Here is a 72,089-nt window from a genome sequence, read left to right as displayed (position 1 = left end):
GTCTGCCATTTGGTAAGGGATTATGGGAGTTTAGGGAGTTCAGTATGCAACCTAACAAATCAGGCCCAAAGTTGTGTTCTTGCCGAGACTTTGTGGGGAATTTAATTTGACTGCAAAATGTATACAAATGAATATTGAGTGTGTTTGAATGTTTTTGAGGGTACATAGTGCCTCAGATGCTCCGCCTACTGGATTGTCTACTTGCTACTAGGATTGTGTTAGTTCCATTTTGATTCAGTGGGCAAGCAGCTTTGCAAGTAGTTGGCAAGCTACTTTATACTCTGTAGCAACAATGAGTCTTTTAGAGAAAAATATTTAGTAGTTGGATTGTAAAACTTATCAAAAGTTATTGAAGTCCATGGTAGTGTCCATTTCATTCCAATGACTGCTTCAATCGCTGCTCCATTACAGGAGCTCCCAACAGGCTGAGAGACACCGAGCAGTGTACAAGCAGTTGGCAAGCTACTCTACGCCCCGTGGCAACAATAAATCTTTTGACGAAAAATATACAGGAGTTGCTGGATTGTAAAAGTTATTGAGGTTCATGGTATTACATCTTTAAAAGGTTTTCAGGAGTTTTCTCTGAAGCACTGAGCAGCTAGAAACCAAGATGATGCACACCATTTCAGAATCACCTGTCTCTACATATCATGCTAAACCAATGGCTTGTGGTTGGGTTTTTTGCATATCAATCAACCAGAGTGCAAGCGTTCTCAACTCAGGCTCTAATAACCAAGACATCAGGACTCCTAGCCCTAACACAACAGATTCAGCTCATAAAAGGGTTGATAACGACAAGATGAGTTGGATAAGGTGTTATGGAGGAGGGACAGTTTAAACCTGTGCAGGCTAATGTGCTCCTAGCAATGGAGTTAAGAGGTTTTGATCTGTTGTGCGGTCAAGTGTAAGTTCTCCTCTTAGAGGCACTGCTTATTCAATTACTTATCTTAAGGCTTAAGTAAATATGGTGAGACTAATACATAAGCTGGTAGTTATAAGAGTAAGAAACTCAAATATGGACCTTTATTTAGGCATTTAGAGCTTAACCCCTTAAAAATCTCAGGCTTACATCCTTTATTATTCAGTGACTACTAAATAATTAATTCAGTATAACACAGACTACCTACAGTTTTCCTAAGTTACAGACACATGTAATAAGAGTAGAAGACTGAGCAGTTACAATGCATGTGTAATTAGTGAAACAGGTTCAAAATCTGATTGGCTGAGATGCCTTTGAAGCCGCTGTAAAACCCACGATATAGGTACAGCTATGACTGCCTCACAACTGAATTGTGAATTACTGCAACATGTCATGAAAAAAACCCTTGTACTGTTAATGAAATAATGTTTGACTCTCATGCTGCTCACACGAACCACCGAGTATATTGATGAAGTAATAACCTGGTTTTTGTTTAAAATGAGGGGCTGACGACTTACTAGAACTAGGCAGGTCAGCTAGCTAACAGGCTAAAAGGTAGACAATAGCCTAAACAGCTCGTCCCAAATGACTATTTCTGAGCTATATTTTGCACGGTTGGTCTACAGGATCCAGTATTTAAATTCCTATGTAGTGCACTATGTAGGGAGCAGGGAGCCATCTGAGATTCAGCCCCAGCACAAGAAGAGGGGCGCTGCTGGATTGGTGCTAAAAAGACTCGCGGTGGTAATTTGGTGACCACAAAGTACCTATAAAGCGAAGGATTTGGTGTTAAACAGTGCTGCATTAACATATGTTCATCATTATACAACAAAAAGTTTTTAAAAATCATGAAATGACCGCAATATACAGCAATGGGTGACCGAACGTTTGGCGGTCCATGGTTGCTTGGCAACGATACCATACTCTAAAAGAACTACATTTATTGGCAGAATACTTGTTTATGTAGATTATTATTAATAATAACTTAAATTATTTTCTGAAAAATTGTGTATTTTATCATATTTTATGTTGGCTGCGGTTTCATTAAAGCAACAAGCCACTTGAGGCTGTGCATTACTGCGATTTTGTCACAGGGAAGGGGGTTTTACTCCGCTTTGCGTTATGCCTAAGAGTAACCTTCCCATGATAAAATTGCAGTAACACACGGCGTCTCATGGCTTTTGCTTTATCAAACTTCCCACCTGAAAACAAGGCATATATCTGAGGCCTGCATTTGGTTGGTTTGAGGGATTGTAAACATAGTCCATGGCAGTATCCATTTCATTCCATTGACTACTTCAATCGCTGCCCTACTACAGGAGCTCCCAGCAGGTTGAGAGACACCGAGCAGTGTGAATCTCCCTGTGCCACAGCACCATGGCCAAGAAGAAGGACACAGCACGGCAAGATGAGGATCTACAGGCTAAGCAGGCCTTGGCGGTGGAGCAGAATCAGAGGAACTGTTTGCTTTAATGATGACTGCAGTCTCAGCAGAAGGGATTTAGAAGGATGAAAAAGTTCTGCGGAGTCCTTTAGATGTAACCTGCCTGCACTCACACATACACGTACCCAGAAACAAACTCACCGCCAAGGCCGAGCGAGAGCTGTGTTGTGGAGAGGCATGTCTGGTTTGATTATGTGGTGGTTGTGAGGAGGTGGTGAAAGCGAGTTTGGAGATGTGTACAGAGATGATGGCCTTCACACTGGGATAAAAGCAAGGAGAGGCCAAATGTGTCCTGCTATTGAAGAGCACCACAGACAAGGATAGCTCCTTTATATTGTGTTCCATTTCCTCTTTCATCCGTCTACGTGCTTGGCTTGGATTTCTTCATTACTTCAGAACAGACTGAATGTGTGTGTGTGTGTGCATAGATGCAGTGTGTGTGTGTCTGCAGCTGAGATATGGCTCTAATTTAATGGGATTTGGAACTCACAGTTTTGGCCTCTCTCTCTTGCCTGAATGAAGCAGGCTAAAAGCCACTTGCTAAATGGCTGAATGATTAGTTATCTGTAAAGAAGCATCCGTACAGGCCGACTGTGACTAAACAAACAAGTCTTTTTAGGCTAATTCACAGCGTCGCTCTAAATGCAGTGTTTATTTGTGTTAAGTATTAATCGTGTTGAGAACTTTTTGGCTAATAGCTGATAATGCTGTGGCAACAGAGAACAGATACAGATAGCATCACTAAACAGAGCACAACTGTTTGCTCATATTAATTTTCTCTCTTTCCCTTTTTGGATAGTTTAGATAATGTAGATGGAGTCTGTTTGTTATTCATTAGAAACCACAGCTAGTTTCCCACATCCACCTCTCCCTGTACTGTTCACAGTTTTACACACACACACACACACACCTACACACACATACACACACACACACACACACACACACACACAATGAAGTTTATTTTACAATGTCAGAACATGGACCATGCATATGCTTCATATGAATTATATTCACTGTCCACTTACTGTTCTGTCCAAAAGTTTATTTATTTATTTTCCAGTTGAAGTAAAACCAAATATAGTAATAACTAGAAGGGGGAAGTTGGTGAATGAACTATTAGTTGGCTTGACAAAGCCATTGCTATGCTATCCCCAGTAGTTGCTAAGATGTTGCTAAGTCATTGCTATGGCATATCAGGTGGTTGCTAAGGCTGAGGTGCTGCAAGGCCATTGCTATGCTGTCTCAGGTTGCAAAGGTGTTGCTAGGCTGTTGCTATGGAATCTCAGGTGCTTGTTAAGGTGTTACTATGGTATCCCAAGTGGTTGCAGAGGTGTTGCTAGGCTGTTGCTAAGGAATCCCAGGAGCTTGTTAAGGTGTTGCTATGGTATCCCTGGTGATTGCTAAGGTGTTGCTAAATAGTTGCTATTGTGTACCAAGTGGTTGTGAAAGTGTTACTAGGCCATTGCTGTGGTTTGCTCTGGTATGCCTGGTGGTTGCTAAGATGTTGCTAAACAGTTGCTATGGTATCTCTGGTGGTTGCTAAGGTGTTGCTAGAGCCATTGCTATAGTATCCCAGGTGGTCGCTAAGATCTCTCGCTAGGCTCCTCTTATTTTATCTTATGAGATATACACAAGATGTATATTTCATTGTTATATTCTGAAAAAAAAAAAATCTGGTCTTCAACTCAGACATGACTACTCTAAAGTCTTGTCTTGACCTAAACTCAATGTGTCTAGTTCTTGGTCTTGACTCAGACTCACCCATAGTGGTCTTAACTACAGCACTACCATTGAATCAATTTCAACATTGGGGTCCACAGTGAAGTAATGGAAACTTACACCCCTCTAATTATCATGCAAACCGCATGCCTAAACCATCTCACACTTCCCCAAAATAGACAAATGAACAAAAGTACAGAAACATTTCAGGTTTCAAGATATTACTACTTCTACTGTTTTAGCAGTTTGACATTTTTTGCTTGTTTATAGTTAACAGAATGCCATACACTGCCAGACACCACATAAGCCAGTTTGTTTGAGGTTACCTACTGAGATTACCTTCAAACTGAGGAAAGTTATTATTATTTCAGCATACATTAATGATCACAATGCTAGTGATTATAAGCTTTCATTAAACGTTAGCTACATTAACCTCTTAGCCTCAATTTAAAACTAAAGAAGAGTCAGACATCAAACATGTCTGGTGTACATTTGTGGTCTAACTATTGCTTTAAGCATAGTCAGGCTCACCTCTTGAAACTGTTAGCATGTTTTGCACCACTGTTGCCATACAAGTGTGTGCATTTCTTTCTTTCTTTATTTATTGACTGATTGATTGTGTTTATGTAGGAGGCAGTAAGTGACCTTGAGCCCAGGAGAAATCAGGAGAGTTAAGAGAATTCCTGGTGGGCCAGTAGAATGTTGGGCTTGTTACTGTGAGCTAATGTAAAAACTCATGCATATAAGCACCAGAACGCTTAGACAAATTATAAATGTTACACCCAACTGTATATATGTATATATATGAGGTCTGGCCTCTTGGGGTTGTTAGAAGGATTGTCTGTGGGTACTTGAGTACCCGGTTAACCATTCAAGGAATACTAACATCACTACTTGGGTATTCATTACATTTTCAATTGCAGGAGAACAGAGAAAATATACACAGAAACATTCCAGTAAACCGTGGCAGTTTTGGGAGTAAGTATGTCATACTTTGTTACTCTGAAACACAAGGGGCTGAACACAAGCGTGTTGCCAAGGGCAGAGATAGTGTGGGTATATCATTAACTAGGCTAGCTACTCTAGTTTATGTTATCTAGATCCAGAAACGATGAAAAGATATTTCTCTGACAAATAACTTTGGTACATCGTCCACTAAAAAGACAACACCTTGTGTAGGAGACAAGTCCTTATCAGCATCCAACGTGACACTAGTTAGCTGTGTTGGCTCTTTAGCTCATCTAAAGAAGCAGCTTCTGTTACTCATCCAAAATTAAAACCTACCAGTGTTGCTTAACTGTGTTTAAATTATAATGTTTCACTTTGTGCTGCTATATTTTTGTGCAACACCACTGTTGTCACTCAAAAAGGTAAAGACTTTATATTTATTTATTCATTCATTCATTTTTATTTTTGATCATATTATTATTATTATTATTATTATAGTTATTCTTTCACTGCAGTTAACCGGATATCTGAGCTCTTATGGACACCTGAACATCAAAATTAGTCAGAGTGCGTGATGCATGGTCAATCCATTGTTGTAAGAACACCAGCATGTTCTTTGATTTGCAAATATTCTTTTTTTTTTGAAGGATGGACAGAAACACCTGTTGTTTTTTCAGATCTGAAGCAAGAGTGAAGCTTAATTGTGTCCCCTTTCACAAGGATAAAAGCTTTAAGTACTGTTGTTCTGGTGGAGTCAACTTTGGTGGTCTAACAGGTCTTGCACAATTATTAGGAGTCCAATTTTCTCTAGATTTTTACAGAATTTTTTGAACTGTTTTTTTCTTATTTTCCTTTGACTTTCCCATCTCTTATACAAGCGGATTATCTTTTATTTAATCTCCTCAGAAATGTCTCATTTAGACATTTTAGATGTGTATGAGAAAGAAATTTGAAGGCAGCTGAGGTGAGTGCGGGTAGTTGTTTGTGTAAATGCAGTGTCTCTTTGAAGGGGAACATAATGTCAGTGACTTTGGGAGCAGCTTTTGTTGGGAGGACACAGCTGTAACTGGTTGGTTATTAGATTGGAAGGATGGAAGAGTTAAAGTGGCAGTAGAGCGCACAAAGATAATGAGAGGACAAAATAAATACTGATAGATTTTATATTATTCTTGGTGTTGAAGCGCTTTGGGTCATCCACATGGACTACAATGCAAACTACACTCTTAAAAATGATGGCTCTTCAAGGGTTCTTCAGTAAAGCAAATGGTTCTATATAAAACCATGAACACTTAAAGAAACCTTTGCATGATTAAAGGGTTCTTTGCATTGTTCAATGGTTCTTCAGATTGATGGAGGCTGTGTTGGATGTGGTTCTATTTGGAACCTTTTTGATGAGGGTCTTATGTACCACCCAAAATGGTTCTTATATTGTTACGATGTCAAACTTGTAACGATAGAAGAACCCTTTTTGGTGCTATGTGGAACTCTTTTCAAAAAGGTTCTCCATCAATCTGAAGAACGCTTTTACAATGTAAAGAACCACCTAATTATGCAAAGGGTTCTTTGAGTGATCATGGTTCTATATGGAACCATTTTATTTAGTAAAGAATGCTTAAAGAAGCATCTTTTTGGTTCTTTGGTTCAAGTGTGCAGCTCCGCTGTTCTTAGGTTATAGAAGTGTGTGGGAAAACTTTGGGCCCACCGGTGGGCCCTGGCTATTTAAGGGGTTAAATGTTTTCTGCTTTTTCTGCTAAATGGTGGTCTCTGGTGCTCAATACTGTATGAATGGAGCTTTTGTAAAAAAGCACTTCATAAAGTTCAGATTAGTTTGTTTCTCCTGTAAGTGAACCATTTTTTCTCTGTTTATCCTACAAAATCAGGACTTCTTGACATGAAAATGCATGAACACCAAGACACAAACACACACGGTCTCCCCACAAACACACACTCACAGCACACATTCATGTCATCTGCAAGATCAATAGCTGATTCCTTTTGAAGCCCCCGCTTTCCGCTCCTCCCTCGCTCCTCCCTCTCATCCTCCCTGGTCTCCTCCTGCTCTTCCTCTGAGTTTGCTCCAGGCATTGTTGATGGATTAGTCCAACACACCATCCTCCTTAATCAGTCCAGCAGAGGAGATTGGGTGGCACAGGGCCAGAGCCCTCTTCCCTACTCCACCATTAACCCCTACTCTACCTCACTCTGACCTAACACAAGGCAGAGGTTCTGAGTTCTCTCACAGCAGAATCACTTTGTGGAGAGTTGAGTGAATTTATCTGTCTACTTCATGCTTTTATTATATTTGCGTGTTTTTTCTAATAATTGATGTCAGCGTATACTGAGCTGACCTCTTTAAATATGTACCCAGGGATTAATAGATCAACAGCGATGTTGAATTTAGATGAGAAACAAAAGGTTTTGATTGGATCACTGCCAGATTAGTGGATAAACAGCATAGAGCAACTCACTCTATATTTACTGAGCACATTAGTGTTGGCTGGACACCAGCTTGGGCTGCTTTTTACTGTTGTCTGCTTAAAAGAAACATCAGTATTTTATAGATTGTGCACATTCTGAACTTTAAAGCTCTTCTTTTGCAGATTAGTTTCCATATCACCATAGTTACCATATGTATAGTCACTGTATATCATCAAATCACTGCTGTTGGAACAAAACCTTGTAACTCAATAATGGTAACTTTACAGGAGAAGGAAAACGTAGCCCAGCTTTTACTGGTCCATTCATCATGAAATGTTTATAGAATGGAAAAAGCAACAGTGTAACTGTGTTTTTGCTTGTAAAAGCACTTTATATCTTTGGAAGAGATAAAAATAAACATAAATACGTTAATGAAATAAGAATTTCTTGTTATCATAAATGTAGTTAACTTTTTTGTGAGCAAGTTTGAAGAACTGAATTTTGGTTCTAGATTTCTCGTGGACATTCTAATATAAGTTTAACTTTTAATATAAGTTAATGTGAAGAGATTTTATTCAAAGCAATTTTAGAGCATTTCTGTCAATTTATTCATCATGAAATTGTCACACAATCTGAAGTACAGCTGGCATGTTCAAATGATGAAGAAAAGTGAAAATTAAAATACATGGGAATGCATTACATTTTATTATTATTATTTTTTTTTGGATAGCGACAATATAAATGTGGGATGTTTCATTACTACATAACTGTATGCATAATGTATATGATGCATAATGTATATGTATATCGCTGTTGTCAGAAGAAAACCTTGTATCTCCAAAATGGTAACTTTACAGGAGAAGGAAAAAAAAACATACTTTGCTTGTAAATTTAAGTCAGTGGAACCAGACTTTTTTTCCTAGTCATTTTGGGCCATTTTGTTTGGTCCATTCATCATGAAATTTACACACAATGTAAAGGACAACAGGTATTTTCAAATTATGTTAAAAACTACAAAAAGGTTTTCTTCTGACAACAGTGATACGTGTAATATTTCCAGTGAAATAACCTATTTTGTTGACTTTCTAAGCGAAAACAAGTTCAAGGGAAAAACGTATATATGGCATTTTTCTGCACATTTTAGCACACAATTACAGTTTATTTGCTGAATTTGACTGGAAAAAAATAAAACATATGAATATATATCTGATATATTTATTATTTTAATGTTAAGCATAGCAAATCTAAAATCAATCTAAACTAAAATCTGCATAAACATGCCCTTTTTAAGCTTATTCTCTGTAGGGGATATATTAACTTATTGTCACTTACAAAATCTAAAAGAAAAAAAAACTTTAACCAGGGGTGCCCAAACTTTTGCATAAGACTGTATATACTCACTGGCCACTTTATTAGAAACCCCTGCACCTAGCTTGTATGTAGTTACAGGGAGCTGCACAACTTCTTTTGATGCACAACTTGTGTTAGCCATCCTCTAGCCCTTCATCAGTGGTCAGTTTCTGACCGCAGAGCCACTCTTGGCTGGATATTTTTGGGTGGCGGTCCCCTCTCAAGCTAGTGCTGTGGTTAAAAACCCCAGAAACACCACTGTGACTGGTACAATTATACCAGCATCACACACACTACCATGTAAATGTCACTGCTGTGCTGAGAAGGACACACTGCCCAAATAATATCTGGACAATAGCGGTTTTGTGGTCTGAAACTGACCATTGATGAATGCAGTAGAGGGAGATGTCACCTATTTAGTGGACTCATAATGTAAGCAGACCTCATAAAGCCTGTACAGTGGAGTGTACGGTGGAGTCTAATTAAGGTGGAGGTACAGTGAGGAATGCTAGTCTCTGTGCTTATGAGACGATACATACATCATCCTTAAAAAAGTAAGAACAGTTCGAAAGTTTTCCCAAGGAGTCGGACAGAGCAGATCCAGCTTGCTGTGAAAGAAGGCATTTGTCTTCCCCGCTGGGTCCAATATGACCTCGCTGTACCCTCCGCTTTCCCTCAACATCTGAAAATATCATTTCCCTGCTGTAGAGATGCCCTCTTCCTCTCCGCTGCCTCACATCTAAGCGCTCTGTCATTATCTCTCAGGACCTCCTGCTCTTCACACACACCGGCTCTGACTGCGTCCTCATGTGCTTTGTTAGGCATGCACTGCATCACAGACCTATGTGTCAAAACCATACTGGAAAGAGAAAATTGTCTTTTTTCTTTCTGTGTGTGGGGACAGGAGAGAGTGGGAATAGTGCTGTATCAGTGCAGAAGAAAAAAAAGTCCTCTCTCCCTTTATCTCGGAGTGGAGGGAAAAAGGCTTTGCTCAGTGGAGCTCGTCCCTGCCTGGCGGTGTGGAAGAGAGGGCCAGACGCGGTGGCACATGTCTGGGGTGCAGACGGCCTCTTCCCTGCCAGTCTCGTCTGGTGGTGGGAGCCAAGCGATGAGTCATCCTCCGGGAGTGTGAGGACACGAGGTCTGGAGAGACAACGGGACGACCGCGAACCTGACAGACACACCGAGTCTCTGCTAACAATCTGCCGGCTGCAGATACACCACATCGCAGCAGGAGTTCAACTTTTAACTCCGTGCTCCTGCCTTCTCCAAGTCACTCTCCAAAAAACTTTACTTTTTCTTTCCTCTCAGAGTCTTGCCCAGGAATACATTTCAATCAAATTGACACAGTTTTCCACTTACACTGAATGTACTCATGCAGATATTTGGTATCCGAAGTTTTGTGAGGGCTACTGAGCTAACAAGTTTGTAACATCTAGGTTATCATTGGGCAAACGGTTTGCCTAAAGGCCATTAGACAAAAAATGTGATGCAAATAAACAGCATGAAAATGTTCGAACATGATTTTTCAGACACCATTTTTTGGAATTTCGCTGCATTATCATTTCCTTTCCACTTTAGAAAAGCAGTAGGAGACTGGAAAGTTTATCTGCCACATTCAGGACCTTTTAGCTAAAGCTTCCGCTCCAGATGGGATCACTATAACTCGGTCTGAGTTTGGATATGCAGCTCCACTTGTGATAAAACACAAAACAAATGGGCAAAATGTCTTCATTTGCAAACAAGTTATCCTTTGGTCCTCACATGTCCAGCAAATGATGGCACTGTGCAAGCTACTCTCCATTTCGGAAAAGTGAAAGAAGCATGAAGAGCTTTAATCACTTCATTCAGGAGTTCATAAACTCTCATGTTCATAGCCCAGTGTGAGCCCCATTTGAGCGGCTTCTGGAGTTTCTAATCTTTCTGACATTTTTCAAAAAAGTTCTGGTTGCTGGGACACAGCTGAGCCATCAGTCTGGATGTTGCTAAGGTACCCTGTGCCTGATGAAAGTTCATAAATATCAAACGAGGGTGAATAAAATAATCTTGCATTTTCTCCGTCCAAAATAGTGGCACAATTTAGTGGATAACAACTTTGCCACCCATGCTGTAGACAGGAGTTTGATTCTCTGTCTTGGCTAGCATCCTATGCCATACCAATAAGAGTCCTTGGGCAAGTCTTCTAACACTACCTTTGCCTACCCGTTGTGGACGATCAAATTGTAAGCTGTTCTGGACAAGAGAGTCTGCCAAATGCTGTAAACGTGTAACCGTGGCTTTAATCATTATACATGTACTTTAAACTGCCTCAAGTTGTTAAATAAAATCTAATAGACTTGCATATGTGGTTTCTGACACTGCATAACTGTTATCTTAGTACAGGCCAAAAATAGCTTCTACCACTCTTTAGCTTTGAAATGTAGAGCAGTCCATTTTTCAGATAACAGCTAACTACATTAGCCTCGCAGCTCCAGTGCAAATCTAAAGAAGCAGTGTAAACACCAGTCATGCCTTGGCTAATTGACTGCATTAGAAAGAAAAAAACATAATTGTGTTCAATCGTTTTTGGCATTTTTTTAAAAGAAACAAACTGTCCTAAACATGAGGTGTTTCTGAGGCTGCTTGATAAGACATTTGATGTTGACTGAGTCTAATCCTGATTTGGACTGCAGAACCAGGAGCAGCTGGACGGCGGAGCCTGCACAGCCGACCTGGAAGCTAAATCAGCACAGCGCATCGGCAGCCCGGGCCAAGTCTAATGCTACCGGGCCTAGAGTCTAGCAGCAATTGAGTCCACAAATGAGCCCATCTGCTGGTGAAGACCATTACTGAGATCACTTTTTTTTTCCTTCACTTGAATGTGGGTCTAAGGTCTACACGGCTTTCTGAATGAGCGCTTGTGCCATGTTTCACTTCAGTTACCTCATCCATCCACCTATTTCCATCAGATAAATGGATCGAATCAGGTAGTTTAGAGCCTGATTTTGTGGGTGCCAGTGTAAGCTCCTTATTTTTTGTCATTTCAGATGACCTAGCTGAATAAAAACACAATTACTGAGGAAAAAAGTGGAGGAAGCCATGGTGATGAAATCACGCAGTTGCTCTTTGGGGCATCGTGGAAAGGAATTGCCAACAGATTAGCGGGAGTGAAAGGAGAATATATGCACATCCCAAGGTAATCTGGCAGATTAGTCTCCTTTCTACGGTATGCAACATAGAGTGGCGTTTCGATTCTGCTTGAAAGGAAGAATGATAAGAGGAGTATAATGGCCAGCAGAATGGGCATGGGGCTCTCTCTGCCCCTGGAGAATTCTGGGATTGTTTCTGCTGTCTCTCACTGGGCAGTGAGGCGGCTAATCCTTTCATCAATACTTTTCCTCCACTCCCTGAGCTGTCCCTCCTGGATGTGTCCAGATACCGCTGCTTATTTTTTCCCCCGTCTTCCCCTAACCATCACCTTCATCTTCCTCTTCCTCTCTGGTCACCTCATGCTCATAAAGGCAGGGGTTTAGTGGACGCAGAAGGACCTCGGGGTATACTGACCCAACCCCCTTCCATACCTCATCCTCCCCTCCAGTGCTGGGGCTCGTCTTTCATGATGGAGTGCCCGCTGCCCTGTGCATGGCCTTATCTCGATTTTGTCAGCACTGTGTGTGCAAAGAGGAATAGCATGGCTCAGGGACATTAGGACTTCTCCCTCCCCCTTTGACCTCTCCTGCTGGAGGAGCGTCTGAGCCCCCCTGTCTGAGGCTGGATTAGAGAGGTGGGCTGATGGCTCATCCCCACACGTGCACAATGTCCTAGATTTGCTCTTTTGGGTCCCGTGTGCACAGATTTGTACATACAGGTCTAATTAGGAACGGTGTAACTGTTCTTTTATGATAGGGGAAAGAACTAGGACTGTAGCTGCTAGCATACATGCTAATAACAGTAGCATTGACTACCTAGCTGGCTAACCTTACCTTAGTAAATTATTTACATTTTTTTACGATGGCAGGACAGAAATATGACTAACATACATTCAGTACTAGTTACTTACAGTTGTGTGCAAAAGTTTGGGCACCCCTTCGTTTTCTAAGATAGATCTTTTTATTAATCCCAGAGGGAAAGTCATCTATTTCAGCAGCACAAAGTACAGCAAAGAGCAAAACAAGAGCAAGTATTTTCATATGCTATTATATAGATGCATATATAGAAGAAGTAAAGATATGTAATGAAATATACTAAAACAACCATAAAATATAATGTGCAGTACAAAATCAACATATCCTCTACAGAGAACTCCACATTTTAATGCACAATGACTGTTTGCTGAATGTAACATATGATAAAAATAAGAAAATATAAAATGTGATCTGTGCAAAAATTATGGCACATATTATATTTTATATTTTATTATTATTTTTTTTACAATATGTTAAACTTAGCAAATAAATAAATATTATACACTAAAATCTGTAGGAAAATGACATATTTAAGTTTATTTCCTGTACAGGATGTGTTACCTTGAGCACTTGTCCCTACATCCTATAGTTTTCTTGCATTTTATTTCTTCCCCTGAGGTCCACTTACAACATGGGTGTGTTATAACTTATCACACTTAGTGTGACTGGAGTGATGTCAAACTGCTTTAGGCTGTGTAGGTAAATGTATTGGTTTTATGACATCATAAAAAAAAAGTTAAAAATGGCTTTTTTACCTGTTTAGTTTCTACATATCATCACTGTCCAAAGAAAACCATGTATCTCCATTCTTGTCGATTTTTTTTTTTCTACATCATTTCAACACACCAGCTGTCCTTTACATTGTGTGAGCATTTCATGATGAATGGACCAATAGAAATGCTCTAAAATCACTTGGAATAAAATCTCTTTACATTGACTTACATTGAAAGGTAAGAGTTTTTTACCTTCTCCTGTAAAGGAACTATTTTGGAAATACTTGGTTTTTTTTTGGACAGCAATGATATGAATTGTGTGCACATTAAACACATTTATACATACTAAAATGTTTAAATGTTTACATACTACACAACTTTTTATTTCAAATGGAAAGAAAATACATTTCAAAAAGGAAGTAAATTCAGCTTATGGTATATATATTTTAACATCATCTAGAATATTAAGGGATTAGCTAAATTGTGTTTCAGTAAGTCTGACAATTAATCAACAACATAGGCTTTGGCACTTGTTATCAAAGTTTGAGAAGCTCACACTCAAGTTTAAGCTCAAATAAACAAACGTTACTCAGTGCTGGACCTTTAAGGCATTATAATACAGGTTAGCTGCGCTTTCACTGTGCCGTGAAGTGTGGGCTTGTTTTCTTTCATTATTTATGTTTTAGCCTCATATTGAGGATGAACAAAATCATTCTTTTCATCACACAGCCAATTACACTACACCTTTTGTTGTTTTCATTAGATCCATGATGTGTGAGTTAATGTTTTTTTTTTTCGAAATTTGTCTTTTATTGCAGCCACATTTTTTGGGGGAACAAAATCTCTTCTTTTCAACACGTCCCTCTTTCAGCTCTCAGATTACCCACCTGCTCACCACAACCACCACCACGCTTCAATGTCTCGTTCTTCATATATCCTCCACAGTTTGAAACATAATGAGACTAAGTTTAGAGAGACCTGACTCCCCCTGTGCAGACCTATAGCCAGCTCAGGGGTGTGACTCCCCTCCCCCGCTGATGCCCCCCACAGAGCATTATCCAGAGTGATGGCCTCAGATCTGCTATGTGGGCCAGCGCTGTCACAAGCTCTCAAAGCAAAACCCTGGATTTGTGCCCTGGGCTCGGTGGACTGCCAATGCTCCCCCAGTGCTCCAGCCTGCCCCATCACACAATTACTCTCTAACTGCAGTAGACACAGGCCCTGCTGCGCACCGGCCTGAAGGGGGCCCACTGAGTTTACACCGAGATTTATTCACACTGCAATATTGTTCTCTCTTTAACTTTGCACTTAAGTACATGTATGGATGGGATTTATAGAAGGTGCAGATTACCTGTAATGACAAAGCATAGTGTAATTTGACACTGATTATTTATTACTTCAGCCTTCCACCCAATGACTGCTGGGATAGGCTCCAGCACCCTCCGCGTCCCAGAAGGATAAGCTCTTCAGAAAATGTGTGTGTGTGTGTGTGTGTGTGTTTATTACTTCTACACTCTTAAAAGAGATGGTTCTTCAAAGGTTCTTTGGTAAAGAAATGGTCCTATATAGAACCAATAACACTCTATATAGAAATATTTTCTTTAGTAAAGAAAATGGTTCTATATAGAACCATGAACATTCAAAGAAGCCTTTGCATGATTAAAGGGTTCTTTACATTGTGAAAGGGTTCTTCAGATTGATGGAGAATGGGTGGTATATGAATATTGTATATGTATTGTATATGTATATTTTGAAAAGGCTTCTTCTGTTGTTGTTGTGATGTCAAGATTATTACAATGGTAGAACCCTCTGGGTGCTACATAGAACCTTTTTCTGTAAATAACCATATATATATTATATATATATTGTTGTTGTCGGTGGAAAACCTTGTATTTCCAAAATGGTAACTTTACAGGAAAAGGAAAAACCATACTTTACTTTTAATGTAAGTCAATGGAACCAGACTTTTTTCCCAAGTAATTTTGGGCCAATTCCTTTGGTCCATTCTTGATAAAATTCACACAGAATGTAAAAAGCAACAGGCATTTTCAAATTATGTCAAAAACTGAAAAACAACAAAAATGGACATATGAGGTTTTCTTCCTACAGCAGCAATATATATATGATTCTATATGTACATAGCTATCTACAACACATTCACCATCAATGTGAAGAAACTTTGACAATGCAAAGAACCTTTTAATCATGCAAAGAGATCATGGTTCTTTATCGTACCATTTTCTGTTTAGAGAACATTTGAAGAACCATCTTTTTAAGTGTGCACCTCAGTAAAAAGTACTGAAAAAATTCTGTAGAAAATGTGGATTCATAATTTTAATTGATACCAAATGTTATGTTTTTAGATAAGATGAACTAATTTGTGTGAATGCAGACTCAAGCCTGTTCAAACAGAATGTAATTCTAATGAAAAACTTATTTCAGTATGTTACTATGTAAGTATTATGTAATTATTATGTTATTAGCTTAAGTAGGTCTTAATTGGTTCATTTAGAACTTTACAGTAAGTGTTCCTCTATGTACAAAACACATTTAGCCTAGTAGTTGTTTTATAAGTGTTTATCAGTCATGTGGCTTTATATGGAGTATTTATATGTACCTGAATTTGACCTCTTTGGCCTTCAGTATGTTGACTTTATAGCATGCTGCTGTGAGCAAATGCAGGGCTTATATGTGTCGATTTATATCCTGCAGAGCTTTTCAGAGGTCAGGGCAGAATGTGTGAATAGATGCATTACGGTACATATTAGCTGTACTGTAGGTGCACTTATTTTTGTCATGCCTTTCTGGAGCGCAGCATGATTCGGATTGCTCTACACGTGTCCACTTTACTTAGCTGAGCTTAATGAATATATGCTGTACACCTATACAGACTTCAAACAATATAACCACTGGGTGCAGCAGCACCTTTTACAAGGCTCTACACAATTAACCCGAGAGAATTATTTCATTTCTGTAAGTAATCACAGCACACTAATACATACTGATTAAACCAGAAGCAGTTTGATTCTCACACAATGCTTTATATTGCCACTTAAAAATCACTTGGACTTGATTTGCTGTAAATAATGTGCTTTTGAAAGTACAATACTACCATTTATTCTCACCTCTGGAACACCTCTGTAATTAATGCAGAGAGAGACACTAAAAGCAATGGTGTCAGGCTCATTTATCCACAGATATCATACACTCTGCAAACAGAGCATCCTCTGCACAAAACAGGTTTTGCATTCACTGCCCCCTAAGGCTGGTGGCTGACCTGAACTTGACCTTTATTACATGCCAAGCCAATTGGAGGCAAAACCAGCTCTGGCATTAACACTGACTTTTGGGATGTCTATGATACCAAACATTGGAGAACTTAAAAATACATGAACTAAAACAAAACTAATGGTGTTGATTCTAAAATTGGATTTGATGAGCCAATGTTAAATATAACAAAAAGATAGTAAAGCAACATGAATCTGAACCAGTTTGAGAAACAGAAACAGAAACCATATTTTCCTGAGAACAAAAGCAAAAACAAATACTATAATCCTGTAATGGTATAATATTAATTTGAAATCTGTAATGTTATATATATCACAGTATCTTTTCATTCTTTGTAGCTCACTAGCTTAAGAAATATGTCTTCTGTTCAAACATCAAATATTTTAGGATCATCATTATGTTTTGTGTGATTTTACTAAATGTATTATTGTACAAGATTCATCTCACATGCATGTGGTATTTTTGTGCTTAAGCAGTTTTATTTAGAAAACAGTACCTGTAAGATAACAGACCTGAATGTATTCAAAATATTTCTAATATTTCTCATTTTGAGATTTTGTAAGAATATAATCAATGTATTATCAGGTTATTTAACCTAACGGTAGACATTTTCAATTGTGTTAAGTCAGTTTATCTGGAGAAATTGTTTTCTTCTGCTGTTGTTCTAAACATAAAACAAGTAAAAAAAGATTTAACATAAATAACAGTTTTTTTTTACCATGTTACTTGCATCACATGACGCTTACTGTATTTACATGTTGGTGGAGTATGTATGAAGGCAAACCAGATATTCTGTTGTTTTCAATGGAGCTGCAAAATTTTGCCACTGCCGGCGGAGACATTCTGCTATCTAAGATTTTATCACACTGTATTTTGTTCCCAGTTTATAAAAGCAATAAGCTATTTGGTGATTTTCCATGATGCATTTTTCCCTTTAACCATGTTAAATAAGTGCACACCCTCTCGTCTTTTTTTTCTTCCTAATTCCAAAAATGTTGGGACAGTAACAAATAAAATCAGAAAGCAGTGATTTCTAAATCTACTTTGACATACATTTGAATGAAAACAGTACAAAGATCAGATATGCATTGTCAAATGATCAACTTTATTGTTTTTCTAAAATTATATTTATTCTGAAATTAATGCCTGCAACATGTTCCAAAAAAGTTGGGGTAGAGGAAATTAGATTAGGAATGTTGTGAAATGTTCAAAAAACATCTTAAACAGGTGATGCAAACATGCTTGCATATAAAAGGAGCATCCAGGAAAGGCCTCATCCTTTATGAGCAAGGATGGGTCAAGACTTGCCACTTTGCCAAAAATTAATCAGCAAAAATTCTCGACAGTTTAAAAATAGCATTCCTCGGCCAGAGACTAAAAGGATTTTTTTCATCAGAAGATTCAGGGAATCTTTGTGCTGAAAGGACAAGACCGAAAACCACAATTGAATGCTCATGAATTTCGGCCCCTCAGACATCACTGCGTTAAAACTCAGCATGTTTCTGTGATGGATATTTCACATGAGCTTGAGAAAACTTTGTCAAACTGTTGTCAATAAACATTGTCCATCACTGCATCTACACATATAGTTAACACTGTACTATGCACAGTGAAAATCCTATGTCAATAGCATCCAGAAACACTGCCAATTTCTCTGGGCTCAAGCTCATCTGAAATAGATTGATGCACAGTGGAAACGCATGCTGTGGTCTGATGAGTCAACATTTAAGATTGTTAAAGAAAATGATGGATGTCATGTTTTCCAGGACAAAGAGGAAAAGGACTATCTGTGTGTGTGTGTGGGGGGGGGGTATTAGTGGGTAACTCATGCATCTATGAAAGCACCATTAACAATGAACACATTTTGGAGCACCATAATGCAGCTTTCTAGACAATGTTTTTTGCAGGGACGTCCATGCTTATTTTAACATGACAAAATCAAGCCACCTTCTACACAAGTTACCACAGCATGGCTGTGTAATCAGAGAGTGTGGGTGCTAAACTGACCTTCCTGCAGTCCAGAACTTTCTCTCATTTGGCAATGTGTGTCTTAATAAGCTCAAAATATGACAACACAAGGCCTGTACGGTTGCACAGCTGAAGACTTGTATAACTGAAGAAAGGCAAAAATTTCTCTTTCAAAACTGGGTCAGTTTGTGTCTCCAGTCCCCAAACGAAGTGTTGTCAAAAGAAAAGATGATGTAACACAGCAGTAAACATGCTGCTGTCCCAACGTTTTTGGAACATGTTGCAGTCATCTCATTGAGAATGACTGTATACTTACAAAAGCCAATGAAGTTCATAAGGTTACACATCAAGTATTGAGTTTGTGTACCATTTCAATGTAATACACAAACAGAATGTACTAATCACTGCTTTCTGGTTTATTAGCAGTTCACATACTGACCCATCTTTTAATGGGTTTGTATTTATTTTAGGATGGTTCTTTATTTATCCAATGCTTTACTTCGAGAACAAAACGTGTCTTCCGGGAGGAGTGCTTGTTTTTAGTCCAGATTTAGCTGTTGTTCATTATGCATCAGACAGTTTGTTCTAGTTGTTGTGCTGGTGGTGTTTGGTATGTGCTGACGGGGTGTTGTGTCTGAGTCTGTTCTGTCCACCTGTCACATTGATGACTCTCTGATGCAGACATTCTTCATGGATATGCTGTATGTTGCTGTGGGTTTGAGGAGTCGACTGCCTGTATACATGTGTAAGCAAGGCCATTCCATGTGGTTGATGTTTTTTTTTCCTCTCTGAAAGTGCATGATGTAGCAGTATTGTTGTGTTGTATGATCACTGATGAAGTGGGATATGCTGGGTTCATCTCCTGTCACCTCAGGTTACATCTTTCAGCCCTCTTGGTCCAGATACTACAATGAGGCATTACTTGCTGATGTTTGACTATGCCTACAATTCCTAGAAGAGCACTGACCAATGGTAACCTACTTAACCAGTGAAAGTTTTGAAAGCATAGAGGCTGCCCTTGACTGCTGGGTGAAATTTACCTGATGAATGGACCAACAGAAATTCTAGGAATAACAGTAAAGCTAGCATAGTAAAGTTGCTATTTTGGAGATTGATACTGCTAAATGAATATTCTGTATTTAATATCCATTTTGACTGGAAATTATATGAATGTCCCTGACATTTGCACAGTGGTCCACTCAAAATTTCTCACACACCTTCTTATAGAACGTCTTCTTTACCTTTACTAGTGTCCACATTTCACAACAATAGTGAAGACACTAAGCTGTCTCAATGCAGCCTTGCACACTTTGGCATTCCCTCAAAAAGCAGGCAATTAAAAAAAAATATTTCACTCAAGGAGCAGATCATTCTCAGCATTCTCAGTGGTACCAGCAGTGTGGTGCTGGTATGAGTGTATCAGACACAGTGACCTCTCTGGGGTTTGTACACATGTCAGTGTCACTGCTAGGACAAGAGTGGACTGCCCAAAAATATCCAGCCAAAAGCAGCTCTGTGGTCAGACACTGACCATTGATGAAGGGCTACCAGATTGTGCATCTAACTGTACACCAGCAAGGTGGAGCTACAGGGAGGGGTTTCTTTTTTATTTTAAACATTGGGTGTAACAGCTTTACAGTACGATGTATTTAGAGCCAAAGATTTAAAACATAAAAAATTAACATATTGGGAAAATGTGGCCTGTGCAAGTTACATATTTTATGGTTTATTTTTCCAATATATATATATATATATATATATATATATATATATATATATATATATATATATATATATATATATAAGAAAGTGCACTAAAATTTGCAGAAAAATGCCATATTTAAGTGTTCCCTGTAGAGAATATCTTACATAGTTTTCTCTTAGAAGACCAAAAAAACAGCAACACAAGTAATTTGACCAGGGATATTCAAACATTTGCATGCATGTGTATAATATCAAGAAGGCAAGCAGGAAGGATCCTTGCCTGATTGAGAGTTTGAGAGGTTGGAGCCAACTTTGAACCAAATATTTAGGAGCAGTCATGCTAGCTAACTAAAGTATACTAATTTTTCTGTCATTTGGGAATTTGAGCTACCAATTAGTGATATAAGTTCAGGGTCTAAAGAAAGCTGGACATTCCTTAACCCTTTAAAAGGCCAAGGCCCACCAGCAGGCCCAAGTTTTATTACACGCTTCTATGACCTAAGAATAGCTCAACCAGTTTGCACTGTAGTCCATGTAGTTACTGAATGATAAGACTAAGTATTTTTTAGGCCTAGGATTGTATAGGGCTAAATGCATTGTCCCAGTCTATAGATCTATTGCTTGATGCAAGATCTATTTCTCATAATCTTCCTCCACCAAAGCGAAAAGGCTAAAGTACAGGTATGATGCTCTTTATGCTCAATCTAATACAGGATGTGTTGTAAACAGGGCCCTCCAGGGTAGGAGGTTCTAATAATGTGGCCAAGTCTACACACAGTGTGTAAAAACACCTGCAAACCTCCTGTACTTCATGCAGTCATACCAGTACAACACGCACTACTATGTCATTGTCACTGCTATGCTGAGAATGGACCACCACCCAAAAAATACATGATCAGCAGTGATTCTGTGGTGGTCCCATTGCATTGATGGATGTGGAAAAGGGGGCTGATAAATTGTGCAGCAACAGATGGGCTACAGTCTGTAACTGTAAACTAACAGTGTGCACGTAAGCATACGGTATTTATACTTGGGAAAATGGCCTGTGCCCATGGCTAAAAGGTACCTAATAAACTGACAACTCAAAGTATATTCAGAATTACAAGAGAAATTCCTTGTACTCGGCAAATATAAACATTCTGATCCCGTTCTATGTCCTGTGGTGTAGTTCCCATCACTTCTCTACTCCCTCCGGAGAACATCCTCACTGCTGAGTGAGAGAAAAGGCTCTCCCGCATGCCTCCTCTCCACTAAACCCTGAACCCTGCAGGGTGTACGGGACCCCTGTCAGCGCTTGAGCTTAAACCCTCCAGAGCTCAGGGATACCCCTCGGTGTACTCTTACCCCCAGGATCAGCAGAGACCCCCGCGCTGAGCCCCATACTCAGCTTTACATACAGCTCTCCAGGCATCGCAGGGCACCATGTGTGAATGGACTTTTCCCAAACAAACGTGACGTGTGGTGACCTCAATAGGGGAAGACTGACAGTGAAGTTAATGAGGCTTTAAATCAACACTCTCATGTGTTTAGAAGTGCTGGTACAAAATCACAGTGACAAAAGGCTTTAAAATGTATTATCAGTTTCTTTACCTACAGTTATCTTCTGATATCAATAGAATTCTTTGTCCATGATTGACTTGTGAAAGTAAGTTGACACGTCCTCTACAGGGAACTTAAATATGGCATTTTTCTTCAAAATTTAGCACACAATTCATTTTTATACCATACTTTTGCACTTTTTTCCTCCCAACATGTTACATTCTGCAAATAAACAGTAATTCTGCATGAAATTGTGCAGCAGTGTGTTCTCTGTAGAGGACGTGTTCACTTACTTTCACTTAGAAAAATCAACAAAACATGTCATCTGACCCGAGGCACCCAAAACTGCATATGCTTTTTTTTTCCCTTTGTTTTTATTACTGGTGCATTTTTACAGTATTTTTATTTATACTTTTATCTTGTGCTTTTTAATAATTATTATTAATATATTCCATTTTCTGCTATTTGTTATTTATTTATTTTATTTTTGGTTATCTTTTTTCTCTTCTTACTTTTTTGTTATTGTTTTGAATTATGAATCACTTTGAGCTGTATTTTTAATGTATGAAAAGTACTATACAAATAAACATTATTATTATTATTTTTGTTATTAATGTATATGTTTATCTAGATTAACTCTAGAAGTCTAGAGTATTTATTATCAATTTACTATAAGTCTGTAATATATATATATATACATACATTTGCATGTAATTCATTTAGATATAATTACATAATGTATGTAATACAGTTGCATAATAGATTATATAATGTTACATAATGAATTACATTTACATTTAATTTATAGTCTGTATCGTCTGATCTGCATCAAAAATTGTGACAAAAATGTAAAGAAAGTAATGCTTTTTCTTTCTGTAAGACAATTCAAACACACACACAGCCATTTTCTAGACTGCTTATCCTTCTGGAGCCTATCCCAGCATTCACTGGGCGGAAGGCAGGAAACACTCTGGACAGGTCACCAGTCTATCACAGGGCAGACATACAGACACATACAGCCACACCTAGGGGCTATTTAGTGTGTCCAATGGGCCTGACTGCACATCTTTGGACTGTGGGATGAAACTTACACAGACATGGGGAGAACATGCAAACTCCACACAGGAAGGACCCTGGTTGCCCTGCCGGGGAACCGAACCTTCTGCTGCGAGGTGACAGCGCTCTCCACTGCGCCACCGTGCCGCCCACAATGCATAAACAAACACATTTAATTAATAAATTGTTAGAATCATAAAATGTCTTCTACTTGCAAACACATGTGCATATACATATGCATAGAAGGTTTTATAGCAGTTTATGGATTCTTTTCAGAGAATTTACATAATGTGTTGGTTCTGCAAACACAACTCATTTGCAAAACTGGTTCTCCAAAGTACGTTCCACCAGATGGTAGATTTATATAGGCACCTTTATTTTTAGGGAAGGATTGGCATCAATTGGAAGTTTGGAATTTCTCTGCTTGTTTCAGTGAGCTATGGGTGGGGCAGGTGAACTTTGTCAATGGCCGCTGGGCTACATTTTTTTGTAGGCCCCCCAGACCTACTCAGGTGTAATCATACCATACACAGATACAAGGTGAGCAGAGCTACTGAATAAAAAGGGCAGCAAATCAGACACACCAGAGAAATCAGATGGAATATCTTACCTTGCTTGAATGGACCAGGTCTTGTAGACCATGACATTTTAGCATGTGATTTTTTCCCAGTGAAAGCTAACCTTGGCTACTAGCTTTCCCCTTCAATGTTTAATGGCGTTCCTCGATCGCTAACTGTGTGATTAGGTTGAGTTTGTGTGTGTTACTTAGTCGCCTCTTATGCTGTGAAAGAGGGCACCAACTGCAATCAGTGGTGTGTGTTTTGATTGATGGAGCAATCACAAGGCACAAAGGACTTCATTACCATCGGACACACAATTGCTAACAAGCAATCATAAATACACACAGGTTAGTGCCTGGGCCGGGGGCTCCGAGGCTGGTTGTCGCGGGACGGCAGTTATCACAAAGTCACCAGAAATTAGGGAGGCACTTTATCAGCTGGGCAAGGCTTATGAAGGTTACAGGGGTCAGCTTCAGCTAGTTCTGAGGGAATGCAGCAAACCTTAAGCTCATCATGTGGCTTTTTCCTCTTTCTGTATTCTAGGGCTCTCTAACATACATGATTAGATGCCAAATGATGTTCAGCTTGCACCATATAGCTGGGCAGTATATAGGTCATCTACTGCCTAGGCACTGAGCTACAGATGTAAACATATATTGCTTGTCTGTTTTTAACTACACTGTAAAAGTGGTGTATGGAATGTCCTCGATGTGTATCTAATGTCCACGTGAATGAAATATTCAGTACTGTACAAACATCAGAGACCATCCTTCATTTATGTATTTCCAGTAAAAACAGCTATTAAACACAAGTTATTCATTTATTTAGGAGATATTTCTGATCAGACTAGATACAATCTAATGTACTTGACTAAAGAAGGAGAAAATTAAATGAAAATGAATGAAAAAAAAAGTTGCTTCCAAAACTGGAGTTTAAAAAAGGTATTTAAAGCTACAGAAAAATTGGGACTTCAAATCTGAAAAAAAAACAAAGTTGTTTATGTCCTTATTGAGTAAAGGAAATAGACAAAAAAGAAGAAAGAATTGAGAAGCAGAAAATGCAACCAGCTTCTAAAACTGAACTTTGGAGGTGTGGAAAAACATCCCTGCAGATTTCTTTGAAAAACTGAAAGCTAGTCTCCTGAAAAGAATGGAGGCTGTAATAAAGACAAAGTGTGGACACAGTAAATACTGTAAAATGTATTGTTATACTTGGTTGATGACATCTTTGTTTATTTTTTGTTAAATAAGTTTTCTGATGCTAAAAAATGAATATTTTAATGGTGATTTCATTGGAATTTTTTTAAAAGAAATGAGAAACAGTCTCTGATTTTTGCACCGTACTGTATTGCATCAACACGTTTTACTTATTTTGGGCAGTAATTATTTTGATACTATGTTTAACCCTCTGTTGCATGGTGTTGCCTGTGTTTACCCATTTAAGTGTGGAAAAGGGGTCTTTTACTTTGAAAGGACAAATATTGTATGATATCACATGATCAGGGATTTTTATTATGATGTTGTTATTACCATATATTCCAAATACCAATTGAAATTATATTAATTTACAATATTTGTAAATTTTGAGTCGTACATTTCACTAATTATAAGTTGGATTTGTTTGGTCTTGTTTTCAAGAAAAGGATGTTTTTAGAGAAGAATTTGATTTTATGGTGCTTTAGATTTTATGGTGCTATGGTACGATTGGGCATTGTTGCCTTATAGCAACAATTTACTAAATACCCTACTTTAAAAAATGTATACATTGTTTTTCAAATATTTCCATTATTTAAGCAATTTTAAATAACAAAACACATTAAAAGAATTTTATCATATCTAAGTAACAATTCATGCAATAGAGGGTTAATTCATGTGGAAATGATGTACATGTTTGAACCAGGATAAAAAAAAATATTTAAATTAGTATTTTCCACTTGTTCATTGAGATACCCACTATAAACTGCTATTGGCATGCCTGGAGGCATCATAAATACATATACACATATATGATATATGTTCTCATTAGGATGATGGCTGTGTGCTATTTGGAGTGTCACGGTGTTCATTATTAATTATCATTCTCAGACTTCTGAATCATCATATTATTTGCATCCCTGAGCAGCGCTTACTCTTATTCCAGTGGGGAAAAATAATTAATGTGGTCCTGTTTCTATAGCCTCGGGCTAAGATCGAGGGGGGTGGGCGGATGACATGGATGTGTGTGTGTACTCACAGGCTGGGGGGCACATGGCTGTGGGGAAAAGGAAGAAGGCTGGAAGGGGCGCAGGGGGTGTGAGGGGTGTGTGTGTGTATACTGTCAGGTGCATGCTGTCGTTTCGTGCATGTGTTCCATCCCTGCTGTCAGAAGCAGCAGAATTAGACTTTAACATGAAGGCTGCAGCATATAATTTACTGTGAAAGGGCTCATGGAGTACACCTAGATACACACACTCACACACACACCTACTAGACTGAAGTTTGCTTTTTTTTTGTTTTGTTTTGCTTTGTTTTCTTTTTTCCTCGAGCCATTTGGATGTATGTTAAAACCTTTAGTAGCTATTTCTTTTGACTTCTCTGTATATTATTTGTCAATGACATATGCAAAAGTCATATGCAAACATTTGAACAGCCTCAGGCAAATTACATGTTTTGGCCTTTTTCATCAAACCTTATTACACAATTTCTATTTATTTGATGAATTTAAGATTCTGGAAAAATATACAATATAAAAGTTTTTTTTTTATTTTTTCTAATATCGTAAATTGAACAAGTAATTGGAAACTTGACCAGGGGTGCCAAAGTTTTGCATATGACTTTACATGCTTGAATTGACTGGTTTATAAATTTAATCTAACTATGCAACATATTTAAATTTCATCAAATTAAACTTTTAAAAAACAAAACCTCATTTCTCTGGAAGGGTAACTTTACAGGAAAACTATTCTTATTCTTACCTCAGATACCATGGCAACTGCATAGCAACACCTTAGCAACTACCTGTGGTACCATTGCAACCTCCTGGCAACACCTTAGCAACCACCTGGGATACCATGGCAACCACCTAGCAACATCTTAGCTACCACCTGGGATACCATAGCAACTGCCTAGCAACCACCTGGGATACCATATCAAATGCCTAGCAACACCATAGCAACCACCTGGGATACCGTAGCAACCTCTTACCAACACCCTAGCAACCACCTGGGATACCATAGCAACCACCTAACAACACCTCAGCAACCTCCTGGAATTCCACAGCAACTACCAATAAACACACTTGCAACCATACAAAATATCACAGCAACCACCTGGCAACACCTTAGCAACCACCTGGGATACCATAGCAACTGCCTAGCAGCACCCTAGCAACCACCTGGGATACCATAGCAACCACCTAGCAACACCTCAGCAACCACCTGGAATTCCACAGCAACTACCAATCAATAAATTAGCAACCATATAAAATATCATAGCAACTGCCTAGCAATCACCTGGGATACCATATCAAATGCCTAGCAACACCCTAGCAACCACCTGGGATACCATAGCACCTACCTAGCAACACCTCAGCAACCATTTAAAATATCATAGCAACCACCTGGCAACACCTTAGCAACCACCTGGGAAAACATAGCAACTGCCTAGCAATCACCTGGGATACCATATCAAATGCCTAGCGACACCATAGCAACCACTTAGGATATCATAGCAACTACCTAGCAACACCTCAGCAAACCACCTGGAATTCCACAGCAACTACCTATCAACACACTAGCAAACATATAAAATATCATAGCAACCACCTGGCAACACTATAGCAACCATTCTCAATTTGCTTAAGCTGCGCAATCACTCTGCACTACAGTTGCCGTATGACATTTTTCATACCTAGAATGCAGTGATTCACAAGAAGATAAACAAACATGGCTTGTCATGTTTGTATCTCTACAAAATGTTTAAAAACACGTTATAGTTGTCAGTTTCCATGAATAAAAGAATCAGAAGTTACAAAATGTCTTCACTTTTTTAAATCATGTGCAGCTGATGATCTCGTACACTGTAAAAAATGGATCATCACATCTACCTAAGTAAACGAACTAGTTTTATTCAACCAAAAAAAATAAATAAAATAAATAAATACTTTGAATGAATGATTCTTTGAATCAAAGTCATTTTTTTAGTTGAATAAAATAGTTCAGTTGCTTGTTACCACATGAACTAATTTTTTTTTAGGTAGATCTAATGAGCCATTTTTTACAGTGTACATTCCTTCCTCAAGTGTCACTGGATTCTCTGAATTACATGCAACAAGCAAGCTAACTTCTGAAATGATGTCTCTTTAAAGTAATATACTTCCAGTATACTTCCGGTTAACGTAATATACCACTGTTACAACAGCTACGCAAACTGTTGCCTAAAACCGTCAAAGTCACTTACCTACCACATTTGACAAAGCTTGCTGGTTTGTGTGGGGTATTTTGGTGAAGTTGCCAGTCTTATAATGTCAGTTCAGTGCACAGCAGTGTCAATAAATAACGCGCTTGTAGTAACATTTGTATTTTGGCTATTTTATTACCTTGTAGTTCAGAGGATCCAGCGCCATTCTGTATGTATGTATGCTTTGGAACATTATTGTTTTCTGAATGCCTGACAGAATCAATCTCATAGAGGAAAACAGCATAGACCCAGAGATTCTATTTGGTCACGTCGCTGACTACAATGACGACTTCAGTGGTGAATGTAAAGGGCATCTGGCATTACCGAACAACATAAAATCACATATAAAAGTTAGAAGGCTTTGATGTGACAGCAATGATATATGGGCTTTGTTACCTCAACATGAAATGCAATTGAAATTAACATCAACACGTTTTCAGTTTGTAAGTCAAACAACCCAATTTTGGTTTATATTAAGCATACAAAGTAAACCAACAGACATTTACATATAGAGCTCATCAGCTCCATGCTCTCTCTCTCTGTCCCCCTCTCTCTCTTTCTCTCTCTCTGGCCGTCAGGCGCAGTGCAGGCAGAGATGGATGTGATAATTGTGATAAAGCCTGTCTGTAATGGGCTGTGCTGGCCGAGCGCTGCCGCTCTTTTGTTATGCTAATGCGGAGCGATTAGAGGCCTGCTGCCGAGCTGCTCTGTCTAATCTATTCGCTCTCTCCCAGGGGGAACACACACTGGGGATATTACACCCAGGCCACAAGGTCAGCAGCCACGCTCACACACACATCAGCGCTGTACGCCAAGGCAGGTAACTGCATTTCTGAGACAGAGGAGCAAGAAAGCATTCTGCTCTAATGCACCCCCTGCTCTGGAATGAATTTCAGAAATCTGCTTTAATCGCCTCTTAGTAGTAGTTCATTTGAAATTCTTAGCAGGACTTAATTACTCCGAGTTAGTTTAAAGTGTTGATGGGGGTCCAGCTCACACAGGCATGCACATACTGTATTAATGCTAATGCTGTGGCTGCGGCTACTGCTGTGCTGCATGCTGTGTGCGTTACTGTTATCTTTGTCACATTCACATTTTTATCATATATTCTGCTTTACATTATACCCAGTGCTCAACATGAGATTTAAGTCATAGCTTAGATTAGATTAAAATGATATTAAAAATAGAATGTGAATATAAACTTGTATCAAACGAACTGGAAGTGAAACTAAAGTGTCCTTCATTTCCAATGTATAAAATCTCACACTAACATGTATGTATGAAGTAAAATTTGTGCTGGTTAGAATTGTGTCTAAAGGACATGGATACACATCTAAAATAACAAAAAGGGCCTCAAAAGGAAAAATGCCTGTTCAGATACAGAATCTGGAGCTACTTGAGCTGCAACTTTGCTTGTAAAATAGCAGATTTGGCAACAAACTGAACAAACACAGCAAAACTTTGATAAAAGTTAACCCCTTAAGCAGTTATTAATCTTTTGCCATGTTCAGTAACTCCCACTGGGGAATCCTCAGGGACTTCTAGGCCTTCAAAGAAGGTGCGATGATTTCTAAGAACTTAAAAATACATACATGTAATCTTTATTACATTTCTGTTTAATAGAATCATCACTTTTTTATGTTCAAACTCTAAAGATTGCAGAACTGCTCTTATCTCACTGTTGGAAACAAAGTATTTCATATTGAAAAATGTAATGGAAAATTGTCCAATCAAGATATATTTTCTCTGGGATATCTACGTAGAAGCAGCCAAGCTTTCTCTCCCATTGGTTAGGACTTCAGAAGCTGAACTGAAGGCCTATTGCATCAGATTAACAACCAACATAATGTGAATCAACCAAGTACATTTTGATTTACAACGGTCAATTTTGTGAGAGAAAACATTATTGTCTGCATTCTGGAAGTTCTAGATGTGCCACTCATCAGGCACACACACAGATAGACCCCAGAGGGGGCTTGACATCCTGCCCCTTTTGCCCTCGGACTGTACAGGTCCCCTCTTGTATGATGTGTATAATAATTGTACTTTTATGTATTTTTGCTCCCACATTTCTTCAAGATATGTTTTGGGGTTGAGGCTCATTCTTGCACTGAGAATAGAGCTTCTGGGTTGGTTTGGGTTCTATGAGATTGGGTCTTGGGTGCCCCCTCTGGTGCAGTACCAACTGCCTGTGGTTCTCCTCGGTAATTCGTACCTCTCATGTATCACATTCCATAATGTGGTTATTCTTATCAACAATCTAACATGCTGGCAATAAAGGGTGTTAATAACATTATACACCAAATTTTCACTATTATTAAAACAGGGATTTACATGAGACTCTGTGGAGCTTAAAGAGACTTACAGCTACATACTACATAGTCATTAAATAGTGTAGCAACACTGCAGCTTTGCTGGTGACTGACCTATGTATAAGTAGAAAGAAGCTACTTCTGGAAAAGAAACATTACTGTCTTTTCATAAGAGAGATTCCAATTATAAATCAAATGAAATCATATTAACAATTCTAATATATTTTAGTAAAAATCATGCTAATGTCTCTAACCAGGTTTCAGTCAGTTGTTAGAAACTGAAAAGAGCAGCAGCTCTATAATAGGACTCTTTACTGAAAGAATCACTGTAAAACTAAAACATACAAGGTAAAATACTTGTTAATGTGTATTACAAGCTTCAAATAAAACACATGGAAAGTCTTTTACAAGCTTGATATGTTCATGTTTAATTTCAAAAGATGAAAAAAAATTATGTGCACTACTTTTAGCTTAAGTCTGTTTAATGTGCTACTAGAAATCCCATAGGGATGCTAACTGAAATTTGCATTACCATTGAGGTGTTTTCTTTTCCTACTTTTTTTGACTGAGTTTTGACATTCATGGCTTGAAACTAAGGCTTGGCTCTAAAAGTCATGGTTCACCACTGCTGTTATACATTATTCTGTAACTATTTTAAATCATTTGGTAAGTCCAAAGAAATGAATGTGTTAGGTTACTAATGTGTAAGAAGTTTGGCCTACATGCAGGCCATTGCAGGAGAACCTCATATTCTCTAGGCTAATTTATTAGGCATTTTCAGTGCATGCATATTATTCAGTGACTTCTATTAATTATTCAGTAGCTACTATAAATTATTTGGCAACTACAGAGAAACTAATACATAAGATATGTAGTTGCAGAGTGACAAAAAAGGGTGAATAAAGCCACAAACAAGACTTGACAGAATGTCATTTTTTAGTCTGATCCACTGCCCAATATATATGTCCTTGGATCTGTTTGGAAATGACGTATTCATTTACAAGCATTTCTAAGCTATAGATTTAGGTTGGCCCTCTATGTGAATGCACAGAAACTCTCATTCACATCCACATGTGTGTACCTCTCCTGACCGCTGGCAGGGTTGAGCCGGGACACCGGGGCAGTGTGAGGTGTTTTATAAGCTCAAGCTGCTGGCTCCAGCTCACAGCTGGTGGAGTTTGTCTCCCAACACCCCTGAATGACTACATTTTCCATCAGCCCCCGGGGCAGGGAGGCCATTACTCAGCAGGCGCTCCTATCAGAGCTGTCCAAGCCAAACACACACACGGTTATTGTTGGAAAGCTTGGCGCGGGCAGGCCGGCTGGTTGGCTGTAGCTCAGGGCTGCTGGACACAATCCCTCAGCCTGCACACACTGAGCAATCGGCCAAAAGCAACCAGCACCAAGCTGGGCTTTGCCCTGCCGCGAGGTCAGCACCGCTCACCACTGAGGGCTGTGTGTGTAATTCTTATAGGTGTGAGAGTGTCAAGTTAACATCCATCGTCACTGTCATAAGAAAAATGTAATCTCTGAAATGGTAACTTTATAGAACAAAGGAAAAAAAGTTCCTAACCTTTTCTTTTGTTTAGTTCTACAATTCAGTAATTAGTAATTATGTATTTAATTACATAGTAATTAACAAAATGTTTTGACAGGTTGAAGCCTGTGATTTCAATTCTCAACCATTTTGTGGTTAAGAAAAAACAAAATCGTGGCAAAAATGTAGCATCTTTTCACAAAACAAGATGATAGAAACAACAACGACTTATCATCAAATTCAAATCATGATAATCTTCTTTTCATATTTTTAAACATAAATGGGATATACACTAAAGGTCCAGAATCTGCACTAGATTCAATAGAGAATTTTTTTCTGCTTGTTTCAGTGAGCTGCAAGTCATAAATTATTCATATCAAATGACACCATGATTTTTTTGTTACTGCCAGAGATAAAAAGTTAACTTAACATCCATTAATGCAACTTCAGAAGCTTGAAATGTGTCCATTCATCACAGAATATTCACACAACGTAAAAAACAGCTGGCCTATTTATATGGTGTAGTAAAATAAATAAATAAAAAAAAAAATGTACATGTAACAGGTTACAAAAATAAAGGTAGCTGTGTTACAGTTACAGAAAAAAGACAGTAATCAGATTATAGGTACATTATTACAAAAGGATGGATACCAGTCAGATTACATTAAAACAACTCATCATTCATGGTGATTTTCTTGCCGAGCTAAATGTGTCTGCTACATGCAATGAATTTGTAATGAGTTTGTTTTGTTAATTTTGTTGATTTTGTAAGATTAGATAAGATAAGTTTTGGTGACACTTTATTTTGAGTGGTCGTTTTTAGATGGAACAAACACTCAGTGGACTCTCAGTAATATGTCACAAACATATGAGGGTGAGGGTTAGGTTTTGGGTTGAGGTTAAGGTTGGGGTTAGGATTAGGGCCAGGGTGAGGGTTAGGTTTTGGGTAAGGTTGGTAAGGTTAGGTTTTGCGTAACGGAAGTAACATATTAACAACACATCTATTTAATGTAAGTAATGTATCAACAGAACATCTAGATATTTACTTCAGTGTATTCAGATGCTTCACTACTGCTACTTCACTGATATGTTATTGATGTGTTATTGATACTCTGTTAAGAGTTTATTAATTATCTAAGGACCATTCCAAATAAAGTGTTACCTAATTTTACTTTTCTTCCGGTTTCTTTGGAGTGATGTAAGTCTGTATTATTGATTGATTGATGTAAGGTAGACAAGTAAAAATGGAAAGATTTCCACATGTCTCTGAAAATGAGTCAGACTGAGAATTTTAGAATAAAGCTGTGTCTGATAGGCTTGTATGGACAATATGGACTGAAAGGTCTAATCAATTCAGCTAGGAAGTCTACATCATTTCTGTGAGTGCAGTCTGAAGGGTCCTTTGCAGGATAAAACAGGAATATGAAGCTGAGGGGAGACAATATTCCAGTATTCTAAAGTATGCATGCCTTATCTGACACAAGTTGCACTGTGCATACTATTTTTCTCATCTTTATTCAATGGTATGGCTTTAAAACGACAATTAATCAAGAAATAAAGGGAAGGAATCATATTAAGTTGTTTGAATATAGCAATTGTTTGGAGACAAATTGCTTTTTTAACCAGTAACCAGTAAACCCTGTATGACAGCGACACTATATTTTATTTTTTCCTATCTTTTATGTAAACAAGAAAATAGGTTTTCTGTCATGTTTACATCTGTGATGATATGCGCAGCTTCAGTGGACTCACACTGCGATGGCCGTGTCCTGCTGGTTTGTGGGATTGATCATGGCTGTAACGGCGTGTTCGTGCTCTCTGGAACAGCGGGGATTGATCTCGAGTCCTGGTGAGCGGGTCACTCTGACTAAACAGAATAAATGATGGGACTCCGCCTCAAACAGCATTGCTGTACCTTCAGGGAGCACGTTTCGTCCAGCCATGACCTTTCAGCCTCCAATCTGACCCCAAACCATGGTCAGCGGTCATCATTACTGGGGTCACTTCACTGACACCAACACAACAGGACAGATCTGGTCTCTCTGGGCACGGCTCGCGTCCGCGATCCTGATGTGCTGTAATTGCCTAGATTTTGCTTAGTGAATAATTCATTGTCTCTCTGGTTCTTTTTTCCCCTCCATCTCTCTCTATCCTCGACATAAAAGCTTCATCTTCTGCTATCTAGTTGCCTTTTTATCTATCATTTCCAAAAGCCTTGAAAGAGAGGGGAGTTGGTGGGATGGGAGGGGAGCGAGGGGGTCCTCACCCTCCCAGACCGGGGACTATTTTGCCAGACGGTCCCTTTGGCAAACGCACATTAAGTTGATTTCAATGGACCAGATGCTCCCTTCCTCTCAAAGCAATTTGGATTCATAGAGCTTTCCTGGCCTTGCTGAAGACTAGGCTCTCTGCTTTTGATTTGTAAGTGGCTCAAATCGAAGGCTCCATTCAAATGTGCGTGCATATGGAGTGGCCGTGTGCTGCAGCCTGTCAGCTCGGCGCTGTGGGTTCCTTATTTTTCCCCAGACAAAACCCCACACAGCTCTTTCAGGGAGGGCCCTAATGGATCTGAATTTGAAGAGGCTTTGGCAGGGACCTCACGCCGATTCGCACACTTTAGTCCCTCTATTTCAGAGGCCCTGTATTTTCTAATGCATTTTACATGTGACTTAAAATTTTGGGAGAGCAGAGGAAAATTAATTAGCAATTCTCTCCTGTTCAAATGATAAAATATTGGTCCGGTCATAACGGACACTACATTTACAACCTCACTGTATGAGACAGTAATGGAGTGTATTTGTACATGGGTGTTTATGGGCCTTTCTACCAAATTGGTTTAAACTGCTGTCACACAGTAAAAAAAAAAACAAAAACAAAAAAACACATCATAGATATTCACAAGGGTTACGTTACAATCTATTTAAACTGAAGGCATTAATTGAGATAGTAATTAGCTACATATGCAAAATCATCGTTTATAGGGTACTTTCTGTTGGCAGGTGGCTGTTCCAAACCCTACCCCCTACATTTAAAATTAGCCAACCTAATGATACCTTCTTTTTAATTTCTTTCATCGTAAAGTTGAAAGATTTAGATTTAAAATAGTTATATTGTTAAATAATTTCATGTCGCTACTGAAACACAAAGAGTTTTACTCCATAGGTGGAGCCTTATTTTAGCCATACCCCTGCATTTTAGAGCAGGAAGTGAGACTGCATCCCTGTCCCTCATGGCCACGTGGTGAGCAGTTAGATCCCATTGTTTTGAAATAAATGTGTCTCAAAGTATATTCTCTGCAATTAAGTGAACATTTTTGTGTTTTAATGTAAAATATTATAATTGTATACAGTGTACAACTGTTCAAAACTGTGTTTGCTACTGATGTACTGGCTAGCATTTTTGTGTTATGCTGAAGATAAGATAAAATTGCCACTTCAGAAAGATTTGAAGTTTTGGTAGTGTTATTGGTGTATTGGTGGTAAAAAATGAATATGCACTCATTTATTTTAATAAAGTAAACATAATAAAGGCAGAAGTTCACTCGAAGCAAAAGGATTTCAGTCCAAATCAGTTAACAGTCGATATGTGTTTTGAACTTTGAACCAATCTGGTTGAATGATCCGTGTAACCCTTTATAGAAGAAGGGAAAAACATACTTTGCTACACTATATATATATATATATATGTTCCCTAGCCTAGCTGCTTAGTTTCTGTACTAAACATAACTCCACACACCCCGTCTCGTCTCAAGGCTTTTTATTTTATTGTTCTGTTTTAAAACATTAGGTTATGAAAAGGTACAAATATGTACTTTTCACCTGGAAAAAATATATTTAAGGTTCACAACTGGACGTTAAAACCACTGTTGTACCTTTGAAGGTACATTTACATTGTTTGTACCTTGATGAATGAAAAATATACCTGCACAGAACCTTTATTTCTAACAGTGTAGTAACTGCTCCTTCAACAGATGGTTATAGTATATGAAGAGACTGTAAGATTGTAGTTGAGTAGAGAACTCAGAGAATTTGGGCTGTTTCTATTTTGAATAAAAAAAGTTACACAGTCTTGATATTAGAGTTACAATATTTTGCTCAGGGCTAATAAAATATTAAAATTATGAACTGTTGATGCTGTTTGCAACCCTGAAAATGAGCCAGTAAAAATAGCTTAAAAACAGCTTCCTTGAAATATATATATATATATATATTATTTATTTATTTTTTTTTATAAATGAAGCGCAAAGTTTACAGAGCAGCTTCTGGCTGAAATTTATGAGTCTGGTCTGTTTAGGTGAACTTGGGTCTCTTTTTTTCAGGATACAAGATTGCTTGTGGAGTTTACAGTGCTTCCCATATTTACTCTGTTCTGATTACATTCACAGTCAGCTCATGTGCATATAAATTCTGTAAATTGACAGTGATGAATAATATCTACACTACATCCAAGACTTTAGGTTTTGTCTATTTTGCACTGTTATTTTTCATCAGCTCTGTTCTCAATGTATGACTTCCATGCAACAAATTAATTCAAACAAGAAGGAGTTTAAATATTGATCCAAATCCCCACTTTGGTCTGCATTTATAGATCCTTGGCTTTGGGTGGGCCTTGATCGGTTGGTGCACATGTAGATGACCGTGGCTCCTCAGCTCATCAGGATTCAGATGTGCTTTTGCAGGGGAAGTGTGCATGTGCTGAGACAGATGAGATCTCAGGGTTCCCCTTCTAAGCCCTCACCTCCCTCTGGGACAACGATTCTCACTAATCTGCTGCTCGGGGGTGACGCCGCTGGGGTTTTCCTGTGGCATGTGCCATTTTTCTCCTTCTCGATATTCCAGCCATGCTGCCATACATTCGTGTAGGAATGCATATCTCCATATTGAACACTGATTTTACTGATCTGCTCAATAAATCATTGACATATTGTACTCTGCAATCAAATGATTAGGGTAGTGATAAATGGACACAGAGACATTTGACCTTTTTAGCATTTTTTGGAATGCAAGCATTTTTAAACTCTCCAAAGGCCTGATGGTAGCGATTATGCATAATGATTTTGATTTAGGGAAATCATTTACACTTATTACTAATTACACTAATTAATTAATCTGGCTCCAAAAGAGTGAAAATAGCTGAAAATTGAACTGGAAAAATTTCATATTTGTGTAAAGTCTTATGTGATACAAGACTGAGGGAAGGTTTGTGCATTTAGGCATTTTGGAATCTTCTAAAACAACACGCTTTAATACATCTCGCTGCTGTCGGGAGAAAACCTTGTATCTCCATTTTTGATGATTTTCAGTTTTTGACATAATTTGAAAATGCATGTTGACCTTTATATTGTGTATAAATTTCATGATGAATGGACCAAAAGAATTACCCAAAATGACTTGTAAAAAAGTCTGGTTCCATTGACTTACATTAAAAGTAAAGTATGGTTTTTCCTTCTCCTGTAAAGTTGCCATTTTGGAGATAGGAGGTTTTCTTCCGACAGCAGCGACATGCTCTGGTCCACTGAAGTGTCTTATGAGTGAAATGCCATCTCTATGTTATGTTATGGAGCATGTCTAAAATGTTTAGTACAGAAACTAAGCAGCTAGGCTACATTTAGAGGAAAACAAAATCACACGTGTAAATATTAGTGACAGCATTAGTGATAGTGTTGTGATTTCAAGTCAAGTTCTTCTTGTCATTCCTTAATATAATTTTTTATACATAATTGGCATAATTGGCCTCACTCTCTCCTGCTCCCCCACATCACTCAGCATGATTCTAGCCCACATGGCCAACTATTAGCTCATGTAACAGAATTAGCTGGTAGCACAGAAGGCCAAGTGTCCCCAGACAGTGACAGTATGTGTGTGTTTTTTTTTTACACCACGGTAAAATCTCAATGTGTGTCCATTTCCCAATTAACCATTATCACTATCAACTATTGCTTAAACCCTTAAATGGTCAGGGCCCACCAGCAGGCCCAAAGTTTTATTACACACTTCTTTAACCTAAGAATAGCTCAGCCAGTTTGTATTGAAGTCCCTGTAGTTCCTGAATAATAAACCTTAGTATATAATAAGCCTGGGATTTTAAGGGGTTAATAGAGCCTATTTCTATTTAGCAGCCTTCTGAGTCCTCATTTAATTAATATTGCCCCACAGTTTCTTCTTTTTCCTAGAATTTTACTGACCTGCTCCTCCAACGATGCAGCAGTTATGTTTATACATTTCACGAGGTTGTGCTTCAAATTACCTTAAGTGTATCTCCAGTGCTTTTTTTTCCCCTTTTACTTTCACCCAAAGAAATGTCGAATGTCCTGAAGCGCAGCGTGAGGCTATGCCCCTAAATGCTCTCGGTCTGGTATTAGCGCTGCAGTAATGTGCAGTCTGGAGATCTGATCGACTGCTTCTTATTTTAGGGGTCCAGAGAGGCATAGGTGTAACTACAGGCCTGTGAATGTTTTATGGCTGAGGCTTTTAAAAGAGCCTTTGGGTTTGAGCCTTTGGGTGGAAGTAATGAACATCCATGCATGATCTGGAAAGGGGATGCACTGAAAAGTGGTTGAGAGAAGGCACTCGTGGCAAACAGAGTGATTAGGCCTGCAGAGGATGCTTTGCACTGAATGTTTGACTGTTGCTTGGTATTTGATTTACTCAGCCACATCATACATCAGGGGTGACATGCAAGAACATCATGGAGCACATTCAATTTTTGTGTTAATTTATTTATTTTCGGGGGAGGGGCTGTTCTGCATTGGTTTGATAAACATGGAATTAAATGCTAATATTTATTTATAATGAATAATAATTGTTTGTCTGGGTGACAGCATGTCTAAAGGACGATATGTATGATTTCTACTATGGTGTGCCACAGGGCTCTATGCTGGGCCTTCTTTTGTATTCCTGCTGCTACTCTGTATGATGTGTAATATCAGCTTATAAAACCTTTTAGGATCTTTAAGGCTTTAAAAAGTTTAAATTATAAAACTATGAATGATATTGTGTTTCTAATAATAACTTTGGGCCTCATTCACTAATATCATCCTAAGTTTTTTCTTAAATGTGTTTTTGAGGTTCTAAGAAAAAGTCTACGTCAGATTCATGACGTGTTCTTAAACTGCAGATTTGTTCACATCTTTGTGCTCTTGAGTGTGTGTAGAATCTGTCTAAGAACAAATCCCAAATAAGAAAACACTGGTCAATGTCAGAATCTTCGTGAAAACTGCATGGGTTTTAAGTGGGTTTTAAGAAGAAATTTCCTCTTAAGAACTGGTCAATAAGGCTCATTGGCTGTAACCAATAATGAAACATTTCTAATTTTCCATCCAAATGCACATATCAAGACTAATCCTCTAGAAGGGCAAATATGATTTTTTTTCTGGATCTTATGCTGAATAAGCTTTTTTTTTAACATTTATTTCAGACAATCGAATCCAAATTTGAAGCTAGCAGATGCAGAACAGCCTCAGATATAAGAATTATCATTTGCCTGTCAGTGTTGACATTACTAATAGGTTTCTCTGGCACTTGTGACATATTAATTATGAAGTGCTAATCAAAAAATGTCCGTGTCTTTGTGTGCAGGGGCAGCTGAGCTTGTTTTAGTGTCTTCACAGTATGTTCCACATATAAAAATACAAGGGTGTTACTGAGAAAGGCCTCGTATTTAATTAGAGAAGTGAAGTCATTCCTTTCTTCATCACCATACCGTATATTCCTGCAGTTGAGAGTTCCACAAAACCATATTTTGTGGGTTCATTTCTTTTTTAGTGCATTGGGTCATGCAAAGTTAACATCTCCCCCTGCTTTTTTGTAGCCACTGTAAATATATCGCCTCGTTTACATCACTGCTTGTTTTTTCAAGATGCCTTTTTGATATAAAGTGAATTTTTATGGTGAGATACATAAAATGAAACGGTGTTGAGCCTGGCCATGTGCGACTCCACAGCGTATGAAGTTTATTGGAGCGGTTGCTGTAGAGTAACTATGTCTGGTATTTTTTTTTGCCCCAGTCCAGCCAAGTTCAGCAGCACTCGGAGAACCAATCCCAAACATTTTCACCACCATTTTTAAATGGTTTTACGGGCACGATTGGATTTATATTTGTAGCCTGGAGGCATCTAGCATACCTTTTCTGTCCTTGTCTACCTTCTGTTCATGTAAGCCTGTTTGACATATCTTCTCTTTCCTCTCTCCATCACCCCAAGGCACAGTGAACGAACGAGGCTGCCTTTGATAGGGGTGATCAAGACTGGCGTTTCCATTCCGACAGGTTTCACCAACATGAGAGGTTGGTGGGGGGTTTGTGTGGAGGGGGAGTGCAACACCTATTACCCATGAGGCTGCTGGGCTGATGGGACCCAATCTGAAAGGGGTGCGCTGGGATAGAGAAACGAACACTAGCGCTGCAGCTTGGGGCTCTTGGAGGGGGTGGGTGGGTGACTCGTAAGGATGAAAGGTATCAAACATGAAAGAGTGGAGGGGGGGAGAGGACGAGGAGTGAAAAGCAGCAGGAAAACAGAACAAAAACGACAGAAACGGTAAAGAGGTGATGGGGCTGCGGAGTGCTGACTGGAAAAGCCTTCACGAGCGCAGGAGAATGGTGAGCGACGGCAGGAAACTGAAAAGCATCAGAAAGCATAAGTGCAGCAGTCACACACACATAAGCGGGCAAGACGTGCTGATATAGGATTGTAAGTAAAGAGAGGCAGTGTTGACTGTAATTGCAGCCTTGAAATATTGCACTCATAAAGTGGTCAGTCGGACCGCTTTTTCATCAGCCGTTTTCTGAAAGATAGTTCGTCGGTAAGTGGAAACCTTATTGAGGCAAATATAAGGTTTTCTTTTTCCATTTCTCCTCCTTTCACTCTCTGTTTATTGTTGTTCTCACAAAACATATTTCTCTCCCGGCTGCGCGAAGGCCGAAAGCCCAAAGAAAACATAAAGGTAATCAAGAAAAACACAGCTTCTTTACCTAAAGCATTACCTTGTCTTGCCGTTCTGGTTCCTCACGACAAACATCAGCTTCAAGTAAAAGGAAAATAGCAGTGAGGTATCATGAATGTAAACATTATTAATCCCTAAAGATATATTTGGTGGAATTCATTGCATTGTTGACAGTACGCTCTTAAAAGCGAAGGTGCCAAAAAGGCTTCTTTGGAGCCTTAGAAGAGCCAGTTTTGGTCCCTTAAAGATCCTTTCAATGGATGGTTCCTTAAAAGGTGACAAATCGAACCTCAGTTACATCTGTTATAGACATGCATACTCACATCCTAAACCCTTAAAAAAGATTTCATCAAGGTTCTTCAAGGTTTCTTCAGTAAAGAAAATAGTTCTATATAGAACCATGAACACTCAAATAAGCTTTTGCATGATTAAGTGTTCTTTGCATAATGAAAGCGTTCTTCAGATTGATGGAGAGTGTGTTTTATGTGGTTCTATATAGAACCTTTTTTGTATTGTAACAATAGAAGAACCCTTTTGGTGCTTCATAGCACCATCAACAGCACATTTCCCCATCAATCTGAAGAGCTATTTCACGATGCAAAGAACCCTTTAATCATGCAAAGGGTTATTTCAGTGTACATCGTTCTATATAGAACCATTTCTTTCACTATAGAACCCTTAAAGAACCATCACTTTTAAGAGAATACAAAACTGCTGTAATACACTGTAAAAAACGGCTCATCAATTCAACCTAAATATATACTTTGAATGGTCAATTCTTTCAATCAAAATTCTTTTGAGTGGACTAAAATTAGCTCAATTGCTTGTTATTACATTAAGTATTTTTAGGTTGAACTGATGAGCTAATTTTTTACTGTGTAGTCTCTGGAGCAGTGGTCTCCAACTCTGGATCTGAAGATCTACCTTCCAACCACTATTAGCCACTCCTGCTCCAGCTAATCAACCTTTTGCCAAGTCTCTGATTGGCTGGATCAGATGTATTAGGACCGGAGTTGGAGACCACTGTTCTAGCGTAACATTTTACAGTTTAAATCTAGGAAATTCTGATAATGTATCTTGAAGGTGGAAGCAAATTCTGGAACTGCTTTAGGGATACATTTTTGGGAGCAGACTGCTTTTTCACTTTAGCTGGTCGATGCAGAAAGAAGGCAGATAGCTAATGTTACCATTATAGTGTTACAGCTAGGAAGCCAGATATAGCAGATGTATAGCTGTAGTAACTGTCTTCAAATCATCATTACAATGGAGAGAATGGATTACTCAAATGTCAGAAATGACTTCAAGAGGATAACAAGCTAAAAGCTAAACCTAGCAAGGTAGCTACTTGGCTATTTTGATACCTTACCTCAATTTGGCTTCTTTTCTCTGGATGAAAGGGTAAAAAACTAGTCTCTCGTATCCATTTTGTGCTGAGTAAAAGATGCTAGCTTGGTTGTTTTTGTTAGCCTATTGATCAGGTCAAGGTTAGCAGACAGGATTGGTTGACACCACCGAGATTCTCTATGGTTATAAAGTATGTGCATGCTGGGTATTGTAGTGAGAGAACACTGATGGACAAAGACATGCAAACAATATTTAAAAACAGTGAATGTGTCAAACTGATGAAGTTGAGAGATACAAAGCTGTACGCTGTAGTATACTGCATAACATGACAAATAGCATAAATTGCTAGTTTTGGGCTGCTTTAAAGAACCTCTTTTTCTTAGAACCATACTTCCAAGCCATGAACAGTACCGAGTGTATATGTGCCCCCTTTGTTTATCTCTTTGTTGTATTGTATTATGTCTATTGACTGTGATTTGCATTCAGTGTTGTTGTATATTGCATTATTATAAGTTGACATGATTTCCTTCCTTTATGAGGAACATAAATAACATCCTCATGTGTAATCACAGCAGGCCCACCATCATATTAGCAGACCCATCTTAGTTTTTGTCACATTTTGCTGAGCAGCCAGTGGTAAGGCAGCTTGTTATTGCACTGTATGATAGTGTTAGGATAATGTCTCTGGAACATTCTCCCAGCATTATCTGCAGATTTGACTTGATACATAACCAGCAATGTCAGTTTCTCATCCCCCCTCTATTTGTGTGCCATATGATGACATTTTCACCAAGCTAAAATATGTCATAATTCACAACTAATGGGCCACATATATGGACCAGGTGCTCTTATACAATGCATTATCATTTATTTATTCTCTATCTGGATTATAGGATTGGATATTGGTGAAAAGGTAAGCCTGTTACAGTTGAATTTATTGTTTGAGCAGGTTATTTCTTTCCACCCTAATCTCCTCCTGACTCTGCCCAGTTCTTACACGGATGTCTGCAGTGTTTAGTGGCTATGAGTGCCGTGAGAGGTGAGGGGAAATTCCTCTTCTACTTTATGTAATGTAGCGATACACTTTCCCAGCACTAAAGAAAATATATCCACTCAAATAACCTTAGCCAAGGAGCAGGCAAGTGGATTTTCCCCATGACAGTGTAATAGCGAGGCATTTTCCATGAAAAAAACTCTCCATAGCACTTCACAGAGCCTGGAGAAATCAGATATTTTCTATCTGACATCATGATCATCTTTGCAGTAGTGTGTACTTTCAATGCTGTTCAGTGAAGAGTTTCTGTTCAGCCGTATCGCTTTTATGAACACAGATGCAAGCTGGTCATATGGGATATATCAAAATCTTCCACAGCCTTGGAAAAAAAAAACTCTTGAGACAACTCAAAATATTAACACAACAGTAAGATCTTTGAGTTTTCTCAACAGCAGCTTTTGTAATTATCCTTACTCCTTACTAGATTTCATTTGTTTAGACAACTTTGATTTGTTTGTTTATGCAATGGTAGGCTGGCAATGAAAGATTTTTTTTTTAGAAACAGAATTTAGCCCACAGTACATGTACAACATTTGGCAGGCACTCTCAGCCAGAATGGTTTTCCAGTCTAATCGTGTTAGAAGTGAGCTAATGTAGTGTTAGGAATCTTTCCCAGGGACAATTACTGGTGCAGCGTGATGTTCTTGCCCGGACAGGAATTCAAACCCCAGGTTGGTGGGTGGATGGCAAAGCTGTTACCCAGAGTGATATACAAACTGGACCCTAAACACCAGAATGGTCGTAACTCCACTGCTATTTCTATTAAATACACACATATTTATTACATAAATTCTTGTCTTCAGCTTACAGTTGGTATGGCCTTGTCAGTAACACTGCTGCCTCCTCTCAGCAGACTGAGGTTTGATTCTCTGCTCTGGACAGACTCAAGAGTCCTTGGGCAAGGCTCCTAATGCTACCTTAGTTACCTCAGTAACAGGCTTAGATTGTCAGTAATTCTGGACTATAGTGTCTGCCAACAGCTGTAAATGTATAGGCTGTTTCCTGTTTTATTGGCAGCCTAATGTTGGGTGAATAACCCAATCTAAGTTGGTTAAATAAATGACCCTTAGTAAGGATGATTACAAAAGCAGCTGTTGGGAAAACTCAAAAACCTTAGAGTGTTGGCTTTTTTACAGCAGTGACGTTACAGCATAACCAGAGTCGTGCCTCAAAGATAAGGATGCAGCTGATATTGGAGAGACCTTCCCAGCACTGGGTATATGAAGGCTTCTCTTTGGTGTTCACTTGCGCACATTTAAGATGGTCAGAGTGGGCTGTATGGACACAACACAGCTTACTGATGTAGGCAACGTGGCACATTTAATTTGGTAACACTATTTTGAGTAGTACTTTGAAGATGAATAATAATCTCTTAATAGAGTATCAGTAACACATCAACAACATATCAGTGAAGTAGCAGTAGTGAAGCATTTGAATACTGCTGATACATGACTTACTTTAAGTAGATGTATTGTTAATGTTATTTCCATTACTCAAAACCTAACCTTACCCAACTTTACCCAAAACCTAATCCTAATCCTCACCCAGGCCCTAATCTTAAACCTAACCTTAAACTCAACCCAAAACATAATCCTAGTCTTCACCCTGGCCCATATCCTAACCATAACCTTAACCAAAACCTAATCCCAAATATAGCCTTTTTGCTCCATATGTATTTTATACAGTAGATTTTTCAGTGATCCATGTTCTTTCAGGAACCCATATATAAAACGATGTGTTACCTTGTCATGACCAACTTCTGGATAGCTTCATTTTAAATCATGCTTAAGTTGGTCCATAGGACTGTTTTGCAATATTTTTGGTTAATATTTCATACTGGGCTCACTCTCCAAGGCTAGATATTCATTTAGCTATACAAACCAGCATAACTGTGGATCCAAGACAGACCTGACATAAACCTACTCTCATCTGCATTCCATGCAGCACCTCTGTTTCTCAGCTGAGCATTCTGTGAGAGATACATTAATATACTTAATATTTTAACTATTTAACCCAACTTAAACAATAATGTAACATAAAACTCACCCTTCTTAGATACAACACTTAGATGTCTACCTTCTAATCTTCTTCATACTTCACTGCGACTGGTCCAAAGGACTTCACTAGTGTGTGATATATGTTGTGTCTCAGAGTTAAGGATGCAGCAGAAGAAGGTTGCATTTCTCAACTGTTACGTCACTGAAGGATGCCTGTTTTCATATGATCCTTCAAATGTGGCCGAGAAACGCATCCTTCATTTGTGAGAAATTGAAGGACACTGCTAGTGTATCCTGCAAGACCTGTAGTCTCCAACAATCTTTCACATATAATGCAAAACAATTTGAAAAACAGCAGAAACAGCTGCGAGTGGCTAAACGCTGCTGCACTAGAGTTTTTAAGAAATTCAATTTGTAAATTTTAGTTGTATATTTTTTCATACAAAATTTAAAGGTGACACTCATTTAAAGGTGAGTGGTCCTTTTTAGATAAAATAAACACTCAACAGCCTCTCAGTAACATATCGACAACATATTGATGATGTAGCAGCAGTGAATACATTCAGTAGATTATGAAGAGTCTTTTAATAAACTGTGTAAATAAAATTTGTTTATAATCTGCTGAATTCCATTGTTTTTCACATTGTTTGGACTGTCCAAGTTCAGATCTGTAGATGTTAATCTGAGAGGAACTGAACACATAACAAGTCTAATACAGATCATCTCCACATCCTCAACAAGCTGTAACAGACACCATTCTGTACCTGGATCTTAACTGGAAAAGGGGGGGAATCTATGTATTATTGGATTTTTCAATGAATCATTACTTGAGGATGAGGCGTTAGTATTAGCTATAAACCAGTCACTAAGTTAGTCTAGTTAGTAATATTAACCTTAATTTATAGTTGATCAATTTAACTAACATGGCATTTTTCACTTTTTGTCTTTCCATTAGATACATTAAAATAATGTAGGCTAAAAGTCAATAGCAAAGAAGGCTAAACCTCATTGTTCAATGATTATGTCTGAAAACGGCTGGGAAGCAGTCATAGCTGATTATAAGGAACATTCAAAATGTAAAAGTATGTGTCATAGGCTATTAAAAGCAATTAATTAATTCATCAGTTAATGACTTAATGACAGAAGCTCTCTGCCCCCCAGGTGAGGACAAGGTTAAGGTTGTAAAAAAAATATTGCACTGACCACTGGGCTGGAGGAAGGTGAACTTTCGACTTTAGATAAAAGTGAAAAAAAAAAGAAAGAAGGCAGAAAGAGAGAGAGAGAGAGAGAGATAGAGAGAGAGAGAAAGAGAGAGAGAGAGAGAGTTATAGAGCGACTGAGGCAGTGAGCAGTGTTGGATTGCATTGCTATTGCATCAGTCTGGGTAACGAGATGGGGAGATGCAGGCTTAGGTGCACTAATAGGTTTTGTGCAGGCTGGCTGGAGAAGAGGAAGAGGAGGAGGAGGAGGGTGAAGAAGCATTTGTCCTGGTGACATTACACAGGCCGTCTCCGTCTCTGTACCTCTGCTGCACTCTTTCACTCTTTTCCACCCTGCTAACAACCCCCACCATTCACTCCTCACCCCTCCTATTAGCCTTTTGTGTTTGGACGTGTGTTCGCTTCCTCCCTGACCTGCTCCTTTTTGCATTTTTACCCATCACCAGCTCCTGGAAATAAGACCAATTAATAGACAGTGGCAGGCATAGAGAGAGAGAGAGAGTGAGAGAGAGAGAGAGAGAGAGAGAGAGAGAGAGAGGGAGCAAAAGAGAAGGAAAAAAATCATTTCAGCCTCCTCGCACATTTGTAAACACGGCAATTGCGGATGTCAAAGCCAAATACAAATATGAGGTCACACAAAAGAGACGGGGGAGTGTGAATAGGGGGGGAATCGGCCAATGAGACTGTGCCAAGGCCACTGTGAATGCACGTTTGTCTGGGCTGAATGATGCTGCGCGCCGCCGATTTCCGAGCCACGCTTTCTTCATTTGACAAAAAGCCAGAAGCAAGGATTTGTTATTGTGAAACAGAATTACATCTCCTTTAATGGGGCAGGAAAATAGTTCAGGTCTCTCTTGTGCGAGGGTGGAGAGATGGATTGGAAGAAGAGCGCTCCGCCGCATTGTTGGTTTGTGATTTATTATTTCTCTGTCATAACAGGACACCCCTTTTCAGATCATCTCCCAGAGTCGCTCTAATCCCCAGCAACAGCAGGGGTTGCTGGAGCATTGCAACATCCTCCATCAATTAAAAACAACACCCGCTGCCCGTTCTTCATAAGCTGGCAGAAATTACGTAAACATGCACCATTAGAGTGAAAGCTGCCAGAGGCCGTGTTACAGTAAAACAGTTCGGCCTGGCCTAATCCTCCTCCGCCTCCGCCGCGGCTACTCATCCACTCTGAGACACGCGGCACTCTCTTTATGCCAGCGGTCATCAGACTGCACTGTTTTACTGTCCTTCACCAACATGGAAAGTAGAACTGCTGGGAGTGTTGTATGCTTTTCAGTGAAAAGTCAGATTTACACATTTTTCCTTTATCCCAAATCAGCCAGTACAGGTTTAGTTTTACACTGGAGCTCCAAGGCTGATGTAGCTAACAAGTAATTGAAGCTACTGTTGAAGGGAAATTCCACTATTCAAAATTTCAACACAAGTGGAGATATCATAAAGCTTCAGAGCTTTTATCATTTTTAATTAAACTTGGTGATGGATTTTGAACTTTAAAGGTTTTTTTTTCATATTTATTTACATTTTTAATGCATTTATGGTAACACTTTATTCGGAGTAATGATTAATAAACTCTTAACAGATTATTAGTAACACATCAACAACATACCAGTGAAGTGTAGCAGCAGTGAAGCTTCTGAATACATTGAAGTAAATATTAAAAAAAATCTTGAAGATGGTCTGTTGATACATTACTTACATTAAGTAGATGTTTTGTTAATATGTTACTTCCATTACACAAAACCTAACCTTACCCAGCCCTAATCCTAAACCCTAATCCTAACCCTAACCTTAACCTCAACCCAAAACCTGATAATAACCCTCATATGTTTTTGTTATGTTACTGAGAGTCTGCTGAGTGTTTGTTTCTTATAAAAGGGCCACTCAAAATAAAGTGTCACTGTATTTTTTTCATGTCTGGGAGATATTATTTGTTGGATTTTATTCTTGTATGAGGTTGAGTGTTCACACACCTGCAAGTTAATACTTTATCTGTATGTAATATGTAAGTGTTCTGTTATGCCACAATAATAATAAAGTCAATGTGAGCGTTTATGTGTGAAACGGTTCATTATAGAGAAACTCTGCTTTTCATTACAGTGATGGTGATTTGGAAGCTATCCAGAATGACCAGTCAATCTACATGAGTTTTTGTATGTAATGTTGATAATGATAAAATAGTAGTAAGTGTGAAAAAATAAGTTTTCTTTGAGTACTACTTTGTCTCTCTGCCATTAATGGCTCTTAAATATGTTCAACCATACTGTAATGCTGCATCTCAATGATGAGGCAAAATATTTGTAACTATTTCCAGTAAAACCTTTCTGTGAGGGAGTATTAAAAGTGTCAGACGTCTGGTTCCTATCACCACTATTGTGAAGATTTCTGGTTTAAGTCCAGTACAAAGTCGTATACTGTAGCATCACATCGCATGGTGTTACATCATGTAGCATCATATCATGTAGCACTGGACTGGAGTAGTGAGCACACTAATAAACATCAAACTCAAGTTCATTTTATACTCTACTCCTTTAGATTTAATTGAATAAAACTTTTCATTCATTGAGTGAATTTATCAGGTTTGGTATCAACAATCTAACTTCACAACCTGCTGTTTTCAGGTTAACGTGTAACAGATGGTGAACAATGTGGCTAGATTAGTAATACTAGCTAAGGTGAAAACAGGATGCTGTGTGATGCAGCACAAGGTGTCCAGTGTGGTGGCCTTTGTACTGCTATCTATCTAAATGTCACGCCTTGTATGGACTCTCTTAGTGTTACGGACTACATTTCCCAAGACACCTTGGGAAATCACATGACGGCGGACTTCCCTGTAGAATCGGAGTCCCTCATGGACTCCATTACCCAGGAGTCAAGCGGTGATCATGTGATCAGTGACGATCAGCCTCGCACCTATCAGCGCTCTCGGTCACCAGAATATTGAATAGTTTCACCTGTGTGTTTGTCATATGACTAGTTTAGTGTAGTATATAAGCCTGGGCTTTAGAAAGGCTTCTTTGCGAGGTATTGCTTCATTATTGAACTTGCTGAGCGGTTCTTCTGTTTTGACCTACTCTGTTTATTGACTCCAATCTTGTTTCCTCGACTCTGTTTTTGCCTAACCCTTTTGTACCTTTGTTGGATTTTTGGATTTTTGATTCTGAACCTTTTTGCCTGCATTTTCGACTCTTTTGTCTTGCCCTCTGGATTTTGTTTGCCTGGTGTTATGATCACATTCGTGATCATATATCGCTTCCTGGTTTTGACCCACGTTTGTACTTTGCCTACGACTCTGCCTGGTGTAAATAAAGCCTGTCTTCTCATTTTAAACCGCACCCGTCTGAACTTCGCTGAATGGTTACACTAAACATGTACAAAAGAACAGGCCAAATTTTGGCTTTAAGATGGCTGCTACTACTGTTTTGGTGACACCCTTTTGTCCATTTTTTATATAGCCAAATAATAGCATGTTGCATTTGACAACTTGATGCATTTGAGGCAAGTGTGTCATGTTTTAGATATGTAATTTAGCTGGCATTATGTATTAGCTCCATTAGCCTTGTAGCTCCAAAGAAGCATGGTTGAAACACTGTACATTTCTGCACTGATAGACCACATTTGGAGTAACATTATGTAAATTAGACATTTTACCCTTTTATTATTCTTTTAAAATGTTACTGTTAACTTTCTCTGCAACAATGATTTCCATTCTTTTAAAGCCCCTCCCCATAGATGACCATCCCCAGAACTGTATTACTGTCATACTCATGAAGACACTTGAAGCTGAATTGTCTTACCACTCCTGTCAACACTGAGCTCTTTCCTGTATGCTTTCCCAGAGCGCAGCACTCTGTCTTACTTTTATGCAGCTCATATGCCTTCCTGACAAAATGGCACCTCTTCGATTGCTTTCTTTCTCACCAAAGAGAAAGAGAGAATCAATAATCAAAGTCCTCTTGACTCTGAGCCTGAAGGCTATGGCGCTCTCTCTCTCTCTCTACCTCCCTCTCTGAACTTCAGGATCACTCAGGGCTCACAAAAGGCATCTGTAATGTGCTCCATGATGGGAACAGAGCGCATGTTATCTGCCTTCATTGATCCCACCCACAGCTTTTCCTTTAGAAGGCTAATGCAAAGCTGCAAGTTGCATAAATTTAAACTTATATCTAAGAAACCTGCCTCTCTCTTAAGTAGACACTTTAGACGTAAGTGAAACAATTGTTTCATAAAACAATAAGGCGCAGTTCAGCTAATGTTTTTCATGGATTTCATGGAGGTTGATGTAATGCAGTCAGCTAGGCTAATTCAGTTAGCGTCATGCTAAATAGAGGTAAATTGGCCTGACTGGACTGGAGCATGAGGCAGTGAACAGCTAAGTGGACTTGTTCTTTGTCCCACTGTGGTCAAAGACCAGCAGCAGTCCAAGCCCAAGTGAAGCCACTGGATCAGAATAAATGTTATGCTAAAGTTCTCCATTCCCATGATGTCATTTGGAGGGCCTAAAATCCCTCACTTTTTTAAATAAAAGAGTTTGATGTAGTATGTAAACACTGTTACAAACAATTTTCAAAATGTACAATTCATTCCCCAGTTCATACAGTATACATACACAAAACAGGCTATTTTGAGTTCATTGTTACATGCAGTCGTATGCAAACGTTTGGGCACCCCTGGTCAAATTACACATTTCATTGATCTTCTAAGTGAAAAAAAAATAACCTCTTAAATGACCAAGACCCACCAGTGGGTCCAAAGTTTAACACTATAACTTGACTTATTCAGTCAGTTTGCATGGTAGCCCATGTAGTTACTGAATAATAGCACTTATAATAAGAGTTAGCTGGTATTTTAGGGGGTTAACGCATCCAGAAAACACACTTCAAAAAGGCATTGTAGAACACAATTACTATTATTTTGCTGGAAAATAATAAAACATGAAACGTAAAAGGTGCAGTCACTTTTTTATTTATTTCCCCCCAGCATGTTATGCATTAAAATGTACAGAAGTGTCTTCTCTGTAGGGCACATATTGACTTATTTTCACTTTGAAAATCAGCAAACTTTGACTGGGACACCCAAACATTTGCATATTACTGGACATGTTGACCTATCCAACCTATAGCAGTCCTGCCCATTCACATGTTCATATTCAAAATGTTAGAAAATGGCCATGTAAAAATTATTTTACAATATATATATATATATATATACACACACATACATACTATTTCATTTTTTATACTTTTTTTCAGTTTCATGTTACAGGTTTACAGTTTATTACATGTTTTGTTGATTTTATAAGTAAAAAAAACAAAATACACCCTCTACAGAGAACACATTCCTATTTATTTATTTCCATTTTGTTTGATTGATTTAATAAATAAATAAATAAATAAATAAATAAATAATCTGTGTTATGGAGTTATGGCACTTTGTATATTTTATGTATTTATTTATTTATTTTCTTATCTTAACTCAGCAAATAAATAGAAATATTGCACTAAAAGATTTAGAAAACAAGCCTTATTTAAGTGTCTTCTCTGTAGAGGATGTCTTAACTTATTATTACATAGAAAGTCAACAAAACATGTCATTTGACCAGAGGTGTTCAAACTTATGTGTGACTCTCCATTGAAGTAGAACAGTCTGGTCTCTTATGACTGGAAATAACTACCAGGGTGTGTTGCCAAGATGGACATTGAGGGGTCAGACTTACTGATAGGGCTTTGACATGACATGGAATATTGTCTCCTTAAGAGAGTAATAACTCATCACTGAAAATCATTTTTATCGCAGGTTTAAGACTAATGTTGGTCCCAGAAACTGTCCCACAGTGTGATTATGTTGTCACTTTCATGTTTTATGTTAAGGCAGATTGGAAGTAAAGGCTTTTTTCCTAGTCGCGCATGACATCTTGTCAGATTCCCTGGAAGTCTCTTACTGCTGTATCCACCAGGCTCTAAATGCCTAAGTGTTTGATGAGAGGTGTCTGTCATGCACCCAAATGCACTTGGGTCTGTGACCTTTGTCTGTGTCCAGGGCAAAAGGGCAGTCTGATCTGAACATTACTATTCCAAACGTCTCCTCACTGCCATTTGATCAAATGCATGTCCATTTAGGGATGCAGCCCTGGGGCTTTGTGTCAAAATGTCAGCTCCTTATCTGTTTGGAGACCACCGTGTGCCAATACTAGCCATATTTATCCCACATTAGTGAAAAGGACATTACATTCCCTCACTGCTGATTTGTATGCATCACCTCATCTTTTTAACCTTAACGGAAGAGAACAGTAAAAATCTAAATTGACACTTTGCCCCATCCTGAACGTAACTGATTAGACAAGACATGTTTGGTGCTCAAAGTTTGCTACTTCAATGGAGCTGGAAGGCTAATATAGCTAGCAGCTAATGTAAATATCTGTGTGCTAACTGCATGCCTAAATCATCACACACATGCATCAAACTGTGTCAAGTTGTTAATTAATCTCAAATAGACTTCTGGCTGTGTCAAACAAGGGGAGGCAGGATGCATGCGACGGCAGAGGTTTATTGTGGGAAATCCAATCAGAATCCCTGTTAACATTCCAGAGTCAGGAACAATATATATATTTGAGACAAACTTGGAAATACAAAGGCTAAAGCAAAACAAAATCAACACTGGGAGAATCCAGGACACAAACTATGAGCCCATGGAAAATAAAGCTTAGAGTTTAGCTAAACACATCAAATCAGAACAGAATGCAACAGAGACTTCACAGCTAAGGCTACATTCACATTACAGGCCTCATTTACTCAGATCTGAATATTTCGACTTGATGGTTCACATGACCTCTGATCTGACCATTGTCACAAATCAGATACTCTACATGGCCAAAAGTATATGGACACATGATCATCACACCCATATGAGCTTGTTGGACATCCCATTCTAAAACCATGGGGATTAGCATGAAGTTGCCCCCCCTTTGTGACTGCAACAGCTTCCACTCTTCTGGGAAGGATTTTGGAGTGTGTCTGTGAGAATTTGGGCTTGTCCAGTCAAAAAAGCATTTGTGAGGTCAGGCACTGATGGTGGAAGAGAAGGCCTGCCTCATTCCAATGATGTCCAAATTTGTGTCAAGATTTGTGCCACTTCAGCCTGGTAATATGAATATAGCCTAAAACACCGAAAAGTACATTGTTGTGTCTTCCTGAGGAGACCCTCCCTTCTCGTTCCCTTACTCCTGCAGACCTACTGGAGTCTATAGACTGTGCTGAGCTCACACACCTGTTCTCCATTTCCATGTAAATTGGGTAGTATATAAGCCGAGGCTTTAGTTTAGTTCTTTAGTGCAAATTATTACCGACATCTCTGTTGCATACTGAGCGTTATACTGTTTACAAGTTTGTCAAAGTATACCTGTTATTCATTTCACCTCAACTTGTTTTTTTCATGTTATCTTACCTTGCTTGATCACTGTATTGTGAACTCTCTTGTTTTTTTGACCCTTGACTGTTTTTTGGGTTTCCCTTCGACGCTCCCTTTATCTTTACCTTGCTCCCTGGCCTTTGCCTGCTGTGATTATGTCTACTGTATTTGTCCTGAGTTCTCAAGTAAAAACAGTTTTATTTTTGCCTGCAAGTGTCGCTTCTATTTCAATTTCATTACAAATGTATCTCCATTTTTGTCGATTTTTACACAATTTCAACATCTGTCCTTTACATTGTGTGAAAATTCTATAATGAATAGACCAGTAGAAATGCTCCAGAATGATTTGGAACAAAACTGCATTCATTTACATTAAAAGGTTGAGAGTGTTTTTCAGACATTCTAAATAGTAAAGCTACTATTTTGGAGATGAATGTTTTTATTGGACAGTGATGATGTGTAAAAAGGTAGATAGAAATTAGAGACAGGTGGACATCATGATAAGAACAAGGTGATTTGCAGTGGCACAAATCTTTTGTCCTAATATGACACAAATTTGAACATCTTAGGGAGGAATTGGAAAATCGTTTTCTTCCACCATCAGGGCCTGACTTCACAAATGCTCTTTTAACTAAAGGGGCACAAATTCCCACAGACACACTCCAAAATCCTTCCTAGAAGAGTGGAGGCTGTTGTAGCAATAAATGGTGGGCCAACTTCAGACTCTTGCCCATTGTTTGAAATGGGATGTCCAACAGGCTCATATGGGTGTGATGATTAGATGTCTATGTACTTTGGGCCATGTAGTGTATCTGATTTGTGGCCATGCAGCGTTAAAGAAAATGGTCAGATCATGGAGAACCGAAACAAAAGCATGTGGCCAGAAAGCCATCAGAGTCACGGCACAGCACCAGCATGGAGCTTGTGATACTGACACCATCTATAAAAATGTACAAAGGATGGCAGCTGTTATTAGCTATGCATTTCCCCCCTATTTCTAAAGATAATGGTGTGTCATTGTGCTGAGACTAAATTCTTAAATTCTCAACACAGTTCAAGGAAAGTTTATGATATCAGGTATTTTAATTGGTTGCTAATTGGTCGGATATAAGCCTCTTTTACTTCTTAGCTACACTAGCCTCATAGCTCAATTCCGAGGAGGAAAAATGTGCAAATTAGATTTTTTTGCCAAACTATTCCTTAAACGACAGTTGTGCTAGACTTTCTAAAGCTGTGTTTGACTTTGCTGGGGGTTTCTGGCACATGCTGTGGGATTTGTGGAAGTTGATGTCTCTGAGGACGATGCCTTTCACTGCCAGCGTAAACAAGCTTTCACAGGAGTGAAGTAGATAGCATCTCGAAGAAGCCCCCTCATCCCAGCTGATTTAGTTTAGACACAAAGTGGAGGAACACTGACATAGCAAAGCAGTGTCTCTCTCCATTAGGGGGATAAATGAATCTATCTCTTCATGTCTACATTCATTCAGCACAGCGTAGGTGAGAGGAAACGTTCATTTCTGTTCAGGGGGGAGCGACCTAAATCAGGGTGGATGGGGCTGAAATGGCTTCTCTGGAAAAAAAAGTCCATGTCCATAGAGAAGTGTGTGTGTGTGTGTGTGTGTGTGTGTGTGTGTGTGAGGCTCACTGCTCTCAGCACTGCAGTCCAGATTAGCTCAGGAATTCTGTCTGTGATATTTCCATGTCTGTCATATATATGCACTGGGTTTATTTTCTTAGCAGAAGCTAAATTTATATGATTTCATTACTCACACAGATATACATACGTTTGGTAAGATGAAGGAGCCTTTGTTTAATCTCGTTATCGCTGAATGTGATAAAAGCATGGTGTGATTTATTATGAATTATTTCTTTTTGGAACAAATGGAGAAATTCTGTGCAGATTATAAGCTTTCAGTCAATACTATGATTGTGTTAGCAGAAGAAGAGGCATTTTATTATGACTTAAATTTGATTGAAAGTCATTGTTGTGTGTGCTATTTTGTTTTGCAAAAATATATATATATTTTTCAATCACTTTTGGTTTTGTCATTTCTTTCAACAGAAAAATGAAAAAATGTAAAATCATTCTGGTAACACTTTCTATGAATGCGAAGTTAATGTACACCACCGTTAGCTTGGTATTTGTCTTTACACTCTCCAAGCTGGGACTGACTTCTTTGGCACTGACAGTATAACATGTTATCGACACTACTTATAATGCATTATATTAACAATTCATAATATATAATAAACATGGCTATAAAGTGTAATTAATTTCTATAAATGTTTATAATCATGTTTATGATGCCATATGAATGCATTATAACATGTTATAAATGTGTTTATAGATGCTTACAAACGTGACATTCATAGAAAGTGTTACCATCATTCTTTGAGAATGTCAATGTAAAAGTAGTTCACTATGTATTTAAATATGTATTATATAAAAGATTTTAATTGAATAGCAAAATAAAGTAATTCTTGACATCTAAGGGTTAAAAATAATTTACATATAATCCACCATGCCAATCATGAAACCTGAACCTTTCTCTTTTTTTATCTTGTATTTGCTATATTGCAGTCAGACCTTCAGGACCTTCTAGGCCTTCAGAGAAGGACTCACATATGGATACATATCCATATTTTTTGGTTCATTTTCTATTTAATAGAATTATTATGTTCGCTGTATTATAAACACTGCAAGTATTAATACTAGTAAGAAAAGAAAGAGCAGTACTACTCTATTTAATATTTTATCTATTATAGTTTTGTTGAGAAACAAAATGGTTAAAATCTTGAACTGCCCCCTGGAAAACTGTCCAATCAGATTTTGTATCTCTGTGGTACCTAAGGAGATTCAACCCTCTGAGCTCACCTATTTGATGGGCCTGATCTGAACTGAATGCTTTATGCATTAATATAACTACCAATATAATTCAACCAATTACAAGTTGATTTCCAATTGTTTTCCAATGCAACACATGCTGCTTGCCACTCAGTCTTGAGTTCACACTGCAATGTGCATGTCGCTCTGACTCAGCCAGTAACCTCAGTATCGAGTATCAGAGTCTTTGCTTTTGACAAATTGTTCTCCAGCATAAGTACATTAAAAAAAGTCTCTTGAGTGTGCCTCACTCTCCACGTTTAGGGAGAGGCAAGGGTGAGATTAAAGAAATACATTTTTTGAATTCACACCACATATTACGTTAATTTGGCAACATTGTGATTGAGGGTTTGACGACCAGTTACTTTCCTTAGTTGCCACGTTCCCTTTTTAGTCTAGTTTGTCTAGTTTGTCTCTATGCCCCTTACATTTCTTTTCTGAGTTGCACCTTTCTCCCGACCCTCATTTGCTCTGCACTTGAGGCCGTCCTCTAAGGGCGAACTCCCTGGTGTGTTTCTTTATTGAAAGAGTCACGATAAAACCGCTACATACCAGGTAAATATATGTTAATATCTGTTACAAATGTCTAATAAAATATGTGAAGTGTCTTTAACAAGCTTCAAATGTCTGTGTTAATCTAGAATGGCTAAAAATTGCTTATGTACACCATCGTTAGCCTAGTTCTAACATATGACAAGAAATTCTAAGGGGCGCTAGGAGAAATGAGCTGTTTTTTTGTTTTCTCACTAGAATCTTGGCATTTCTGGGAGGAGCCAAAGGCCACCATAGCTAAACTGCTATATTTTAATGCTAACTGGACAACAACATGCTACCCTTGTAGAGTTTGGTCATTTTAAGCCCACACTGTACACTTTTTCTTGCAGATCCTCTCTTTGATTTGCATCCTTTTCCATGCTGTTACTTTGTGTCCTGTTTCTGCTCACTTTCTTCATTTGTGTGGATAGTGATTCCCACCAGCCTGTACTGTGGTGGTCTTTAGTTTACTTTTCACCACCACCATCAACTGTCAGTAGTTTGCCAATAGCTGTGTAGCTCTGAGTGTAATGAGTTGTAGAAAGATGTAACCGGGTTGATGTGACAGGCTGATGTCACTTTCGCTCAATTAAACACGAGGGGAGTTTATGAGCTCATAGAAGTTAAATCATGTGATTTCTAAAGGCTGAGGTTTACAGTTGACCTGCCACACAATATAGCTAGGTTTTATTCAGCCTGATTATCTGACTTGCTGTCATTATGTTGTAAACAAAAACAATTATCTTCCTCATATTGTTTTGCTGTCTTCAAGGCAATAATGTTTATTTTTGTCATATGAAAATGATATAGATTGTACTGCATATGTACTAGAAAATTATGTCCCATGTGGACACCCACCTACACACATACATTGTATGGTTTACTGCTTGCTGACAGTCATTTACGATTATTGTCAAGAACATCATTTCATAAAAGGAAACAGTTTTCTTTTTTAATTTTCACTTCTTAATTTTTACTGCATGTAATTGTATCATGTGTGGAGGTGTTAGTTTCTGCAGCTGGTTGCCGGAAAATGAGTGCCAGTTTTCCTTTAAATTTCAATCGAAGCCTATTTTTTGCGATCCATATGTTGACCCACTGAATGATCAACCATATGGTCATGCGTTTCCCTAATTGTCTCTGAATATGCTGTTAACATATAGTGTCTGTAAAAGCGGAGGAGGGGGTGTTTGTAGGGGAAGAGCTCATTTAATTACCGCATTTCTATTATGTTCCCGCCTTGCTTTTCGATTGTGTTTCGTCAGTAACTTTTCAGACATCTGTTTGACGTCTGAATCATTGTTCAGTTGTATATAAGTTACTGTTGATTTCCTATAGATGAGTGGGTGCGGTGGTTGTATGTGTGGCTCTGATGAAAACAGTTACTGTCTGAAAGAGAGGATATGAATTCAGGAAACAGTAAAGGCCTTTGATGCAATGCCAATAAATTCAATGGCATTAGTTACGTGCTAACAGGCTTGTGCAGCAGCGTCACCTGATTCAGACATGACTCCTTCCTTCAGCCTTCTGGATTTTACACAGCACACCAAAATAAAATGTAACCGTGGGTACATTTGTTGTGAATATGCCTACATGTATCTTACAGTGGTCACACAGTAGCCTCCAGAGTGAGATATCCTGGTTTGAACACAGGGTTGACAGATTTGGTGAGTGACCGGAGAGAGATTTTTGGGTAGCTGGAGGGAGGTTTTCCATTTTGAATTTACAAGTGTTTATTCACATAATAAAAACTCTGTAAAATTACAGTAAAAATACTAGTTTCTTGTCACATTACTTTCACAGTAATTTACTGTACTATATCAACAGTACATGACAGTAAAATAGAAACTTTTTACTGAGCCTACATAGCCGGACCATATGATTGCTGTGATATAGCTGCATTCTGTACACTTACAGTAAAAAGCTGTAATTAAAATAAAGTGACCTCTTGTATTTTTACAGAACAAAACTGATAAAAGTAATCAGTAGCCAGTAGCTAGTAAAAGTATTTAGTAGCCAGTTATGTTACTGTAAATTAACATATTAAACAGTTGATTTGCAATGTTACTAACCATATAAACATGTTAAACCCTTAGAATCACAGGCTTATTATTCAGTAACTGCAGGGACTTCAATGCAAACTGGTTGAGGTATTATTAAGTTATAGCAGTGGGTCATAAAACTGATACACTTAAAGATTTAATTTTAAAGAATTCATCTTTTGCATGTGTTTGCACAGAATTTCTGAGATGTTTTTTAAAAATGTAAATAGACATTTTACAGACGTATTTTCCACAAACATGACGAAAAACATATATCTGGCAATACCAACAAACACCTCATTGTTCAACTTTTTGAACAGCTTTAAAGGATCAAACCTTATATTATCAGAATAAAAATGCCTAAAATGTTTTAATTAAAATGTTCATGCCATTTTTACTCTCAGCTATTGGCATATCCCATATCCCATAGTGCTGTGTGTTTGCACAAACATAACCAAAAACATATATTTGGCAGTTCCAACAAACAGTAACATTTTTGTCAATACCACAGTGCTCCAGCATTGAAACAACAAAAAGTATAATTGTAAAAATCCAATGTAAGACATTCAGTCTTTAAAAGACCCAAATTTAAATATATTTTATTAAAATGTGTAACATATTAAAATTGTATTAAAACACTTTAAAGTTGTATTATTAGTAGTATACAGCTCAACATCAACCTCATGGTAATTTATGTGTTATTACAGAAAAAAAACCTAAGTAAATTTAAGTAGGTAAGTTTATTTCTCAATAAAATAATGAAAAAAAGATCAGAATTGTGAAATCCTGGTGATAATCTTGCACTGCTTAAAACACTAACTGGACCATCTGCTCATAGTTATTAGAATGTAGACCATTTGTTCTTAATCCACTTCAGTCTAGTTTACATTTTTGCTCTAACCAGCTCCAGACTTGCATGGATATTTTTCCACACCTCCAAAGTTCAGTCTTAGAAAGTCGGTTGCATTTTCTGCTTCTCACAGTCTATAAAATTCTATACACATTCAATGATATTGAGGTCTGGATGCTGGGGTGCTCAGTCCAGTGTATTCAGGACACCAGCAACTTCTGTGTCCTCTTCTCAGTAATAGCTGATTGACAGCTAATGTAAAGAGCATGACGATTACCTATTCCAGTTAGTATTCAGTAGTGTAATCCCTTCATAGATTGAGTGAAGTAATTAGTAATCATTAATGGATTACCTTTTTGAGTAACTACCCCAACACTGTTGGTGGCAGATGACAAAGAAGAGCAACTTAAAGTAGGTGAATTCGCTAATTCGAAGGGCTGTCTGCTTCGTTTGGATGTTCAGTATCAAAATGCAGTTCTATGACCACTTCTAGGTTTTCATGCTTAGCAGTAAAAGTACACAACAGTAAAAAAGATGAAGAATATCATCTGAAGCAGATATGAGGCCTTTATTCCACTAACAGGGAGCAGTTAGCCTCTGCTAAAAGTACCCAAAAATCTTTAGTTAACTACAGAGATTGGAGAAGTTATGTGATTAACTCAGGCAGGCAGCTGTTGTCTGTTTACTACTGTGTGTGGTTAGCCTTCCTTCACTGTAGCTATTACACAAACCTGAAGGGACTGATTAGCTTTGTTTGTTAGCATTAGCGTTAGCATTAGCACTCCTCTCCAGGTCCCTTGCCAGAGCTGCTGCTTTCGTTTGAGCCACGTCTGATGTGCAAGTTGGCAGACGGGCCGTGATGCTCGTCCTTTGGTGCCTGGTGCTGGATGTATGGGACGGGCACGGTGCCAGCAGGTGTGATTAGCTTGTCCTCTCACATCAGTGTGAACAGGCCTGCTCATCATGTGCGCACGTGCCAGGGGAGCGATACACCATCTGCTGCCATCATCTCCGCCGCTGGGAGGCTAGCAGTCATACTCACACAGGATTCGCACCCAGGGAGCTCAGCTATAGGCGCTTTGGCGGGCGGCAGATTGGGCCAGAGACCAAAGCTTGCAGGGTCTCACCTGAGAATAGCCGTCTTTAATGGGCTCACATGGCCGTACAGAAGCTTGGCTGTGACCTTGAATGTTGCCTGGTCTCTTTGTTTGTTCTCATGGCTCTGCATGAGGTGGATGTATGTGTACGTGCTTTGGCTTGTCCGCTTTTCACTGAAATAGCTAATGTGTCCTGAGGTACTGGGCTAAAGCCGCGGATGGCAAAGGGCAGAGGGTGAGTTAGGTTGCCCAACAACAAGACAGCCTTGACCTTTTCAAGAGCTATTACATTGAAAAGAGATTCTTCCACTTAAAAGCATCTGAGGGCAAGTGTGCAGTGAGTACCAGTGTGCTATATGTGTGTGTGTGTGTGTGTGTGTGTGTGTGTGTGGGTTTTAGTACAACTATAGGAAAAACAGAGAAAAACAGGGCTAATTTACATTTATAAAAAATAAAGATTCCTAAATTGTTCCCAAACTGGATGTATGGTTCTAAGAAAAACTTTGAATTGAATGTGTAGAACCTTTAATTGCTTTTTTTTTCCCTGAGGTTAAAGTTAGCTATTAAGGCATTTACATATAATACAAAAAGAACATATTATCACAAGTCAGAGAACGCCCTTCATTTAATTTCTAGTCATTAAGTAAAGATTATTCATTGTTCAAAAGGAAGCAGGAAATTACACAAACGCCTCAACAACCAAATATAACATCTATTATCGCAGCATTTACTGTACTCAACCTTTACCTTTTATACAGCTTCCGTTCCTTTCTAAAGACTTGCTTTCACTTTTTCAAAGAAATCTGCAGGGATATTTTTCAGTCTTAGATGTTTGCTGCATTTTCTGCTTTTCATGATTCAAATAATCCAAAGCACATTCAATGATTCAATGATGTGTATATACTGTATAGACCCATATACTGAGGAGCACATTGCATGTTGTTTCGTTCAGATTGCTTCGTCCTAGTGAGAGTTATTACAGAATATTCAGGGCCTCTTTCAACTGAATCTCCCTGTGTATATACTACATATATATATATATATATAGGGAGATTCAGTTGAAAGAGGCCCTGAATATTCTATATATATATGATAATACACCTATATTTACATATATTACATAATATAATGTATTATATATGTAATAATATATATTACGTATAGGTATTACAAGTAGGTACTACTAGTCAAACCACATGTTGTTCATTTTCTATATCAATATAGATAAACACATATTACATGTGCCATAACTTTTGCACAGGCTACAATTTTAAAAATGTATTATATTCTGAAAATAAACAGTGATTCTGCATTTAAAATATACAGAACTATGTAGAAGATGTGTATGTAATTTCACTTGCAAAATCAACAAAACACATAATTTGAGCAGAGGCCCCTAAACTTCTGAATATAGCTTTAATATTATTACATATTTGTATTAACATATATATATGTATGTACATATGGCGTGTACTGTGTGTGAATGTGTGAGTGTAGTGTGTGTGAATGTGTGAGTGCACTGTTTGTGAATGTGTGAGTGTACTGTTTGTGAATGTGTGAGTGTACGTGTGTGAATGTGTGAGTGTGTGTGTGAATGTGTGAGTGTACTGTGTGTGTGAGTGTACTGTTTGTGAATGTGTGAGTGTAGTGTGTGAATGTGTGAGTGTACTGTTTGTGAATGTGTGAGTGTAGTGTGTGAATGTGTGAGTGTACTGTTTGTGAATGTGTGAGTGTGTGTGTGATGTGTGAGTGTACTGTGGTGAATGTGTGAGTGTGTGTGAATGTGTGAGTGTACTGTGTGTGAATGTGTGAGTGTACTGTGTGTGAATGTGTGAGTGTACTGTGTGTGAATGTGTGAGTGTAGTGTGTGAATGTGTGAGTGTACTGTGTGAGTGAATGTGTGAGTGTAGTGTGTGTGAATGTGTGAGTGTAGTGTGTGTGTGAATGTGTGAGTGCACTGTTTGTGAATGTGTGAGTGTAGTGTGTGTGAATGTGTGAGTGTACTGTGTGTGAATGTGTGAGTGCACTGTTTGTGAATGTGTGAGTGTAGTGTGTGTGAATGTGTGAGTGTACTGTGTGTGAATGTGTGAGTGCACTGTTTGTGAATGTGTGAGTGTAGTGTGTGTGAATGTGTGAGTGTACTGTGTGTGAATGTGTGAGTGTACTGTGTGTGATGTGTGATGTTGTGAGTGTGTCACTTTTGTGAATGTGTGAGTGTACTGTGGTGAATGGTGAGGTACTGTGTGTGAATGTGTGAGTGTACTGTGTGTGAATGTGTGAGTGCACTGTTTGTGAATGTGTGAGTGTAGTGTGTGTGAATGTGTGAGTGTAGTGTGTGTGAATGTGTGAGTGTACTGTGTGTGAATGTGTGAGTGCACTGTTTGTGAATGTGTGAGTGTACTGTGTGTGAATGTGTGAGTGTACTGTGTGTGAATGTGTGAGTGTAGTGTGTGTGAATGTGTGAGTGCACTGTTTGTGAATGTGTGAGTGTACTGTGAGTGAATGTGTGAGTGTACTGTGTGTGAATGTGTGAGTGTACTGTGTGTGAATGTGTAAGTGCACTGTTTGTGAATGTGTGAGTGTACTCTCGTTTCTCATGCTGGGGTTAAAGTGTGTATCTTTCCAGGTGGTATCATTCTGGGGCAGTGACTGATGTGTGATGTGTGAGTGATGTTGTGAATGTGTGAGTGTACTGTGTGTGAATGTGTGAGTGTACTGTGTGTGAATGTGTGAGTGTACTGTGTGTGAATGTGTGAGTGTACTGTGTGTGAATGTGTGAGTGTACTGTGGTGTGTGAGTGTACTGTGTGAGTGTGAGTGTGTTGTGAATGTGTGAGTGTACTGTGTGTGTGAATGTGTGAGTGTACTGTGTGTGAATGTGTGAGTGTACTGTGTGTGAATGTGTGAGTGTAGTGTGAGTGTACTGTGTGTGAATGTGTGAGTGTACTGTTTGTGAATGTGTGAGTGTAGTGTGTGAATGTGTGAGTGTACTGTGTGTGAATGTGTGAGTGTACTGTGTGTGGAGTGTACTGTTGTGAATGTGAGTACTGTGTGATGTGTAGGTACTGTGTGAATGTGTGAGGACTGTTGTGAATGTGTGAGTGTACTGTGTGTGAAGTGTGAGTGACTGTGTGTGATGTGTGCTGTGGAATGTGTGAGTGTAGTGTGTGTGAATGTGTGAGTGTACTGTGTGTGTGGAGTGTACTGTGTGTGAATGTGTGAGTGTACTGTGTGTGAATGTGTGAGTGTAGTGTGTGTGAATGTGTGAGTGTACTGTGTGTGAATGTGTGAGTGTACTGTGTGTGAATGTGTGAGTGTACTGTGTGTGTGAATGTGTGAGTGTACTGTGTGTGTGAATGTGTGAGTGTAGTGTGTGTGAATGTGTGAGTGTACTGTGTGTGAATGTGTGAGTGTACTCTCGTTTCTCATGCTGGGGTTAAAGTGTGTATCTTTCCAGGTGGTATCATTAAACTGGGGGCAGATAATGAACATCAAAAGCAGAGTGATGGGACAGGTTTGATGTGTGTATGTGTGTGTGTGTGTGTGTGTGTGTGTGTGTGTGTGTGTTGAAGGATATGGAGATTAGATGCTGTTCTGTGTGACTCACTTATTCCACACATATCCTTTAATCTTGCCCTATATGAAGAATCTCAGCGTATCTAATGACTTGGCCTGCACTGCTGAACAGATATTAATCAAAGGTAATGATGTCTCTGGAAAGGGTGTGTAATGTAAACATGCCAGGGACAAGATGTAAAGTTCTGTAGAGATTTGTTTAATTGTTAAATCCTAATTAGTGTATAGGTTGATCTCCTTCTGAAACGAGAGGAAAGAAAACTGATTAAAAGAAAGTCGTCCTTGGTGCTTCATTAATGCTGATGTATTTAAATGTATTTAACAGCAGATTTGTGATTACTTTCACTGTGAATCCCTGATTATGTGATAGGAATTCTAAGTAGAGGCATAATCTAAAAGATTACAGAGTCTAAGATGTGCTTTCCATTACCTTAAAGTCCACAATGTGTTCTAAAATTCTGCGTATCTAAATGATTAAGATGTAAACAGACATGCTGAGTGGTTTGATGTGTCATGTTCTATTTTAAGGTGTTTTTAGGTGGTGTGTTACAGTGATGTTAATTTGCTTTCTGGTGGGCCTAACAACACATTTTGAAATTACTATAATGTGTGGCCTTTAATGGCTTATTGCTTTATCCTCTTAAAATTTCAGGCTTATCACATTTTAATGCTGTGTATACATGCTGGAGGATAACAGATGATGGCAAACCAGATATTCCATTTTTTTCAATGGAGCTGCGATGGAAAATTCCGCCACCACAAGCGTTCCGATAAAAATTTTCCCAACTTGCTTCAGCCACAGCGGTGAAATGAACTCTACGTTGAATGCTACTGTCACCGTGGCAACATACACAAGCTGTGTATTGTCGCCAATTATGCTATGAGGTGCAGGTTGACAGTTTTTCATTAACAAGTAAAGCAGCATAAGGCTTATTAATTGTAATTATACATTATTAATTGTGTAATAAATTTATGGGGTTGCCGTTTATTATATTCAAATGCATAGCCTGAGGGGTGGCAGGGGTGGCATGGGCTAACTCTGAAATCTGGTTGGCCAACTTGGGTACCACCCCTAGCGTTCTGTCTTGTAGAATGCTTTCACCCACTCAACCGTCAATCAGCACAAGTCATGCACACAGTCAGACACCAACAGAGAGAAGCAACAGAAAGTTTTGATTATGATGTTTTCTCCAAGCCCCACTTTTATCAGCGGGTAGCTAGGGCAACCCCTTTCACATGCATTCTTTTCCAGGAATCCAGATATGAATTTAGCTAAGTAAACAAGAACAGACCTTTTGAAATTTCTTCCAGTAACATTACTCTGATTTCTTTCGCTATTGACCAACCTGGTAAAACACGGCCTTTGCCACAATGTCACAATATATAACTTTATACTTATATAGCTTATCTTAGCTGCAAATTGTAAGCAAACTGAAGAACCTAGCTAGAGAGCTGCTAGTAAAGGTCTCTCATTATAGAGGAATTTGTCATTTCACAAATCATCACTGTCCAAAGAAAACCATACATCTCCATTTTTGTCGATTTTTATTTCTCTACATCATTTCAACACACCAGCCGTCCTTTACATTGTGTGAAAATTTCATGATGAATGGACCAGTAGAAATGCTCTAAAATCACTTGGAATAAAATCTCTTTACATTAACTTACATTAAAAGGTAGTGTTTTTGCCCTCACCTGTAAAGTTACTGTTTTGGAGGTACTTGTTTTTCTTTGGACAGCGACAAAATGCTCATCTGAACTAATGACTTATACTTTTTTAATTTCGTATAGCTGTGTGTAAAAGACAGTGTATTTGGAGAGAGTGCACATAAACCATGAGAAGGCAGAAGTCGGCTTCTTATTCAGATTTAAGTTCCACCTCAAATGGTGCCGTTACAGTGCTGCTCCATAGTGTAACTGCTGCACCATTTAAGGTGGGAAGTTAAATTCGAATAAGAAGCTGGTGAATAGGAACTTGGCTAGGAATAGAACCTTCCTCTCCATTGCATCATGTCCCTAACCCCCTAAAATTGTCTTTTTCCACCCAGTGTCCACCCCAGTTATATAGCTCTGGAATCGCCACTGCTTATATTCTGTTACGGTTCCAATGATGAAGTGTGAAAATCCAAATCTAACCACTAATAACCTATATAACCTTATATATTCTACTTATTATCCAGCCTACACTGCACTCCCTACATAATATACCTCTTATATAAGTGAAACTCCACATCATTGCTCTTTTTTTTAATGAGGACCCTCCTTGTCAGATATGTGTGAGTGTGTGTGTGTCCTCGTGAGAGGAGGTCTGTATTTAGGGTGAATAAAGCACAGTTCTCCACAGACACCCAGAAACAAACAAGGCCAATTAGTCCTGACTGCCACACACACCAAAGAAGGAGGAGGCTCGTCCCCAGGGGCCGCCGAGACCCTGCCTGTGATATCCCATGATGCCTGTCTTCGGCACGGCAGACGACGCCAGGCTCCCCACTCTTCCTGAAGCCTGTTGCCGTGGTAATGGGCCTGTGAGGATGTGTAATGAGGTAATAACACTAGCGGTGAAGGCGGAGGCGGACCTGCAGGACGGCTACACTGACGCTGTCATCCCTAACTACCTGTTAGCTGCCTGCTAACCGACACAACTTCAGACCTGATTATTAGTTTAGGTAGAAAGGAATTCTGAGATTCTGTCAAGAATATCGCTGCTGTCGTAACAGAACCTGGTTTCTTGGAAACAGTAACTTTGCAGGAGGAGAGAAACACGTTCTTGACATTAATGTAACAAGGTTTTGTTCCATGTCATTTTGGACCATTTTATAGACCCATTTTTCAGGGAAATTTCACAAACTTGAAGGGATGTTGATGTATATAACTGCTACTAACCTAATAACAGTGAGGAATAAATGGTTAAGGTGTAACAAAGTCATTCAGATAGTTTGATGTGAAATACACCGCTCACGTTAAAAAAACATCTTAAAAAGGAAAATCTTAAATATGTGTTTTCTCTTAACTTCATTCTTGAGAAAAAAGTTATGAAAAAATGTTATTCTTCAAATAACTCTTCTCTTAATGATTTTCTTAAGAATAATTCTAGGAACAAGTGGTATTCTTGAAAATATTATGTTTTCTTAACCTTATGATAGCCTCAAACTTGCCTTAGGCTGTAAGAGTTGATGAGCATCTAAATTTATCATAGACATCTCTTCTGCTACTCCTGCCCATCCTCATCCATCACCCCATAATTATCATATATGCCAATGAGGATTTTTTTCTTATTGGCTTTTTCTTCCTCCATCACCTCTAGCTCTTGTTTGCTAAATTTTTTTAAACACCTGGTTTTATCTCCATTTTGTTGTCCTGTCCTGAGTGAATCAAACTAAATAACAGAAATAACAGTTCAAAAATTAAGAATGTATCTCATTTTGTTTATGGTAGGCAACGTCCTTCTTGTCCTCTCATAAGGGTCAGTGGTCATGTTGAATCGTAAATAAAATGGCTTTATCACCATTGTACACATTGTGACCCCTGGTTCCTATCACCACCACTGTAAATAAATCTGTGGGCAGTTAAATTTTCCTACAATTAACCATTTCACATCAAACCAATTTGACTGGCTTTGTTTACATTTGTAGATTGCAGAAATTTTACAGGAATTTCTCTTTAGTCACACACACACACACACACACACACACACACACACACACACACACACGCACACACACATGCAGTTAAATACGTTCTTCTACACTACTACACTGACAGCATCATCTTCTTTTATTGCTGCTCTTACTATGTTTACCACAGTCAAAACACATTCTTATATTTGCTTAATGAAATGTTTATCCCCTATTTTCCTTATTTCCTAACATCTGTGAATGGTTCAGGGGCTTGATAATGCAGTTGTGCTCAAAGCAGCTTACGCACAAGAACAGTTGTGCTTAAAGCGGCTGAGCGTTCACATCAGATTAGATGAGATTGTGTGTATGAACTCACTGACACTGTGTTTGAGCGCAACAGTGTGATGTGAAAATCACACTAATAGCTCAGTATTGATATTTCCATCCTTTACCTGGATCGCTGATGCTTAAGATGTCCTTAAATGTCCTCTCAAGTGTTGATGTCTAAAATCAATAACAGCGTGTTCGGATGCATGGTAGATATTTCCTGGTATGTGTGCTTCAAATGTCAATGCATTCTTCATGGCTGTGAATAGGAGGCGGAACGGTAACGTCATTTGGATGATGTAAGCTCCAGGGCTGCTGTAAATATAACAGAACTGACAACTGGGATCCTTAAAGGCCAATATATTCAACCAGAGTGAATTAATGCATTCAGTTTAAGTAGAGACTGTTTAGAAAGCAAGAAAGAAAGAAAGAAAGAAAGAAAGAAAGAAATTGAGAGGCCTAGAAAGAAAGAATGAAGGAAAGAATGAAAGAAGCCTACAAAGAGAGAGAGAGAGAGTAGAGTGAAAAAGAAAGAAAGAAAGAAAGAAAGAAACTAAGAGGTCTAGAAAGAAAGAAAGAAAGAAGGAAAGAATGAAAGAACAAAAGAAAGAGGTCTAGAAAGAGAGAGACAGAGAGAGAGAGAATAAGAGTGAGAAAGAGCAGAGTGAAAAAGAAAGAAAGAAATAAGAGAGAGAAAGAGAGGAGCGATAGAGAGAATGAGAGAGAAACATAGAGAGAGAGAGAGAGAGAGAGAGAGAGTCACTGTTTGTGCAGGGGCTACTATCACATATGAGTGTATTTTGGTGATTATTGCTGTATCTGGGCTGCTGGTAATAGTTGGACTGTATTTCAGGGCCTTTCAGCTCTACAAGCACAGAACACCACTAAAATCACTACAGCATGAATGAGCTACACATGTGGCCAGTATGTGCTCTGCTCTGTTTAATACAAAGATGTGCAATTACAGTTTACAGCACTGTCTTTATTCACTTACACTGATATTCCTCATTCATCAGTTTTAGTGATTTTGTTTCCATTAAGCTCTTATTGCTCCATCAGTGTCATTAGCTTATGCCCTTTAGGGTCTACAAGGTGATATAAATATATTTATACATTTGTTTCTCTCTTCTTCCTAATACTACTGTCAGTCTGTGATACATGCTCCCAGGCTCTCATTTAGTGGCTATTCATGTTTGATACATGATCTAATCACTTCACAACAGTAGTACATATAGCATCATTTGGGCAACATCATGATAAAATGGAAGTTTCTGATATAATAACCTTATTAGCCCATAATTCCTTTGATGTTATTTTGCCTCCGATGCTGTTTTAGCCAAGCTTGCACATATATAACAGTGTTGCTGCTGGACATAAGAGATCTCTATTGATCTCTCAATGAATCCTAAGCATACAGTACATATCAGTGCATATCTGATCAAGAAGGTGACCAAAAGAAAGGCTCAGGAATGAAAGAGAAGAGGCTTCCGGCTAAATATTGTTATGGAAAATTGTCAACGTGAGGGAAAATGTTTCCGCCGCAGTCTTAATAACCTTGTGTGCTGCCTCTCAGCATTCATGTTTTAATAATGCGGCTCCTTTCATATGTTTCCAAGAAATTACCTTGCTGGTTAATCATGCGGCTGTCCTGCCTGGTTTTTGTGGTGTATTGGAGGGATTTGGAGGATGTGTGCATTTCAGCCTTTGAGATACCATGGGGATCAAGTCATGGGGTCGGGTCAAGGAGCTGCGTTTATTACTTCATGTGCGCCCATGCTTTCTGCAGATCTATACCGGCTTAGATAAGCAAACACCGCACACAATGTAATACAGTAGCAGAAAAGCAATTATAGGTGTGATTAGAAAAACAGAATTGATATGTTTCCAGCTAGCATATTGAACCGTCTTCGTACCATTTATAACAAAACACACAGGGAATTGAAGATGGTGGTGAGTTTTGATTTTATTTCACTTCAATACACAAGAGGCAGCGCGGTTAACACTGACAGTATGGGCTATACAGTCGCCAGAGCTGATTCTCTCCATGGAAATCTGAAAAAGAGAAAAAAGGGCTCACCTCAGAGCGAAGGACGCGCTTTTCATTACAGTCCCTTTATTGCTTAGAAATAGCCGTCCTTTTGAGAGCGCAGGACGAGATTAGCGCAGAGAGAATTCAATCAGAACAGCCCCTGTAAACAATGACACAACCAATATGACAGCAAAGCTGCTTATTTTTTTTAAACATCAGTATTTTTCTGGCCATAAATGATCTGAACAATTATCTGACAGGATTAATCCATGAGCTGTTGTTGTGGGTCTGTCTCGAGTTTATCTGATTTAGATGTGCGGATTTATACGAGCACTCATGTCAATGAAAAAAATGTTGTGTTCGTGTTTTTCTTGTCTGTGTGAATCTGATATTCGCACCAGACACGACACGTAAGCACAGCGTCCATCTAATCGGCAGTTCTATCCTGAAACTGCTTTAGAAAGAAATTCACTCACTGTCCACTCTATCAGACACACCTGCCTTGTTGGGCCACCTTGCTGATGTACAGTTAGAGAGTTAGAGACAATAGCTCATCTGTTGCCAGTTTCTGACCACTGGATACTGCTGTTTGTGGTCTACTTGTACCAGCCCAACTCCCACTACCAAGTCGCTACCAAAGTCAGTGCACCTACAGTGCTGAGAATGATCTGTCCAGGGCTTAATTTCAGCCAGACTAAGCCAGATCAAGTCCTGTTGGGTGCGTGGAGAGAAAAACTACACCAACTCTGTTTATCACTCGCGAACGCACCACTACTGCTTTGATTGTTCATCCCTCGAAAAGATTTCATGAGCACTAAGCTAAACCACTGGTCTGTAAGCACTCACACTTGGGCCCAATCCAATTTCACCCCTTTCCCCTACCACTTTGCCCTCAGCCCTCCGTTTTGTGTGTCCATGTCTAGGGGTAGGGTGTCCTGATTTTTGTTGAGATAGAGAGGTAGGGCGAAGTGTTAGGCCTACACGGAGGTTTTTCAGAGGCCAAACAGAGTGTTATGAGGAAAAAAGAAAAACTGGCAACATGGCTGAGCAAGCGACCAAAGAAACCCACTAATGTGAGAATTTTCTCTGTTAAAAATTACGATAACCACTGTATTGTCTTAGTTTAATGTCATTTCAGTGTATTATGGTCCATTTCTTCATAACAAGCATAAAAATTTGCTAATAGTATGCTAATGTCTCAGTAGCTAGCTAGCTGAATTTCCCATTCCACCTTAAACAGTCCAGCAGTTCTGACACCTGAAGCACCAGAATGTAACTGCTGCTCCATTTAAGGTGGAACAGGAAA

This window comes from Colossoma macropomum, unplaced genomic scaffold, assembly GCF_904425465.1.
Source record: "Colossoma macropomum unplaced genomic scaffold, Colossoma_macropomum, whole genome shotgun sequence".
NCBI classification, from domain to species: domain Eukaryota; kingdom Metazoa; phylum Chordata; class Actinopteri; order Characiformes; family Serrasalmidae; genus Colossoma; species Colossoma macropomum.
Note: the sequence above shows the minus strand (reverse complement) of the source record.